The following is a 72,089-nucleotide window of genomic DNA, read 5'->3' as shown; positions in this document are numbered from 1 at the left end:
CGTCCTTTACTTGACTCACATATATATGTGAACAAGGTATTAGTCTTAATTCCCCAAAGATGAAAATTCTCATTTATCACATAATACAAGTTGCATGATTCCAAGTTCCTATCCAACTGAAACTTGGGTGATGAGAATCTTTCCTTATTTGGTAAATTTTGACTCTACCACCAACGAAAGAATCAAATCTGTTTTCCAATATTGCTATCAATGGAAACATATTAACAATAATTTTCACAAATGCCATTGTAAGGAGACTTAAAATAAGATAAAAATCAACAATTTTTCTTTTATTTATAAACTTGCGGAAAACTTGTCCTTACGATGCAAATACATATGAAAACTATGTTGTTATTTATTCCTAAGCAATTTATCATAACTCTTAAGCAGCAACTCAAAACTCTGATCATCAAACCATGCGATCGAAATCCATTTCTTCGCGATCAGAATCAACTTACTCTTCCTTTAAGCTTTCTTTCTTTTCTTCGATTCTACAAAACATCAAAATGTAATTACATTACATCATGTATTAAGAATCTTCAAATAGGAACTTAATATAGTTAGATAGTGGACTTACCTGAAGTAGAGTCAAATATTTTGACTTTACCATCTCTTAGATCTTTCAGGTAGTCAGGGCAGCTTCGCTTCCAATGTCCCTTTTCTTGGCAATAGAAACAAATGGCTTCTTTCGCATCGGCACATGACACAATTCCAGAACCAGACTTTCTCTTAAGTTCAAACTTTTTGAATTTAGCCAATTTCTCTCTCCTAGGAGAAGAAATCATTTTTGGATTGTCAAGGTTGTCCATGAAAACTTTGGAAGTAGATCTTCCAATGAAATTTGCTTTACCAGTGCTCCAAATCATTGCTGATTCAACAGCAACAAGCAAATAGGTTAGATCAATAAGGGTCATGTCGTGGTTTGTCATATAGTAGTCCTTAGTGAACCCGCTATATGACTCAGGAAGTGATTGAAGAACCCAGTCAACAACCAACTTCCTCGAGACTTCGACACCTAACTCTCCTAGCCTGTGAATATGCAACTTCATCTCCAAGATGTGAGCACATATAGACTTTCCATCTTCATGTTTACTTGCCAATAGGGCTTGAGTGACCTTGAACTTTTCAAGTCTTTAAACTTGTGGGTTAGGGAGAACTATTGGAGGAGGTGGAGGAAGTGAAGTTCCACTATAGTACAAAGAAGGGATTAATCTTTCACCTTGATTGTCTTGTGGAATATCATCTTCATGAGGAAGGTTTTTTTCCACTAGATTCGGGAAGACCATAGTTGTCTGACTTAGACATCTATAATGGGAGAATATTCAAGTTAGTTGATTTAAGTCCTTAATATAACACCCAAACTGAATATATTAAGGCTAGGACCTAACACCCAAATTGAAATTCCTAGATCTTTTGAGATTCATTGAACTTTTCAATGGCATGTTTAAATCTCGATTGTGCCCTTCAAGTTTGTTTCTGGGATACCGAGGATCACAAACAAGGTGTGAATAACCATGCAAATTAGCTTGGTACACTTAATGTTACAAATCACCTAATCAATGTGTCGGTTAACCACACACGCTCCATTCATCTATGATTAACATCAAGCTACCCTTTGCCACACACTGCCAGTCCCAGATTAGTGTGTCGGTAAACGACACGCGCTCCACTAACGACTTAACAAGGTGCAAAGTGCAATTTCATGGGTTAGCACCAAATTCACATTTTTTCTAAGTAACTAAGATTGGGAATTTATAAGTGTTTAGTTACTTGGTATTTTCATTATACTTTTAATGGGAAGTGAATGTCCTATCCTACCCGTTCGGCTAACGACCCTTCACCAGTCAAGGAAGCAGTGGGTGAGAGTGGACACCCATTAAACCGCCATTTTATAGGCAGTAACCTTATACCCCCCTTATAGACCGACTTCGTGAATGAGGCCTACTAACGGTAAGACCAACTTTTTACTTATACATATAATATATCAAACTTTTAATATTATAATAGTATAAGGGTGTATTTTAAACTTTTAAAATACTAAGTGGTTTAATCTATTAATTAAACTATACTCTTAATTTAATTAAACTTAAACCATGTCATTATGGAATTATTAATTCTCTTTTTATTAAACACTTTAATTAACTATTAATAAAGTCCATAAAGTTGTAATATGAATTATTCAAAACATCAAGATGCTAAAAAAAAATTAAAACTATTTAATTTATTATTAAGTTATGAACCCATGAGTTACACTTTTGAAAACTTTTCAAATAACTTTAGTCTTAGAATTCAATGTCTCATAAAAAAACTTTTCAAATTCCAAAATTTGAGGGCAAGTTTTGTAACTGTTGAAAACTTTTAGAATTCCATAAAAGAGACTTTCCAAGTTCCATAACTTGAGAGCAAGTTATGAAACTCGTCAAAGCCATTTATAAGAAATTTGGTAACCTTTGAAGACTCTTGTAATTCATAACTTAAAGAGTTAATGAATGAGACTTTTCATATCCATAACTTATGGAAGTTTCAAAACTCTTAAGATCATAACTTTTAAAAAAAACTTTTGAGTTCCAAAATTTTATGACAAAATTTGTAACTCCTTAAAACAATTTAGATCAAACTTTTAAAACAAATAAAATAATCATATCATTCTATCTTTTAATAAATTGACCTAATTCAACTCTTGTAGTAAAATGACTCAAATTTTACAAATAATTAGTTTCTCATAAAATCAAGTAATTATCTTAAAATTTTACAAACTTCATGTTTTTTTTCTTTTTTTTTCAACTTTTAAAATCAAACATTTGTGTCAATACAACAGAAAACAAGCTATGAATCTGATACCACTGTTGTGTTTTTGTATACTATAACATCCTATGGTGCACATACAATCCTAAATACTTTGGATCTATGTTTTCTATAATTATACATGCAATATTGTTTCCAAAGCATTAATCCTACAACTAGCATGCAATTAACATATACAACATAAAATACTAGTTAGGAGTTTACCTCTTTTTGTAGCTTGTAGAACTTGTTGTATTTGGCCTTTAAGAATTTAGTGCCCCAAGTGTTGCACCTCAAATGGTTCTTCACATCACACCTTAGACAATGGATGGCTTTTGAGAGAGTTTGTGCACACTAAAATCGGTTATGGCCACTACTAGAAAAAACCCTTTAATGACACACGAACAATGACACACACTGATTTACGATACACATTTTCTGTGTGTTCTTAAAATATTGTCAGCTTTCCGAAATTTGAAGGATAGAGGACATGCATTTATGTGTGCCCTGAAATTAGTGTCCAAAAGAAAAAAAATTACAAACACAGAGGGCGCTTATATTAAATGTGTGTCCTCTACAAATGTCGCTTTATAATTTCTTTTACTTAAACGCGCGTTAAGAAACTCTAAAATTTTGAAGTACCCGCTTCTGCACTCTCTCCTCTAGATCTCCCTTCATTCTCTCCCTCCCTTCTCTCTACAAACCCTAAGCCATCGCCACCTCCCTTCTCTCTAGGACGTGCTATGGTTTTATTTTCTTTTAAGCTTTCGTTTCTCTCATTTTCATTCAACCCAGTACATGCAAGGGTTTTTGGTTGTGATCGACCGTTGGTGAAAGGATTTAGGCCTCGCTCCCTCTCCATTCCTTCGCTTCTGATAAAAATCGAATGGTTTTGTGCTTACAGGACGAGAATAGACATATTTCCCTATATAGTGTGTAGAAGGATCGAAAAAGGAAGCGAAGGTTGGCATCGGTACCTCAAATAATCGCTTCATATCAGATTTCCCTACTACAATTCAACGCCACAAAAAGGAAGCAGCTCTTCGTTCTCTTCTCGATTTAGATTTCTAAGAATTAACATTGGTATCTCAAACGACTTCAAATCTTTTCACAGATTTCTTCGCAGCTGATTTTATGATTTCTGATTTCTTCCATCTGATTTTAATTTTAGATTGAGATTTCTAAATGTCAGTCGCCATCAGCCTATCACCGAAACCAAACTGAGACTCGCTCAACCGCTGAAAGCCCGGATGTTGCTAAAATCAATTACTCAAATGTGTGATTGACTAAAAGTCTAATACTCGTTGAAAATCGAATGCCTGATTTCCAGTTAGGATTTTTGTATTTATGGAATCCAAGTTCTTGATTCCTGAATTTGATTTCCCTTGACCCTCCTTACAGATCCGAGTAAGTTCTTTTTTTTTTCTGAATTCTTGAATCTTGGTTTCTTATAAAGTTATTTCCTTTCAAAGATCATTGTCTATGATTAATAGATTTTTTTCTGAGTTCTTGAATCTTGATTGCCTATTTTTTCTTGTTATTTGTAGAACAGTAGATGAGTGGAGTTTTGATTACTTTTTTGCTTTCAACAGTCAAATTAGCCGACAGACAGGTACTTTCACCCCCAAAAGAAATTTAGAATTTTGATCCTTAGTTCGTTTTTGTTTGTATATGTTTTTAGTGTAGGCAAAATAAAAAAGAAAGTAAATTTGAAAAAGATTGGTGATATGTCAGGTGGGTTTCCTAGCAAGTGTAATGAATACAATTCCCTTTTTGGCTTGGAATATTTGGGTGTTGGTGATTTTGATGATCATGTTACGCATATATCTAAAAGCTACAATGAATAGGAATCTTAGTCTATTGATGGAATTGTGGATGGTACCAGACAGGTGAAATTTAATTATATAATGAAGTTGATAACTAAGATTATAACTTTTTTATAAAAGAATGGTGTAATTTCTATGTTTCAGGTTAATAATATACAAAAAGAATGACCATGGAAAATCTGGTGCTTATCTTATTTTGTCTAGAGGTGTTATGGGTACCACAAGGTGAACTGGTTAGTAATGTTGTAAACTCTTTTACTATTCGGGTGAGGGTATGTTTGGTTGGATGGAACTGAATGATAAATGGATGGAATGGAATGGGTCATATAAGTGCAAAATTGCAAAATTGTCTGGATAATAATGATTTTTCTGTAAATTCCATGAAATATGTGTTTGGTTAATTTAAAAAAATAGTAAAATAGTTTATTTAAATGTAACGCCCGTAGATCCGGGCTAGTCAACTTAGAGATAATAGGGTCGAAAATGAATTTTTGACAAAAAGATTATTTAGAATAAATAATCTTAACCAAGTTGTAGAATATGTCTCAAAGTTTCCGTACATATAAAGAACGCCGAAATCCGAGTTATAACGAAGAAGTTATGACCCGTCGAAGTTTTACGGCAAAACCGACACAGCACCGGGAGACGTAAATAGTGAATTTACGATAGAGCGACTTTTAGCCTTAGCAACCTAAACGAAAGTCGTAGAAAACATTAAACCGAGAGCGTCCATAAAAAGAACGCCCAAATCTGACTTCGTATGAGGAAGTTATGATTTTTCGAAGTTTCGGCTTAGCAGTGTACAACCTGAAGTTCGAATGTTAGATCGAGCGGTTTTTAGCCGATGCAACCTAAAGGAGAATCGAAGATCTTGGTAATAGTAGCGTATCGATAAAAAGACAGACGAAAACGGACGTCGGATGAAGAAGTTATGAATTTTTAACGGATCAATCCTGTCCCGGCCTGTGAAAAATATAACCTTTAAAATAAAGTCGAAATTAGCCGACAGAGACTAAACGAAAGTTGTAGATCATGTTGCCGCCTACGTGTTGATATAAAGAACATCAAAAACGGAGCTTGTATGCGAAAGTTACGGATTTTAGAAGATAATTAGTTTTTGGAGTAATCTGCGAGTGACACGTGGCACAATCTGGGCCACACCTTCTTCCCCACGGCTTTGCATGAGATCGCGAAACGTGGCACATTACGCCCAACGTAACTTTGAGAACGCTTAGCGTAACCCTTAAAACCCCATTACGCTCAGCTTAACTTTTGAGTACGCTCAGCGTACTCGGCGCTGGCAGGCTATAAATAGAGGCGTTTTTCCTCATTTTTCTTCACACCTTTTCTCAACTTCTCCCCCAAACACCCCCAAAGCCTCAAGGCTTTTCTCTAGCCTTTCTTAGGAGTTAGTAGCGAGTCCCGAAGCGCCAGAAGGCCCCGACAAGAAGAGCTTTCGGCTCAAAAGTTCTGCTCGCGCAGAGCCCGGTTATTCACTAAACCCCAATATAAGTGAGTTATGCTTACCCTACTTTAAGTATAGCTTTTGATAAATATTAGTATTGTTATTAGGACCTTATAATAAATATTTGGGCTATTATTATGAGTTATATATAGTGTTTTTTTTAACGCTTATATAATAATATTAATAGTTAGACTATTAATTAGTCGCGGTTAACGCTAGACTAAACACTAGTGGTATTAATACTAGGTTTTGTCGAGGGAAACTTATTTTGAAGTAACGAAGCGTTGTTCGAGTGCAGAGTCACCACCTTTCAGGTGAGTGCATAGTTACTTTCATCTTACACATAGATATGAAGTATTTAATATAAATTACGTGCTATGTGTGAATATTATCTGTATACTTGCTATCTATGCTGGATGAACAAGTTTATACATGTTTTAAATGATTTAAACTGTATATATATTTTATATCTACAAAATATGTTGGGTAAACATGGGTAGATGAAATATGAGTCGGATGATGAGGTGAGAGGTTAAATAGACCATGAGGCGAGGGTGATAGGTGGACGATGTGAGAAGCCTTTTACCCAAATGCTGGCCCCGTCATCTAGCAGAGTATGGATGACAACCACAGACTATTCTAGACAGTCCAACAGAACACTAGCAGGCTCGCAACCTGTAGGTGTTGTGAACGATGTGTTCACCGGTGTACTCTAAAAACCCATTGACATGTATTGCAAGTGGACTCTCGAAAATGATATTGTCAATAAACGAGATAACCCTCGGCGACTATGGAGTTAGCGCCTGTTGAGTAAACCTCGGCGACTATGGAGTTAGCGCCCGTTGAGCAAACCTTGGTAACTATGGATTTAGTGCCCGTTGAGAAAACCCTGGCAACGATGGATTTCTTTCTAATTCCTTAGGATAATCCTTAGGAATAAATGAACGAGGAATAGCTGATTCTTAGGGTAGATCCGTAAGAGTAAAGAAGATAATGGGGATGAGTAATTGGGTTGATTGTTTAATTGTTTAAACATAATAATTATATTATTGTGGGTTGAAAACCCTATATACTCACCAGGTTTCCCAACCTGATCCACTCAGTTTATTTGAATCACTGGTGTTGAGATGAAGTTACAATACAATGAGAGATTTAAAAGAGATGTAGATCACTAGTGTAAATGAATGTAAGTTTTGTTTATGCTTATGTTTTTGTATTGACGATGACATCCCAAATGTTTTGAAAATGAATAAAAATACATTTCTTCGGAAATGATTTGATAACGTATTTATCATGTTTTTCTGGGAACAAATTCCGCAACACTTTTATTAAAAAAGGTACTCTAATTTTTATAAAGCATAAACAAAATCGGTCTTTTCTGGCCGTTAAAATGGGGATGTCACAGTTGGTATCAGAGCATTAGTTTAAGTGAACTAGGAATATGGATTTATGTCTAGACTTAAACTTAGAATGCTAAGCAATGATTGTGAGGAGTGCGTCTAATAAAATTTAGGTAATACACCTGAATAGACACAAGCACTAGCTTATTTAGGGAAAATACCTAACATGCTTTTATGTGCTAAATGATTTATGATATGCATTATATGATCGGATCTATGGTCTGTTGCCGACCGGATCTGGAAACTTTATGTGTTCAGATTTCTAAACGTTTAAATACGGTATTAGAACTGGCATGTAACTTTTCGGAGTAATAAGGAGGATTATGCATCTAAATCTTCTCTATCTATATTCTCGTCTCGATGCGCTGAACGCATGCTTCCGTGAACGTAACGTCATAGTGAAGGCTCGTAGCAAATTGAGTAAATGGAGGAAATGAAAATGCTTATGATAGTGAATGACACCTATCGGAAGATATCGTAAGAGTGGTATCTTGCCTTTAGAATATGTATGGTAAAATAATAGTGTGTTTAGAAGAGTACGGTACATCCGAAGTACACCTTCGATTGGCGGGATGATGGCACGATTGGCATAATTCCTGAAGTTGTCCCATCGTATGGAATTTCCACCACCAACCAAGTTGAAGCAGAATTGATGATTGAAGATACGCATGGAAGAAGTTCTAGTAGAGTCTAGGGAAAATTATATGATTGTTTGGACACATTTGTATGTGTTAAAACTGTTTTTGTGATAATGACTTGGAGAACTGTGAGACAATACTTGGGACGAGTATGAGTAGGTGTGAATAGTAGTAGCGGCCTATACTACCGGAAGCACAGGACTCGCACTTGGATTAGGGAAAGTCACAAGGTTACCAAGAAGCTAGTAATTGATTTCGTTTTATTCAAGTATGTCGTTACCATTGTTTCGGCAATGACTAAGAAGATGATTTTTGTTTCGACCCTAGTGGTCATATCAAATCGAGTCCGACTAAGATGAGTATGTTATGTGGTTCAGAGAACCAAGTTCAATGTAGCATCTGACTTAAGTCAGAAGTGAAAGATAGTCGAAGCGATCAATAGAAGTATCGCAACCGTTGTTAAGATTAGAAGCTTGTACCTAGAAGTGCTACATGATAGAATGTGATTATATCACATTAGAACATGAAGGAAGGTATATTCCGTTCTGGAATTTGACTCTAAAAGACCTGAGTCTAAGCGTTGCATCATACGATGAGAGGTCATTAGGACACGACACATCAGTACATTATAGTAATAAAAGAACTTATCTTCAGTTTGCTAAGAAAAAGAAGGAGTCTCCAGAGAGATTGTGACTCGAATGTCATAATTTGGAGTCTAACGAGCAGGTACAAAGATCGAGTACTGCTTGTAGTCAAGGAGTCCAAGAGTTATATACTCGTTCGAAGAAAACATCAAAGTTACGATTATTACATAGGATGAAGAGATAACGTATGGAGTCATCATGTGAGCCCTGTTTCGTTGATGATTCCGGGACGTAATCATCCTAAGGGGGAGATAATTGTAACGCCCGTAGATCCGGGCTAGTCAATTTAGAGATAATAGGGTCGAAAACGACTTTTCGACTAAAAGATTATTTAGAATAAATAATCTTAACCAAGTTGTAGAATATGTCTCAAGGTTTCCGTACATATAAAGAACGCCGAAATCCGAGTTATAACGAAGAAGTTATGACCCGTCGAAGTTTTACGGCAAAACCGACACAACACCGGGAGACGTAAATAGTGAATTTACGATAGAGCGACTTTTAGCCTTAGCAATCTAAACGAAAGTCGTAGAAAACGTTAAACCGAGAGCGTCCATAAAAAGAACGCCCAAATCTGACTTCGTATGAGGAAGTTATGATTTTTCGAAGTTTCGGCTTAGTAGTGTACAACCTGAAGTTCGAATATTAGATCGAGCGGTTTTTAGCCGACGCAACCTAAAGGAGAATCGAAGATCTTGTTAATAGTAGCGTATCGATAAAAAGACAGACGAAAACGGACGTCGGATGAAGAAGTTATGAATTTTTAACGGATCAATCCTGTCCCGGCCTGTGAAAAATATAACCTTTAAAATAAAGTCGAAATTAGCCGACAGAGTCTAAACGAAAGTTGTAGATCATGTTGCCGCCTACGTGTTGATATAAAGAACGTCAAAAACAGAGCTTGTATGCGAAAGTTACGGATTTTAGAAGATAATTAGTTTTTGGAGTAATCTGCGAGTGACACGTGGCACAATCTGGGTCACACCTTCTTCCCCACGGCTTTGCATGAGATTGCGACACGTGGCACATTACGCCCAACGTAACTTTGAGAACGCTTAGCGTAACCCTTAAAACCCCATTACGCTCAGCTTAACTTTTGAGTACGCTCAGCGTACTCGGCGCTGGCAGACTATAAATAGAGGCGTTTTTCCTCATTTTTCTTCACACCTTTTCTCAACTTCTCTCCCAAACACCCCCAAAGCCTCAAGGCTTTTCTCTAGCCTTTATTAGGAGTTAGTAGCGAGTCCCGAAGCGCCAGAAGGCCCCGAGAAGAAGAGCTTTCGGCTCAGAAGTTCTGCTCGCGCAGAGCCCGGTTATTCGCTAAACCCCAATATAAGTGAGTTATGCTTATCCTACTTTAAGTATAGCTTTTGATAAATATTAGTATTGTTATTAGGACCTTATAATAAATATTTGGGCTATTATTATGAGTTATATATAGTGTTTTTTAATGCTTATATAATAATAATAATAGCTAGACTATTAATTAGTCGCGGTTAACGTTAGACTAAACACTAGTGGTATTAATACTAGGTTTTGTCGAGGGAAACTTATTTTGAAGTAACGAAGCGTTGTTCGAGTGCAGAGCCACCACCTTTCAGGTGAGTGCATAGTTACTTTCATCTTACACATAGATATGAAGTATTTAATATAAATTACATGCTATGTGTGAATATTATCTGTATACTTGCTATCTATGCTGGATGAACAAGTTTATACATGTTTTAAATGATTTAAACTGTATATATATATTTTATATCTACAAAATATGTTGGGTAAACATGGGTAGATGAAATATGAGTCGGATGATGAGGTGAGAGGTGAAATAGACCATGAGGTGAGGGTGATAGGTGGACGATGTGAGAAGCCTTTTACCCAAATGTTGGCCCCGTCATCTAGCAGAGTATGGATGACAACCACAGACTATTCTTGACAGTCCAGTGGAACACTAGCAGGCTCGCAACCTGTAGGTGTTGTGAACGATGTGTTCACCGGTGTACTCTAAAAACCCATTGACGTGTATTGCGAGTGGACTCTCGAAAACGATACTGTCAATAAACGAGATAACCCTCAGTGACTATGGAGTTAGCGCCTGTTGAGTAAACCCCGACGACTATGGAGTTAGCGCCTGTTGAGCAAACCTTGGTAACTATGGATTTAGTGCCCGTTGAGAAAACCCTGGCAACGTTGGATTTCGTGCCAATTCCTTAGGATAATCCTTAGGAATAAATGAACGAGGAATAGTTGATTCTTAGGGTAGATCCTTAAGAGTAAAGAAGATAATGGGGATGGGTAATTGGGTTGATTGTTTAATTGTTTAAACATAATAATTATATTATTGTGGGTTGAAAACTCTATGTACTCACCAGGTTTCCCAACCTGACCCACTCAGTTTATTTGAATCACATGTGTTGATATGAAGTTACAATACACTGAGAGATTTAAAAGAGATGTAGATCACTAGTGTAAATGAATGTAAGTTCTGTTTATGCTTATGTTTTTGTATTGACGATGACATCCCAAATTTTTTGAAAATGAATAAAAATACATTTCTTCGGAAATACTTTGATAACGTATTTATCATGTTTTTCTGGGAACAAATTTCGCAACACTTTTATTAAAAGAGGTACTCTGATTTTTATAAAGCATAAACAAAATCGGTCTTTTCTGGCCGTGAAAATGGGGACGTCACATTAAAGTTTTGTATTTTTTAAAGGATATATGTTATTACATATTACATAGATGAAAAAAATGGTTAAGTTATAATTTTACATTCCATTCCATGATGGAATAGGAAAAAAGACCTTTTAGAGATGAAAAGAAAATCAATTGAGTGGAATTAGTTGCATTCCTAAAAAGCAGTTCACTGAAAAATAAATGTCTTTTTTTTATTCCAACGGAATGAGGCATTCCATTCCTTTACTGATTCCGTCCTACCAAACATTACACAAAAAAAATGTAGTGGATTAATACAATTATAATAAGTAATATTATTGTTGTTTACCGGTTCCTTAATCCTTTTGAAGATGTTATCAGACTACATTGATGTAAATACAGTTTTGCCAACAATTTTATTTGAAGTTATAAACCATGTTGTTAAAATGTTGAAAATTTTCAAAACAAGGCTCGTCAGCTTTTTCTTAGTTCTGATGCCATGCAAATAATTTTTTTTATAGTGGCATAATAGTAAATACTCAAAACTAAGCTCTTGCCTTGTAATAGTCTTTAATACAAGTTGCATCCAAAATCCAAAATCCCTATTTCTTTTTTATCTCATTAAATGATGTCTGGAGGGGGATTTTTCCTTTGTTATAGTTTTCTTGAAAATTCATCAAAAAATATTGAAAATCGGTTGATTGAGCGTTTTAGCTTTGTCAAGTGCTTTCAGCAAAGTAATGAATTCAACAAAGTAATGAATTAGTAATTTTGTCCCACTCAATGTTTTAAGCAATAAGAGATGGAAAAGCAACAAAAAAAAGAATGTATTTTTAACAAATGGTTCAAGAATCAGAGAGGAGCCAGATCTACCAATCCATCTCTAGCTTTCTTAGCAAGACCAAACTGCCCTCAATATAACTGAAATTGCAGGTTTTGGTAAATGTATTTTTGTTAAAGATAATAATGAAGCGTCAATTTTCCATTATTCAGGTTTGTTAAGATATTAAAACTGTAAATCAAAAGTGGTACTGATGTGTTACTGCATCTGATGTGTTTTTGTTACCAGCAAGTAGTACCCCAAATATTTTATAGTTTCCATCTTTTGGTTTCTGTTCAACAGATAACTTTGGAATCACATTCACTGTTGACCAGAATACTTGTCAAAAGCACTAAACCTGAATAAATCAAATGTTTTTTAGTGGGAGGCTCTTTCACTGTTTCTTATTGGAGTCAACATAAATCAAATGCAAGCTTTACCTGAGGGAAGTAAACATGGAAAATGAGGAATAACCATTTTTGGAGATATTATCAAGTGTGGAAAAGAGCCTCCCACTAAGCAAACATGTTTAATGTCATGTCCCCATGTCAAAACTCAAAATAATGCCTTTGAGTTTGACTGGATTAATTTAATGTATTGTTTTGCTAATAATCCTTTTTCATTTTTATCAGGAACATGATCCAGAATCCAAAATTGTAAAGTTTTTACAAACATTACTATTCGAATAACATTCAAGCTTTACAAACTATTATTGATTTGGAGTTTGGTATTCCTTCTCAATATGGGTATATGACGGTATGTTCTTCAAACACACACACACACACACACACACTTGTATGTATTTTTTGAATCATAAATCACAATATTGGTTGAATTTGTTGAAGGTATATGCACTAAAATAGTAAGTAGTCCTTATATGTCAATGTCATGCATTTTTTGACTTGGGCTCTTTCTGGTTTGGTTTGGTTTTCAATGTTATTCATTGCATGCATGCTAAAAGAAACGCTAAATAGTTTGATAATCTAGAAAACAACGGATCTTTTTGAAAAATACACAAAAATATTTACATGGGGGTACTTTCGGTAGTTTGAAAAATGATATAGACCAAAAATGTTGATCTGAATACAATATAATGTGGGCAGATGCAATGGGAAATCTAGAAGGTATGGAGAGTTCAAACGGTGAACGCCTTTGGCCCCAATTTTTTAAGGGTTTCAAAGATCTTTCCGAGCGCTTGAAGGTATTTGATATGACTACATTCTTAATCAAAACACATGTCAAAACCTTTGTTCTTTTAGAAATCAGTGTTAGTTTAATGTACATACAATAATAGATGTGATTATGACTTATGAGCTTGTATTCATTGATATTTATTTTATGCAGCTTCAAGACGAAGTCATAGTTTAAGATGAAGAGAGATTGCAGATGACTCAAACCAATGTGAAAGTGGTAATCTCGTCTATTCTATGAGATACATGCAGAAACACACCTTTTATGATTCACATGAATGGTTAAAATATTTTTACAACTTTAAAGGCATTTCCAAGCTGATACTTTTCCTAGAATAGAGAGACTGAGACAATCAAAGAAAGCTCTACAAAGGCTCTTTTTAAGGGTACATTTCCAAGTTGAAGTTGAAGTTGGTTTTTGTTTAAGTGGGCAATTTTCCCACTACATGTATATATGTATTCAACCATTAGTTTTAAATCCTCAAAGAAGCATACACAGCACGCCCTACAACAGAGGAGATGATCAATGATCCCACAAATCCTAAACATTTCTGGTGATTCCGAAATAGTTTGTGTTTTAATTGTTTGTTGTTATTTGGATTAGGGAGATTTGTTTTTCCAAGTTTGACTGATGTTAATAAAATAACAATTAAATGTGATTTATTTTGAATATTAGTACATTTATTTTATGAAATTGATTGTTTTTTTATATAAGTATTTTATTTTGCATTATGAGACTTTAAATGTGTTATTTAATTTGAAAATTAGTAAATCTATCAAAACTTGTTTGCAACCAATTTTAGGCTATAGAGTGTCATATATATAGTGTAGGAATCCAAGAGGCATGGGTAAACCCTAATCCATACACTTGGCACTTGGGCTTATTATCCATGATGCATGATTCAAGCGGGCTAACTCTTTATGGATTAATCCATAAACTTAGTCCATCATGTATCATAAGCCCAAACATATATATATATATATATATATATATATATATATATATATATATATATATATATATATATATATATATATAACTAATTTACATAATTAGTCCCTATTAATTTAATCAGTCTCTTTTGATCACTAAATTAATTCCAAATTAATTCTTGATCAATACTAATTAAATCATATGATTTCATATTAATATATTATAACTTATAATATATTAATAAATCATAAATAAACTCTTCTCAAGGGTCCATCCTATCAAATTGTCGTGGTGATACGCAACCCAAATGGACCATGCTACTCTCGGGTCAAGTACATACCAATTATAGTTATGGGCTCAGAAACCTAATCCAACAGAGTCAACAACCCATGACTATCATAACCAAAGGAAGCCACCTGACCTACAATACGTTCACTCTTCCGATGTTCTTCCTTTATAGCATCGACCCGAGCCTCGCGAATCCGCTCCAATAGTTGATTAATCACAATCATCCTCAAACATATATATTTGATCGGAGTCGCGACCGCCTTACGGCTGAGAGCATCGACCACCATATTGTCCTTTCCTGGTTGATAAAGGATCTCACAATCGTAATCCTTCACCACATCCAACCACCGGTACTACCTCATATTTAGATTCGGCTGATATATCAGATACCTCAAGCTCTTGTGATCCGTGTAAATAGTACAACGCACCCCATAGAGGTAATGCCGCCAAATCTTGAGGGTGGAAACTACAACCCCTGCTCCATGTAATGCGTCAGATGATTCGCCTCATGAGGCTTCAGCTATCTCGAAGCGTAAGCAATCACATGACCCCTTTGCATTAATACTACTCCTAAACCCGTGATCGGCGCATCAAAATAAATCACAAAATCCTTAACACCCTTCGTTAGGGTCAGAATCAGTGCCTCGCAGAACCGATGCCTCAAGGTCTCAAAAGTTGCCTGCTGCTCAGGCCCCCAGCGAAATGTAACTGTCTTCTTTTTCAACCGATTCAATGGAACCACTCTCTTGGAGAAATCCTAGATAACTCTCCGATAGTAACCAGCAAGACCAATGAAACTCCGAATATCAGATGGAGACCTCGAAAGCTCCCACTACATCACGGCCTCGACCTTGGCTGGATCGACCAGAATACCATTCTGGTTGACAAGGTGCCGCAGAAACTGCACCTCGCGAACCAGAACTCACACTTCGAGAACTTTGCGAAAAGTATCTCCCTCCTCAACGTCTCCAGCACTTCCCTCAAGTGTTCCTCGTGATTCTCCTGAGTCTTGGAATAGACCAAGATATCATCGATAAAGATAGTCACAGATCGGTCCAGAACGAGCCTGCACAAGCGGTTCATGAGATCCATGAATGTGGCTGGAGCATTGGTAAGCCCAAAAGGCATCACCACTAACTCATAATGACCTTAACGAGTCCGGAAAACTGTCTTCTGCACATCCTCCTCTCTGACCCTCATCTGATGATAACCCGATCGCAAATCAATCTTGGAGAACCAAGATGCACCATCAAGCTGGTAAAAAAGATCATCAATCCTCAGGAATGGATAACGGTTCTTCACTTTTACCTTATTCAACTCCCGGTAGTCAATGCACATACGATGAGACCCATACTTCTTCTTTACAAACAAGATCAGTGCTCCCCATGGTGAACTACTCGATCGAAAGAATTCCTTATCTAACAGCTCCTGCAGCTGTATAGAAACCTCCTGCATCTCGGGAGGAGCCAACCGATACGGTGCTTTGGCTATCGGAGCCGCACTAGGAACCAGATCAATCCTGAACTGAACTTGCCTCTCCGGAGGCACCCCATGAAAAACCTCTGGAAACACATCTGGGTAATATCACACAATAGGCATATCATCCATGGTCACCTTACCCTTATCCCAGGTATTCATAACATAGGCGAAAAATCCAGAACAACCCTGCTGAATATAACGCCTGGCCCTCGCTGTTGAACACAAAATCGGCCTGTGCTGAGCTCTCTCTCTCTCTCCATTAAACACTAATTCTCCCCCACTTGGGGTTCGAACCCGAACTAATTGTTGCTCACAATCGATCACCGCCCCCATTAGGGCTCAACCAATCCATACACAGAATAACGTTGTTCCCACGCAAAGGAATGGGAACCAAGTCGACCAGATACCGCTCGCCGAATAACTGAAGAGTACAACCCCGATGAACCCTCACAACCCAAACATATCTATCATCCGTGATTTCGATATCTAATGGACAATCTATCTCCCCCGGAGGGTCCAGTACACCTCTTGTTAAGCGCAAGTCATACAAATGACTGGGTAGCACCCGAATCAAACAACACCAAAGAAGAAATACCGTTCACGAGGAACGATCCTAAAATAAAACACATAAACGAAGCACAAAAATCAATATAGATAAAGAGATATGGAGAAGATACATACTCGTCACCACGTCGGGAGTCGCTCGAGTCACCTCAGTCGTCAACTGAAAAGCCCTGCTCTTCACCATAATTGCATCTGCCTAGACTAGGCAGCCGTCTGTAATCCGAAGAGTTGCAGGAGCGGGTACTGACACCGGTCCTGCTGCAGCCAAACTCGGTCAATGAGCCTTGCTATGGCCCCTCTGATTGCATTGAAATTAAATCAGATCAGATATCGGGGTGGTGGTGGTGGTACCAGTGCAATCCCTGCTAATATGACCCGTCCGGCCGCACATGAAGCAACAAGAACCACCCACCCTGCATGCCCCATCATTCATCCTACCACACTTGCCATAGCGGCCGCGACCCTGTTGGCCCTTCCATCTAGCATCAACAACCTTAGGCGTTTTTCCCGAACCCCCAGATACCTGGGCCTCATCCGGCTTCCTCTTCCTCCCCATCTCAAGATCAGTCTCTCTCGTCTTAGCCTTGCTATCATATCCTCCAGCATCTTGCAGTTGGATCGGCTCACAAACTATAGAATGTCACTCCATAAAATTTCATGATACCTAGCCTTCTTCATCTCCTCATCCGCTACATACTGCGGAACCAAAAATGCCCTCTCCCGGGAACATCTCGGTGATCTCAGCCACCGTCTCAGTAGTCTGGCGGAGATCCTGAAACTCTCGTGCCAACTGCTGCACCTCAATCACCTGTGCAAACTCATCCCAGAACCTGGTCACAAAATCATCCTAGATCATCGTGTCAACAGGCTGATCACCAACCGCGCGTCCCACCTCCTCTAGCCAATATCGTGCCCTGTCCTTCAAAAGACAGGAAGCAAGTGTGACCTTTGCCCCCTTGGGGCAACTGCTGGTGCGGAAGGCGTTAGCAACATCCGCTAACCATCTCCTTCTCGCTATCGGGTCCTTCGCCCCGTGATAGTCCGGAGCGCCACTTGCTCGGAACTACCTGAAGGTCAAAGAATGCGCTCCCACCAAGGCTATCATCTCCAAACGAAACGAGCTCAACCACTCATCTAAAATCTCCATAATGCCCTCCTTGACCGTACCAAAGATCAGATACTCGACTCCATAACCTGTGCCCGAGCCCTCTCTAGCACTAGAACTACCAACATGTCTATCACGTAGAGTCACCATACTGAAATATACCATACAAACCATCAGAATAAACATCAGAATATATCGAGGGATCACAAACTCTTCAAGCTTCATGGTTTCATCGCAGCTCTCCTTGACTCGAGTACGGATCCTCTGCTTCCAGTAGTACGTGCCCATATCACCTTCCACATGTATCCGTACTTTCCTCAAGGATTCCATTGAATCAGCCAAGTCACTTTATATCCATATAATTAACCCTCCTCAAGACAAGGCTCCCAACACTAGATCTCATCCTAGGTTTTCCTAGGACAACTCGACACCACTCTCCGCCATCAGCTGCAGAAGGAACTCCCGCTAACTTCCTCTAACTAGCTCACGGATAGAATTACATATCACTAAGACCAGATAATTCTTCGAATGAGAGGTCTCACATTAAAACGGTTGGATTCAAACAAGAGCTGCACAATAGAGTTAAAACTTAACCTTCTAAAATTATATAGTTCTTATAATATGTAACTTAGCATATCCGTTTACTAGTTAGCTGAACCTATTGAGAACTCCTAAAAAGCACAAAGTAAGTAGGATTCGAGCATCAGGTAATCAGAACAAAGCATCACCTAATCATGCCATCATGTCACTGACTGATCAGTACTAGCATGCAAGTCTACAAGCTCATATAATAGGAATACAAAGGCATCTCTCCTAGTATTCTATCATGCAAATATTGAGCAGATCCTTAGCCCTAGCTAGCATGCCATTCACATATCAAATCATATTAGATAACATGTATGGGTATCTTGGGAAACTTACTTGAGCTCGGTCGATTGCATCTACCACACTCTTTCTTGTATTAGAAAACTTATTTTTTCTATTTAAAACATTTCTTTTTGAAAAACTTTACCAAATCCTCAGTTTGAGTTCGGACGCACCCGAGAGTATGTCTGAATCCCTCAAACCAAGGCTCTGATACCAACTTGTAATGTCCCAAAAATAAGACCTGGAAAATTTTCATTTTTAGATTAATAAAATAGTAAACCATATCATTGTCATAAAACCAAGTTAAACAAATTGTATCAATACATCATCAATCATCAGAGTAAATCACAAAATGCGAAAAACATGTGGTGTGTGCTCTACAATCATCCCGGGCTCTTTCCATTGGAACCATAAATACCTGAAACATAAACTGAAAACCATAAGCACAAAGCTTGGTGAGTTCCCTAACATACCACATACCATACATAAATAAACACATAATGGACCCCGCCCACACTCGCATAATGGGCCCCGCCCACACTCGCATAACGGGCCTCGCCCACTGAGTATAACAGACCCCAAACAAACCTACATATCGGGCCCAACCCACTAAGTATAACGGGCCCCGCCCAAAATCACTTAACGGGACCTGCCCAACATACAAATCATATAAGCACATACACACACAAGAGTCACACAGACATCTAGTATCCTAGCATCCCCGATCATTGGCCGTAATTGGTGCCTTAGACCCGCTGATCATGGTGAGGAAACTCACCTCGCACTGCTGAATCTCACAGATAAATCTATGGTTTCTGGCGCGCTAAAAAATGCCCGCGCTATAATCACCAAACACCATCCAATTAATAATTGGATCCTGACTCATCCTAAAAGTCCAAACTAGGATAAAACACCTTTTTACCCATCCTTATAATTGGCCCAAGGCCCAAGCCCAATCCAAATTGTCCAAAGGCCTAAATTCTAAAATAATCACCCAAGGCCCACTATGGTCCAATTTTCCAAATTGGGCCCAAACCCCTTCACGGGCCTCAAACCAAGGTCCAAAAATATTCTTAGCGCAAAACAATATTTTCATGGCCCAAGATAAATCCCTAGACTCCTAAAGTCCAAAATGAAGCCCAATACGGAAAAGCCAAACTTCCGCAGCCAACTGCTAAGTACGCAGGGCGTACTCAACTTGTACGCTAAGTGTACTCCCTTTAAGGCTTGTATCCGGCGCGTACGAGCTTGTACGCCCAGCGTACTCCCGTGTTTGGCCAACTTTCCTTCTCCAGCACTTCATCGATTAAGTCCTTGTCCCAAATTCAGATCTGACTTCCTTAAGGTGGTTTATCATGTAAAGTTGCCAAATTTACGTACATGCATGACTTAATGGGGGTCTTGAGGTCAAAAGAGCTTAATATATGACTTAACACATGCATGAGACTAAAACTACCATAAAGTTTGCACCTTTATGCTTAATAAACTCTTAATATTCGCAAATCTAAAAGGATAAGCCCCATAAATGACTTTAACTCACCAAACCAACTCATAAGGGACCAAAAAGCATAAAACCATAACATGAAGGTATTTAAGCATACAAAGATCAAGGTTGATGCTTTATACCTTCTTGCATTTGAGGAAGGTGCCTAATCTCTGGATCCTCAAGCTTAAGCTCCAACAAAGCTTCTTCACCAACTCCTTCTACCAAAGGCACCAACTAACCAAAGATACACCCAAAAAGCTCAAGAACACTCAAAGATGCTATTAGGATTCGAGATTAGGGTTTTAGGACAAAGGAGGATGATAAAGAGGCCAACTCTTGGGACTTAAGGTGGTTATAAACGGTACAACACCCTAAAATTAGGTTTTCATTAGACCACTCGTACGCCCTACGTAACCCTCGTACACCCAGCATACGAGGCTCGAACCCGCGATCCATTCTCCCCATTAGTACACTAATCGTACACATGTGGCATGCCCCGCGTACTAACCTCAAGGACCAAAAATGCAATATTTAAAATTACAAGGGCAAAAAGGAAACATAACCATTCAAGCGTTACAAATGATGTCTTCCATACTGACAAGATGCTTTCCTCTGTTCTCCTAGGATATTTAAGAAGGTTCTTGATCTTGATTCGTTAGTTCTTGCCAAATTGATTTGATCCAACTTTTCATGATCAAGGCATACAAGTAATCAAATCTGGTACATGTCATGGCATATGTGATCGATCCCCTAGCAGAAGCATGTGGGACACGACTCATAATTTCTAGTTCAATAATAGGACGAGGACATTAGCATTTCTTAATGTTATCCATATTAACCACGAACTCCTTTCCAAGTTTTGGATGTTGAGTTTCCTCAACATTCCATGTACTTTGACTTAATACAATGAATCACATTATTCTATCCCTACAGATCCATATTATGTAGGTGTGTTGTATCTCCCATGTGTATCATAGCGAAGCAATTCCGATACCAAGCCAAGCTTTTACACTTTCTACATTATAACATAGCTTCCTATGAATCATACACCATTTATGTATGGTACAAGGGTGAATACAGTGCTCCCACTAACACTGACATATATGTGACTCATCTATGTTTGTCAAAATTCGAAGTCCTTGAAAATTCTCATTGAAACACAGATTCCAATTACTGCCACTAGCTTTGACATATGTATGCTAATCTCTATTTCTTGAAATTTAAACTCCTTGAACTTTCTCATTGAAACAAAGATCCCACTTGAAAAATTCTTATTTCGGTCGATAAATGAACTTATCAAGCTTACATATCCTTCACAACCTATCTTGGTTTGATTATGTGTTTTTTGCTATCTAGGCTTGTCACTTCTTGAAGATCTACTTACGCTTAATGGTTAGTGCCAAGTGCTTGATCTACCAAGTTTTGACATACATGGACTGAATCTTGCTTTCCATGTCTTCCTTCCATGTTGTAGCCTTTAAGGCCTACCATAGCTTCCGATAGCCGGTATACTCTGATTTCCCCATACCAGTGACTCGTTTACCTCAATAATATAAACTCTTATATGATTAGGTGTATGACGTTCTCTATCAGATCTATAAAAAAGGGTGAAAATATGTTAGTTTCCTCAATAGCTCTTTCAATTCCAACATTAAAGGTAGGTCCAACTTTAGGTTCTTTGTTGGTTAACTCTTCAATGTTATCAAGATCAGTACAACTCCCACTAGCCCTTTTGGATATCAACTCCTTTTCATGGAAGACTGCCCTTCGAGCAACATACACTTTGTTCTCAAAAGAATTGTTAAACAGTTATCCAAAATAATTGATGGCTTCTCCAACGAGATAACACATCTCTATTGTAAGTTCTAGATTGTCAAGTGCTTCACGGTGTGTGTAAGCCTTATAATCGTAGACTTCCATATGTGGTCGACAAGACAGAATCCCACTTTACATATCATATAGCATTTAATGAACCTTGTCAGTTGGTATAAGACAAAACACTACTAGAAAAACAACCTTTTACGACACGCAATGCGTGTCGTAAAACGCTCAGACGACGCGCAAATGTGTCTCAAGGAAGGCCCTATCATAACGAGAGACGACACGCTTTTGCACGTCGTCTACAGACGACGCGCATTTATGACGCGTAGTTACGACACACATTTACGATGCTCACTTACAACACACAATACGAATCAAGGAATGACCTGTCATTAAATAAGACGACACACATTTGCGTGTCATAACTTTACGATGCACGTTTAGGACACATATTGCGTATCATTATAGCCCCTGTCATAAATGAAGATGACACGCATTTGCGTGTCATAAACTTTAGCAACCATTTACAATATGCATATACGATGTGCCTTTACGATACTCTTTTACGCATATTAGAAAATATAGAAAAAAAATATATACCAAAACAATCAATTTCATCCAATAACATCATGTCAAAAAATTGTAATACATTGATATTAAAGGGATCTGATTGTAAATTGTTATTAAGAGGTTTTCCCTAACTATATAACCTAATAGTACATTGCTATAAAGGGGCACCTTCTTGTTTCAGTAACTCATCATTAAGCTGTCTAAAGAAGCTCTGAAACCCTTCATGTATCCAACTACTCATCATGTCTCTTAGCTTCAACTTACTGTCAAGAACAAAATGGGCTCAGTGTGTATCTAGGAACAATGGGGGTACCTGTGTGAGTGAAAATCAATATTAGATTACAAAAACTGCACAACATCATAGCTAAAGCTAAGTCCTGAGTGGTGCTTGCAACAAAAAAAAAACAGATAATTTCGACTTCACAAAGTTGCAGCATCTGAAGAAAGAGGATTTAAAGCTATTAATGAAAAAAAAATCCTTGAATAAAGTTAACATAAGATCGTGGTTTACAATAGATAAAATCTTTGATTTTAGCCTAGAAACCACCACCATAAGATGAGAGTCTTTGAATTGAGGAAGTTTCATCTTGAACCAATCAAAGAACACCACCTTCTTTGCGAAGATCCTACAGAAGAATAAAATGAGTATTGTTATTAGAAAGTGGAAAATAGATACACTAAAGAAAATCTAAATTCCATTTTAATATAAAGAAACCCAAATAACGAAGTAAAGGGCCAAACTCGTGGGGTCCACAGGGGACAATTGGAGGGATATGAAGCTCAAAATCCTTTTCTTCAACACGATGACCATTTTTGTTTTGTAGCAATTCTTTTACAATTTCTTTGTGAATAGCATCTAATGGCGTAAAATACAGTGTCAGAAATTACCGTTTCACCCCATCTTTCCTAAGAAACATGTTAAAAGGGATGAAAAACACCTGATTCTAAATTGAGGTAAATATCCTCAACCTATTATATATTGTAACACACTGAGAGATAGCAGAGTCGTTGCTGATCTGAAAGTTGAAAAACATAGAAAACAAAAGATAATGATGAAAAACAGTAAATTCATCACAAAACAATAATAAAATTAGTATGATAACAAATACAATAATTCACAGATCGATTGTAACCTTGCTACATTTTGTAAATATTGAAAACCAACAAAAATTATTCCAATTATAGCATTCAGCTTTCAACTTTTAGTTCAAATGAAAGAAAATTGCAAATTTTCTATATTATGTCGATAATGTAAAGTAGGGGCTATTTTCATCATTTTATCTATTTCTTGACGGTTTCTGAAACCTTACTATATCTGGACGGTTTGATAATGTTCACCTTGATGAGTGATATGATTCACATGAAAAAGTTAATGCGTAGTTGGCTTTTGGTTTGAAAGCAAGGAAATGTAAAAAATGAGAACATTAACATAGTCCTAACAAATATGGTTCCTGAAGGTGTAAAATGCATAGAGAATCATCTAAAATTACCATAAATCAGAAACAAAAGCTAAAGGTTGTATGTATTCATTTGTAAATAAACAAATAAACAAAAGCTTACATTTAAATTGGAATCAACATCTGTTATGCTTCCATCAACTTCCTTGTTTAAATAAGCCTAACCAAAGACCTTTTTCATTCATTTATTGCGAGGAGAGTATTAAAACATGGCAAAAAGTAGAAAAAAAATACTACAGTGAGTTTATAAACTTGATTTTCATATTAGGGGTGAAATGTGAATTAAAAAACCCCATTAAGCCTCCACTTATACTTTCATTTCCATCTAATAATATATATATTTTTTTGTATTTTAAATAAAGTAATGTTTTTTTACATGTTATTAGATGTTTTTTTCTTTTAAGAATAAAAAAGAAACAGGAAAATAACTTTATAGTCGCTAAAGTTGATCAATCTGAAGTTTTTATTTTTTCTGGCAAATAAAAGTAGAAAATGCATATATCTAGTGCATTTGTCATTTGAAGTTCATTTAATTATGGAATTGCTCATTAAAGAGTACCTACCCAATGTCGTAATCATTTTCCATCTGATTCTAAAGCTCTTGCATCTACTTAAACAGTATGGAAGAGAATATAATACATTATTGAGCTTTTATAACAAATATCTAAAACTAATGATGTTAAGTGAGAAAAAAATGTAGAACTTTCACTTATTTGCGTATTATAGCATCGTACTTGCAAAAAAAAAACAATCTTATTTGGACATTTGACTTTGAAAAATCTATCCAACATTCAGACTTCCTTTGTATTTCGATGACATTGCTAAAATTAGGTAGCTTTTGAAAACAACAACATTGTAAGAAGAAAAATGAAAGTAGGATGCTACTTTGAAAGTACGGTTGAACATTTTCCAAATACCAAGCACAAATCGCGACTGTTTCGTAAAGATTATCAATAATATAAGTAGTAAACATCGTGTGATTGTAGAGCTAAATGAAAAAGGGTAAAATAGAAAAATATAGGAGTTGCCCCAAATATATCATATGATTCAACAATGGCAATAGTTGGGAGTTGGTTTGAATCTCCATCACCTTTCAACCCAAGCAACCATCCCTGTAAATAGTTAAAAATGGTAAAAAAAAAGTCTCTTAATTTATTGCAATTCCACACAGTTTTTAATCGATTATAAAAACGTGAATGTTGGTGATTGTCCACCATATTTTGGCAATTTAGCTTTAACCAAGTATACTTTTTTTCCAATTGAACCAAAAAAGACCCAAAGTCCAAACATTTTCTCAAATTAACCATTTGACATGATATAACCGATTATATAATTAAGGTGGTGAAACCTGATATCCGAATCGAAAAAAATGGCCAAAATAAATAACCTCGTTGAGCCTTTCCATTTCCCTAACCTGTACTCAGCATTTCCAAGTAAGACACACAAATCTGCCCATTTATCATGTTCAATCACATGATTCTCCAATAAAGAGAATTGATTCAGGTTTGACCTTCATTTTGGGGTAGCTGTTGGTCGAGTTCAATGAAATGGTTACAATAAACCCAAATAAATTTATGAAAATATTATATAAACAACAAAACAAGCAGAAGTAGAAAGGTAAAATAGATATAAAAGTACCTTAATGATGAGGCGGCCATGGTAGGTGATACGAATAGTCATCATCAACATGATTTCCTATGAGCAGTCATCGATTCATTTACTTACAGGGTATGGAAGAACTTTATGAAACAGAAACATCAAATTGACTTGGTCAGAAAGTTTTTTTTGTTGGCAAATACCTATCACAAAGAAGCACATGCCTAAACCAAACCTAGAAGAATGATTGAACAAAAAGGGCAGGTAGCAATTGGCATCGTGACTTTTGAGCATGTCAGAATTGGGTTTTGGGGATCAACTCAATTGCTGATTTGAATAAACATCAACAAAAACTACAAAAAAAAGAATAATAACATAATACTTGAATACGAACCTCAGAAATGACGAATCGGAAGACGAAAATCTTTGAGCGTATCTCCACATATAAACCGAAATTGTAAGCAAATCGGGAAGATGATTGGATCTTTGACTCTACTGATTTTCCATCATGATCCAAATATATGTGTGTGTGCCGACCCTTGCTTCTTCCATCCCTCAAAAATCGATGTACGTCTCAACTTGTGGTGCGGTGGCCCTCTGCGTTCTCTGTGGTTCGTTTAAGCAGAATGGTTCCTGCGATTTTGTGGAATTTAGTATAGTTAAAAACTAACCCCTACATTCTATTCTAATATTGAAAATCAAGCTCAAGACAACATATAAGAGAAGAATCGAAATACAAACAGTAGCATATCATGATGGGGGGTTTTGTTATCAGTGTAGTGTGACAGGAAAGAATGGTTGGAGAAGATGGTCGGAGACACTTGGCGGTGCGAGATCGGAGGTTGGGTGGTGGTGCGATGCCGCTATGAAGACTAAGGCCCTAGGGCTTTTTCTTGCTAATTGGAAGAGGCAGGGGGTTTTAATTTTTGGGATCCAATAGGCGGGTGAAATCCCGCCTTAAAAACTCGTGTTTCATTAAAAAATTATAAAGCAACACACTTAGATAACACACATTCTATAAAAGGCGCCCTCCGCATTTCCTTTTTTTCTTTTCTGACACTACTTTTAGGGCACGGACAAATGCGTGTCCTCTATCCTTCAAATTTTGCAAAACTGACATTATTTTTTAGGGTACGCACAAATGCGTGTCCTCTATCAGCGCGTGTCATTGTTTGCACGTCATTAAAGGGCTGTTTTTTAGTAGTGAAAAGACCTTTCGTAACACTATTCATAGTACAATCCATGAATTGTTAGTAAGCATAGTGTGACTTATCTAGTACATAATCAATGAATGATTTGATTCTCAATCTAACTAACACTCCTTATGGTAGTGTTTTTGGTGGAGATAGATCGTGAGACTCTTTCTCAATTCCTTAGATGATCGATAAAGTTTTTAATGAGTTAATCACTATCCCATCTCATCCTATTGCCCAGTCGACTCACAATTTCATTTTATGAGAGATCTGAATACCTGAAAGGTACCAGACTCATGTTCATATGAAGTTGGTCTTACCTTGTATCGTGGTCTAATCTGAACGGTCCATTAGTGAAAATTAATTCCAACAGATATTCACATCACCTAGTGATGTATTCATCATCTATCTTGATAAACAAGATTTTCATTTATCACAAGACTAAAGGTCAAATGATATCCAAAATACAATCCAACTGGATACTTGGTAATGCACCTCTTATTTATGTATTCAAGAGTATTATTCCACAAATACACTTCACCCAAACCTTTTGGATATATTTGAATCAGTACGTATTGCGGTCAATCTGAACGATCCATTAGGTAAAAAAATTTCAACAGATATTAGCACCACAATAATACACCTTATTTAAAATTTCAAATCAACTTTGAACTAATGCTACTATACTAGTTTCATAGATTTCATGACTTTCTTCTACCATGTTAGAATGGTCTACATTTAAATAAGTCAGAACTATCTCATGAATCATAGTATAAACAATTTCAATTATAAGACCATAGACTAAACATTTGGGAAAAGAGTTTTCTTTTGATCCAATGAATAGTAGCAAGGGCTTGGCATTCACGAGCAAATTATCTTCTTCATGCTTTAGTCTTCTTACTTCATTTTAGTCACTGCAACATTCTTGTAAATGTCATTACTTAATCCTTAGAAGTAATTTTCAATGGTATTATAAATTCATATATCTGATTGAACACCAAACATATGAGAACTAGTTATCTTTTGATCATATGGATAGTAGTAGCATGGGCTTGTAAGCCATGACCAAATTACTTTCTCCATGTTTTAGTCCTTTCACCTCAAATATATATTTTGGATAGTATGTTTTCTTAGTCATTTCTTGTTATGGAAACGAATAGCTATCAGAACATATCTCAGAATAGGCCTTCCTTTTTTCGTTGGCGTTTGGGCCTAGATTAGGTTTACCAAAACTAATCGCCTTTTAACCCATGGGAAATTGGTTTTCTTCTTCTTGACACTTCTATTCATCATATTAAATTTGTGAGAGTGTTTTGAAGTTTGAGTTTCTATGATTTTCCATGTTAGTTTCAAAAAGAAACCTCAACATGCTACATAAATCCTTCATGGGCATTTCACGTTGTTCATATCAAAATGAGAATGAACTGATCATATGTACATGTCAACTAGTTGACTAACCCTAGTCAACTTCTAGCCCAAGTTAATTCCATTTTACTTCAATATGTCATTTTACAACGTAGACTTGATAACTGCTCATTCTGATAGATTAGAATGGAATGATTGGATGAATCTCAGGAAGAGCTTTGTCAAAGGCATGATCTTTCCTTTTGTTTATGAGAACTATTCCCAAACTAAAATTTTGACAAGATTTATCATCCTCATATCTAATCCTTTCAAAGATTTTATAGCAGTATTTAGTGGACAATGTTATAGACATCATTCAGTATCATTTTCCATTATAGTTTGTTTTACTTATCCTTAGAAAATAATCACCCTAAACAAAATTATTTAAGAAGGCTAGGATCCATATTTGGCTCCGTGATGTGTAAAGGGATTCCGTAAACACACCATAAAGTTATTTAAGTAGGAAAAGCCCTTTGCCAATTTCGATCACCACGAAATTCCTAGATATTTGAGATTCATTGACTATCAATGGCAAGTTAATATCAGATTATGTTCATCTCAAATTCAATGACAGGGTCGCCACAGATCACTGAATAGATGTTTAGTCATCCACACAAAATCGCATGGTCCCAGGCTTAAGTTACGTTTGAGATTCGTGAGTTCCACATCATACTTATACTCTCAAATTGACGTGCTGATTAACCACGTGGTTCAATAAACAAGTTATAAAGAGAATGTTCAACTTTTATGGATAACATAAGATTTAGTTTAAATATATTGTTAATTAACCATGCAAAATCGCATGGTCCCCAGCTCAAGTTACGCTTGAGATTCGCGAGTTCCTCATCATTCTCAACTATATTCTAGAGTGATGTGTTGGTTACCACACGAGCTCCATCAAAATAATATAAAGAGAATGTGTAATTTTCATGGATAATATACAATTCACATTCTATTAATAAAACGGGATTTTGTTTTATACTTGTATCTAGAATACTTTTAGATTGACCATTATCACCATCAAACCCTTTCGGTAACTCCATTCTCAAAATGCAATTGGGCGGCGAGGACGGTAAGCACGAAGCATATTAAAAACCGACCTCATTAAGAATCATAGAGACCTCCTTAAACTCCTACATCAGAATGGGTGAGCCTATTCATGGTAAGACTAATAATGTCAATATTTAAAACATACGAGGGTGTATGTTGTAACTTTCTTATACATATAATAGGCATAATTGTAATATATATAAGGAATAATATTAAAACTCTTTAAATTTAGGTGTCTATTATTAAGTCTAATTAATTACGAGGACACAATGTAACAATTAATAAATCACCAGAGGTTAATATTCAAAGTTATAACTCTCTATTATAAATAATATTAAATATTTAAATTCACTATTTAAATAATAAATAAATATTCAAATTCAAGCCTCTATTAAATAAGGTTTATTATTTTTCAGATTTAAAAATATTTTAAATTTGGTAATTATCCATATTTAATAAATCTTCAAATTTGAAAAATGAAAAATTAGGGAAACCTTAATCCGACAAGCTCACATCGTGCGCAGTAAGCTTTGACGTCGTGAGATGCGATTAAAGGTTTTTTTCAATTACGGATTTTTCAATATTTATGCTTTCATTCAATTTCAAACAAGCATTTACAGAAAATATGGATCTAGGGTGAATGTAATTATGAACGAATTGCTCTTATACCACTGTTGGATTTCTAAGAATATAATTAGCGCTTCCCGACTTTTCACAACCATTTGAGGTGGAGTAGGATGTGAGTGACATTGGAATAGGAGTTATTCTCATTCAAGGATAGCATGTTATCTCTTATTTTTCAGAAAAACTTGGGGGGTGCTCGATTAAATTATTGTGTGTATGACAAGGAGTTTTATGCAATTGTTCGAGCATTGGATCATTGGAGCCATTACTTACGTGCAAATCATTTAATTTTTCACTAGGATCATGAGTCTTTAAAGTATATTAACAGCCAGCGGAAGTTGAGTACACGACATGCCAAATGGGTAAGATTTTTGCAATCTTTTCACTTTTCATCCAAATATAAAGATGGCATAAGCAACATTGTGGCTGATGCATTGTCGAGACGATATTCTTTGCTAGTAACTTTGGTGTTTGATTGTTGGGGTTCAAGGCCTTGAAAAGTTATTATGTGACTGTCATAGATTTTATAGATTTGTTTCTGAGATATGTAGGTGGACCTGAAGGTGAATTCATGTTCTATGAAAGTTTTATCTTCAAATGAAATCTACTTTGTGTTCCGACGTATGCGATTCGTGAGTTATTGGTGCGAGAAGCTCATGATGGAGGAATGGCTGGACACTTCAGAATTACATAGATTTGGAGATCTTAAAGGAGCATTTTTATTGGCCAAAGATGTTAGGAGACGTGACAAACATTATGAACAAGTGCGTGACGTGACAAACATTATGAACAAGTGCGTGACGTGTCAAATAGCCAAAAGTACATTCAAGCTTGAATTATACACTCCTTTGCCAATTCCTAATCATCCTTGGGAAGATATATCGACGGACTTCATTGTTTCTTTACCTCGTAGTCACGGGGGTAAGGATGCGATTATGCTAGTGGTAGTGTTTTTCCAAGATGGCTCATTTTGTTGCTTGCAACAAAATTGATGATGCTAGTAACGTGGCTGATTTATACTTTACAAAGATTGTTTGTTTGCATGGCATTCCAAAAACTATAGTTTCATATCGAGATTCGATGCTTTTGAGTTATTTTTGGAATACGATATAGAGAAAGGTGGGTACAAAACTCCTTTTCATTACTTTGCATCACCTACAAACGGATGGCCAGGCGGAGGTTACGAATAGAACCTTGCGAACGTTGTTACGAGGGTTGGTAAGTAATACTTATAAAGATTGGGATGTGACACTTGTGCATGCTGAGTTTTCTTATAATCGATCTCCTACATTCACAACTGGGCATTCTGCATTTGAGTTTGTCTACAGTGTTAATCCATATCTTCCTTTAGATCTAATTCCATTGCCAAAAGAGGAGTTGGTTCATAAGGATGTTAAAGCAAAGTTAAAGTCGATGATAAAGTTGCATGAGCATATTCGCAAACGCATTGAGACTCCAAATGCAACATACAAGGATAAGTCGAATAAGAACAAGAAGCCTAATTTTTTTTTTTCTGATGGAGACTTAGTTTTGGTAGACTTGAGGAAGGAACGTTTTCTAAGCAAAAGAAAGAATAAATTGATGCCGAGAGTTGAGGTCCTTACAAGGTGGTGGGACGAGTTAATGATAATGCCTACAAAGTTGAACTTCCAGATGACTATGGAGCTCATTCTTCATTTAACATTGGAGACCTATTGCCTTATCTTGATGATGATGGACTAGCTGAATTGAGGACAATTCCTTTGAAAGGGGGAGGGAATGATGCGAATGTGAATCACAACCTTTCATAGTCGAAGTTAATTGTTGGATGCGAACAGGTAAGAATAGATGCGAATGATCGCCACGTGTGCGTGGAGTTTGTGTGGTCTCATACGTCAGTTAGCATGAAGATTCTCGAGGTCTTGTTTAGGCATGAATAATCCTTTACACGCAATTTCCTTTTATTTTGAAGTTTCCTTTTTATTTTGAAGTTGCTTTATTTTTGTTAAAGCTTGTATGGCTATAAATAGCCCTTAGCTGAACCTTTTTCATCGATGTTTTTGCTTGTTGATTATCGAAATAAAGAATCTTGTTCTTTTGATTTGCCTACTCATTCTTTTTCAATTCTAGATCGCATTTTCTAGTTTGATTCGAATTCAAATCAATAGGTCTTGATTTGTCTTCATCGATACTTAATCTATAGGTGTAGATTGTTTATGAAACTATCTTTTCTTGATTTCTTGTTGCGTAAGTTACATGTTTATTCTCATGTTTATGGTTTTAATCTTGAATATTCCGCTGCATTCTAAGTTATTGAAATCAATCCCTCCATACACACATCAGTAATAGAAACACAACTCTAATATTTGAAGCTTTGCAAAATGACATTTAACATCTATTTTTATAACTTGTGGAATGTTTTAATTTACTTTATTTTTTGTGACCATAAGAAATTTATTGAAAGAAGTTAGTGAGACGTTCGGGATTACGAAAATTATAATTTTATTTATAACCAACCAAAAATTTAATATGAGTAAACTTGCAAAATCTGTGCACATTAGAATATACTTAAAGTAAATTCAATACCTATCTTTAATTGGTCTGAGTGATCTAAGTTGGAGATAAGATTGCACATGTTTATGAACAAAATTCAAACAAGGGAAATGGTTCAATTTCTAGCTGTTCAGAAAGCAACAAACTTAATCTTACATCATGTTTATTTTAATCAATTGAAAAGTAAATTATATAGATATAAAAAAATAATAGTGGAACTAGTTATTCAAGTATTTAGTTTATCCATATATAAAACATTAACTAAAACATACCCAAAGGTCATAATTATTTGGTTAACCGTACAAAATCATTCAAAAGTTGAATAACGACAACTAAATAACCCAAACATATGAATTAAAAACAAAGTATTTCTAACAAAAAGACTGTCCGTTCAATCTCAGACATATACTAACTCGCCGTTCTAAAAAGAATAACCCAAACATTATATTGGTTTAGATGTATCATTCGGTCACCTTTACTTACATGTACAATTGATTTGTACATAATATTTTTTTGTCAACACACCAATTTATGTTTTATTTTATATGGGTTGTACAACATGCAAAAAATATATTATTGTCTTGTTTAATAAAAAACTATTGTGTACAAATCATCTACCAAATAAAACATCACCACTCATCTAGACAAACATAACTACAAACGAATGTAGACACAAAAGTAAGAGAAAGGATGCTGTCCCACTTGAGAACATAATAAACGACACCATTTGGCAACAAAACAAACAAGTTTAAGTGCTTTTGTGCAATGAATAAAGCTAGTCCGCACTAGAGAAGATATTTCAAAACAATCTGATTGATAGTCACAGAGATTTGAAATTTTAATTGATAAGCTCAACAACAAGGACCCCATAGGAATAACTATACATAAAGAGATGGCAATATAAAGGCCTACGACTATAAGGTTGTTCGGAGTGGGATTCGATTATGCTCGACGAATCCGAGTTGGACTTGACAAACACTGAACCACCACCTCGGTAAGCTCTACTCAATGTCGTATTCGGTGAGTATATACCGACTTTAAATGCCATACTTCAACCAATTAGCAACAAATCATTTTTAAAGTATTTTAAATAACTATAAATACAATCCTCATTCCTTCAAATACCCCATCAAAACCTTCTTCTATTCTCTCTTTAAAAATATCATATTCATCTTTTTCATCATCGGGTTTTTTTGATGTGTTGTTTGAATCGACCATAGAGGTCATTCAAGAGGTTGAACGGAAGATATAAGAATTACTACGTCAACAAAGTTCTGAAAATGCTCGCCCGAAAAAAATAAAGTTCATACAGAGAAATCGTGAGGCGGCTCACCTATGCCTCATGGAAGATTATTTTGACGAACACATGACTTTTCAAAGATATTATTTTCGTCGGCAGTTCCGTATGCACAAACATTTGTTTAAGCGTATTGTCAACGAAGTCACGGTAGGATGTCCATATTTTCAATAATGTGCAGATGCTAGAGGTACAGTTGGTTTTACTTATTTACAAAAATGCAATGCCGCACTTTGTCAACTAGCATATGCCACTTCCCCCGATGCACTAGATGAGAATCTTAGGATGTTCAGACATACTACACGAAAAATCTTTCACAAATTTTTTAAGTATGTCATGATATTGTATGGTCCACAATATTTGTGAAAACCTACTTGTAATGATGTCCAACAATTATATGCTCATGATTCTTCGAATGTGCACGACGTCACTGAAATGTTAGGAAGCCTAGATTGCCGCCACTGGGAATGTTGAAATTGTCTAAATGCATATCAAGGCCAATATATCCGAGATAATCATGGTTCATTGGTTCTACTAGTTCCCTCAATGCCATTAATTTTCTTAACATGTCTTCGTTATTCAACGACATGTATAACGTGACTACACCATATTTTTTCTTTCATATGCATAGACCGTCATATAGGTACATGTATTATCTTGTAGACAAAATCTATTTAAATCGTTCTTGTTTTGTGAAGTCCCTGTTTTGTACTAATGATCGCAAAAGGTTAAAGTCTAAGAGAGCTCAAGAGAAAGCTATGAAGGATGTTGAAGGAGGGTTTGACGCACTTAAAAAAGCATTGCCATATACTTAAGTACTCTGCACTTTTGGTTGATAGGAAAAAACTGAGTGATATGATGTATACTTGTATCATATTTTATAATATGATTCTTGAAGATAAAGGAAATGCAATATGTGAGTATAGTGAAAACGAGATCGTTCCACCGACACAAAAATTTGAGGTTGGAAGCGACACTATTACAAAAAGCCTAAAAAGACCCGGTTTTAAGCTTAATATAACCCGGTTTTCAATCGCGTCCCTTATAAGCGAGTCCTATGTTGAAATTCTGATATAACCCGGTTGTAGAACCGGGTCATATTTCCATAATAAAGACCAGTTTCATTACAAAAAAACTGGAGTTTTTCTTCTAACCCATCACCGTTTTTTTCCACCATAAAGGCCGGTTTTCATATAAGCAGTTGGGTTCTATTATGTATCTAGATTTTTTTTGAAATGGATATCGCAAACCTTATACAACCCAGATTCATTGCAACCGGCTCATTTAGCTGCTTTTTTTTATATTGCTTTTATTTAATCTTATAGACCTATTACCAAATATAATATGATATTCTATTTTTTTGCATTCAACAAGATGCTCTGTAGGTATAAATGAAAAATACTGTAAATTTGCATAGACTAAATAACCATCCATAGTAGATCGATAGAAACAACATCAAAGAAAAAACATGTCTGAGAATATAAATCCATCATTTCCATAATTTTGGTAATTTTCTACTACATAAAACTTCCATAAAAAACTAAAGAAAGAACATCCATGATCCACTTGTAGAGAGATTGTCCTAGACATCAAAACCAACTCTATATTCTGAAAAACAAACACAACAATAATGAGATTTCCAAAAGTAGAATGTTGTGAAATTAATAACTAACCATATATGCTTTTTTAAAGGACCATGTCATTTATATAATGATTCAAAAATTCTCTGGCCCATGTAGCTACGATCGAAACCAACATCTTTTCCTCAAAAGGAGTGTCATCATTCCAAAGAATACCGGACTATATGAGAAATAAAAGTTAATCTATTAATTAACAAAACAGAAAGTTATTGCAAATTTACAATTGAACCAATGAAAATATATTTAAAAAGTACTTATTTTATTTGGGAATCCATATTGTTTGGTCAAGACAAAGTCAAACATCCATCTCATTAATTAATGTCCACTCTCTAAAACACCAAGTTGTTGGTTACACTGAAGAATGGAGTAAAGAAGATGCAATAAAAGAATGCTTTAAAAGAAACAAAAGATGCAGTAAAAGAATGATTTAAAAGAAACAAAAGAAGGATGGAGTAAAAGAAGATTTGGAAGTAATCAAAGTTTCTTGACATTTTATTGTAATCAGCAAGTTGCTTCGCAAGTTGACTGTCAGAATTTTAGAAAGGAAAATAAGAAAAGCAATAAGAAGATAAAAAATTAATAAAGTAAAAGGAAGGAAAATGTGTATTACTTGGTTGTCTTGTTTGGAAGGGGAAGCAATAAGAAGATAAAAAATGGTATATTTCAATAACAAAGAAAGTCACGCCCTAATACACATCATCTTTTCTTTACATCAATATTGTTGAGGACATGACCAATTATAAATTTAGTGAAGAGTTCAACTCTATTACAAACACTACCAATATATGTTACTAACTTCCTTTATCATGTGTTAATGGAGGAATAAATAACAATAAACTAAATAATCCTAGAAATTAGTGGTATTTAACTAGATATCCTCAAAAATAATTTTATAATTATCTTTTGAGCTTAAAGTTTTAATTTTGTTTCATGATCTGTCAAAAAAAACATTAAATAATGTATGCCAATACATAAAACATTAAATAATGTATGCCAATACATAGTGATATGTTAAAAACAATGTTTTTTGAAAGTTGGGTCAGATGACCCTCTACAATTCGCATCCCATAGCAATAGAACCCAGTTGTAGCTATAAAACCGGGTCATATAACTCTGGAGAAATAAACCCGGTTGTAGCGTTGGAACGGGCTTGTTTATTTTAATCATTTAACTCGGTTTCATACTTTAAACCGTGTCATATTACTCTTCCTTTCATAAAACCCGGTTTCTACATAATATAACCCGGTTTTTTTTAGAAACCGGGTCCTATGTGGCGGGTCCTATGTAGCTTTTTGTAGTAGTGCGACGAGTACTTGATGAGACGAACAATAATTCATGATGTTAAGACATATCATGTTTTTCGTAGAGACTTGTCTGAACATATTCGGACCGTTGACCACATTTAGACAACCAATTTTCCGATCAAGATGTCCTTTAGGTTTATTTATATTTTGTTTTTTAATTTCTAGGTTTTATAATATTAATTTCAGTGTTTTGTTTTTTAAAATTCCATGATTTTTAGGTTTGTTGTAATTTCATTTTAAGTTTTATGAAATTTTAGTTTTATAATAATTTGTCCCAATTAATTATTTTTAATATAAATTAATCTAAAAAATAGCATTACAAACCTAATAACCCATGTCATGTAAATGACAAATTTTTACAGCAACATGGAAAATCTAAGTGGCCACTAGCAATCATGATACTACTCTCTGGCCTAAGAACCCACAATTAAATTCAGCAATACTAGTATCGCAACAACAAAGAATATACACATTCATCCCAACTAACAATGCTTTGAATGACTTATTACAAAAACAAGGGGAGATGACTGCTGAAGAAGAAAGGGTTACCGGACAAAAAAAAACTTGTGCTGAAAACTAAAATAAGTTTTATCATCACAATCACATACTACAGATTACATACACAAACATATATAGAATACAAGGCAACTTACGAACCAAAACAATGGTTGGTGAACTATCACGACCCTTTAGAGAACCGTTACAACTTTTGAGAATTAATTGCTACAACACCAACGATGTAACTGCCATCAATGAAGAACCGTTACACCATAAGGCTAACTTATAATCAACTCACATGGTGCAGAATGGATCCGTTTTATTTGTGGTGTCTAAAATCCTTGAACAAGGATTAGTTAATTTTATGGAGCAAAAGAAGTAGGAATCAAATGTAAGTGAGTCTTTTTTGCTGCTATTAATCCATCGGTCTCCGCCATATCAACATCTAGAGGATTTAATCCATCCGGGAGTTGCCAATTGAAGTAGTATAACATTTGCGCAAGGAAAAACTCGACTGTGGTCAACCCAAAATTCATGCCTGGGCACATTCTCCTCCCAGACCCAAATGGGATAAAGTGATAATTGATTCCCATAAAGTCAACTGAAGTATCTTCAAATCTCTCAGGCTTGAAGCTCTCAGAATCATCCCAATATTCAGGATCAGTAGAGCATGCCCATGCATTGATGATTAGCTTCATTTTCACAGGTATATCATAGTCATCAATTTTACAATGCTCCTTGCATACATGTGGGAGTAACATTGGTATTGGAGGGTGAAGCCTTAGAGTCTCTTTGATTACTGATTGCAAATAGGTCAAACCATGTACGTCTGACTCAATGATTTTTCTCTTCCCCTTGAAGGTTTCTATGACTTCTGCTTGCGCCTTTTCCAGCACATTCGGATGTCTCATCATTTCTGTCATAGCCCATTCAATAGTTACGGATGATGTATCAGTGCCTCCTGCAAAGATGTCCTACATCAATATAGAAAAAAGTTAAAATGTTTAGGAATTTATGAGCAATATCCATGTTCTTGGCAGACGTTTCTTTCACGTAGCCATCATTGCATGGTTATATATTGTACTTTTCATAGGCCATGCTTTTTGTGAATTGGGACGAAATGGGTCATTCTCTTGTGACATCCGAGGTTGTACACGTGTAACAAGAGATAAGAATAAAGATAACTTTTTGTTGTATTAAATGACAAGCTATCAATCATTGCTGTGAGTAAATTGACAAAATAACTTTGCAGTAATATTAAATCAAATATAGTGTAAAGGTGAATACGTACCATTGAAAGGAAAAAGCACACAATACTTAAACATAAAGTAACATTTTTTTTATGTGTGCATAAATTAAATACCGGTGATACGACATACGAGTAATGTAAAAGCATCACGTTATTTTATTTCGGAGGTGCTCTCCTTTATCTAAAAAAAAATCACAGTATCATCAAAACTCAAAAGCCCCAACCCAAATTGCATTCTCATTTCAAAACATTATTTTCATAACATTATAAAAAGGGGAAAAGAGCTGCAGTACTACAGTTTACTACATATTCGTTAATATTAAAAATAAGAAAATTGAAAAATTAAGTTCAAGTATAGCAGTGGTAAAAGAGAGAACATATTGACAGATGATGAACGTACCACAAAGATTGCTTTAATATTGTTATTCGTAATGGGGAACTCAAGATCTCCTTCCTCTTTGATTCTAAGAAGAACATCAAGAAGATCTTCCTCTTGTTCCCCTCCATCTCTCTTTCTATCATCATGCTCCTCCAAGATGTCATTGAAGATTCTGTCAAGAGTCTTGTGCAGCTTCATTAACTTTGATCTCAGTCCAAAAACCACGTAAAGAAACTTAAAATCTGGAAACAAATCCGCAACATAAAACCCACTATTTACTCTTGCAAACTCATCCAGGAACTCTAGGAGGGCATCCTGGTGTTTACAGTTTTTTCCGAAGGAAGCTTTGCAGACAACATTATTCACCAATTCCGTGATGGTTTTGTGTATGTTTATGGGTTTCCCTGAAGATAATCGGAGAAAGTTCATGAAACCGCGAAGTTCTTGCTCTCTTATTGGACCAAATGATTGAACTTTTTTGGCACTAAGGAGTTCTAAGGAGGCGATCTTTTTCATTTGTCTCCAATACTCACCATATGGAGCGAGGGCTATATCGGTGTTCCTATACAGTACAAGCTCACTCCCAAAAGTCTTGGGACGATCTGCAAGTGCAACATCATGAGTTTTAAGTACCTCTTTTGCTAGTCGGGGTGATGAAATGATAACTACTGAAATTTGGCCAAGTTGGATATGCATGATGGGGCCATGTTTTCGTGCAAAGTCTCGAAATGCACGGTGTGGGAGCAGTCCCGCTAGCTGGTGAACGTTCCCTATTAGAGGTAGCTTTGGTGGCCCTGGTGGCAGGTTTAACGATTTTGCTCCGTTGGTTCTCTTGTTGAGAACAAAGTAAAGGAAGAGGATGACACAGGAAACAAATAAAGAGAAAGCTATTTCGGTATACATTGTTTCAGCCTTAGCAGTAGGAAAAATGAACATCCTCTAGTAGAAATATATTCACATGTTTATGGGGCTCATATATAATAAAGCCGTGTTATGTGAACCATTAAAAAAAGAGAAATATGCCAAATTCTATAAAATATTTTTCAAGAAATAATCTAAATTTTGTTAAATGTTCAAAATAGTCATATTTTCCGGAATATGACATGACATGCTTCATGCTTGGTGGTCCTCTCCCAATATATGCTAAAAAGAAAAATTTATTTTCTTATTTTCTTTTACACACTAATTTTGTCGTATATTCCGAAAAACTCTCTTAAAATGGAAGAAAAGACAATACCATGTGCCCGTTATAATAAGTTTTGCCCTTTCCCATTTATTTTAGGTTTGTTAGTAAAATATACCTATGGAAAAGTCCATTTCTCAAATAAATCTAACATTAGGCTATACAAAATGCTATTTTCTCATTCATAAATAATATTTTTACAATGCCATCTAAAAAAATGTCAACTTTGTCTAGAAAACCATACTTTCTCCTACATATGTAACATTTTCGCATGTCATATAGGAAAATGTCAGGTCTATCCAACAAAATGTGTATTTTCGTAAAGGGAACTGACATTTTTTAATGCATATAGCATCTCTGAAAATACAATTTTATTAACGTTATTGAATTTGAACACTTTTTAATATAGCATGAGAACAAACCATTTACTAGGCAGAACAATGCCATTGCATTTGTAGGTAATGTTGATCAATGCCATTGCATTTTTAGGTAATTATGTTAGTGAATTATAACCGATTAAGAGGAAGACAAAGGACGTTGTTTGAGTACCTAAGGCTGCGTGAGATCCAGTGTCTTATTCATGGAGTCATGTTACATAAGGTCCGACCAATACTCAATTATTGTGTCGTCTTATGGACCTTCCCTAGGTTGATTTGTTGTTGGCTCGAGATTGTTTGGGTGATGAATGAGGCTGTTTCAAGATACTACTGAAGCTAAGAGGTAAGGTCAATAATATAGTTTAATGGAATGAACAACATACATTCTCTTAGTTGGGTGTTAGAAAGTATGTTGTATTCTTGGCATAACAAATATTTAGATCAAAAGAACATGCATATTTTTTATGAGTGATGTACGAGTAGTACCAAGTTGTAATAAAAAATAAAAGTAAAATGCTATTATTAACAAGAATATCAAGGTATTTCCATATAATTGTTTACTGTAACATATTTTCAAATATTTTATTTTTTCAGCTAATAGAAATAAATAACATCCTACTTTTTATTTTGAAAAATACAATGTTTTAATAACGTAAATGAAAGTAAAATGCTATAACAAAACAAGAAATAAGAAGTTGCTTTCTTTTAAATGTTTATTATAGCAACTTCTTACTTTAATTTTCTTTTTCTTTTTCCGGCTAACATGTCCAAAAATTACTTTTATTTTCTGTTTCTTACAACACTTAAAAATCACCCACGTCTATCATTAGTCCAACCAGTCAAGATTAATAATGATATACTGTAACACCCGGATCCGCGTGTATAATTTTCATTGGACTTCCTTTGTCTCTTTTTATATTTTATGCCCTACGCATGGCGTAGGATAGCCTCCTATGTTGAGCGTAGGAGGAGAATGCATGCAGGGATTTAAAGACTTACACAGGGCGTAAGTTTAGCTACGTGATACATAGTTCGCAAGATTAAAAACACTAATTTTGGGGGTTGAGAGCCTATTTAAAGGCTCTAACTCCTGGAGGGCCTCTTCATACCCAACCTCCATCCTCCTATCCGGTCCCCTTCGAAACCCTAACCTTATTTGTGAGAATATTGAGGTTTAAAGTGTTCTTGTGTGCATCTTTGAAGGAAAAGCCCATTAGAAAAGCATCTAGGAACTCCAAGCCTTGTAAATCTAAATCCTTCATCTTGTTGTCCACCTCCAGAAGATATAAAGTTCCCATCTTGGCAATCTCTTATGCTAAATCTAGTTAATTATGGACTTTGATGCTTTCTGACCCATAACTTTGGTTCTTATGTAACACCCGTTTCTGGTATGAGTTAATTTCAAATTTTAAAATTTCATTTTAGGGTGGTCACGCCGTGGTGGGGCTTCACCACGACGTGACAGAGCTTTTTATGATCGTGGGATTTTAGTGGCCCGCCACGACGTGGTAGTTGTTTTTGGAGAAAACCTTAATCCTTAGGATGTAGGCTATATTTAGAGGACAATAAAGCCAGGCTTCATGATCATTCTGAAGGGTTTTGAGCATTCTAACACTCCTATGGTGTACATGCAACCCTAGAAACCTTGGATCTATGTTTTACTAAGATACATGGAAATTTGCTTTTCCAAGGTTCTTAACCTAACTAGCATGACATGGGTAACTTTGAAAGTTGGCAACTCCTCTGGGAACTTCACATCCAATTTCAGCAAACGGTCCATATACCTTTGCATTTTCTGCATGTGCCCCGTGATGGGTTCACTATCCTTCATCCGGGTTGTTATCATGGAGGAGATGATTTCATACTGCTCTTGAAGAGCACTCTGATGGTAGCGGTCCATCAAGTCCTGGTGCATCTCAAAAGGGTAATAGTCCTCATAGGACTTTTGGAGCTCGGCTGTCATTGTGGCCAACATGATACATGCCACCTTAGTGGCATCTCTCTCATGTGCCTGGTATTCAATGATCTCCTCAGGAGTAGCAGATGACTCATCAAGTTCCTTAAGGTCCTTAACGAGGACATATTCCTTGTCCTCATACCGAGTGACCATCCTGATGTTCTTGAACCAATCTATAAAGTTGGATCCATCGAAGATGACTCTCCCACAAAGGTTCATGAGAGAGAAGGAGCCGGTAGGGTTTGAGCCAGAAGTAGCATTGTTGGATAACATTTGAAAAGAAGAAAGACAAGTTTAGATTAGATATAAAGATAGTCCTCAATAAGACACCCAAATGTAATATTAAGGCTAGGACCCAACACAATATTTTATAACTTAGAAAAGGGATGCCGTAATCCAAGCTATAAAATATTTGAAGGTAGGTGAATGAAGATTAACCAATTTCCACCATAAAAAACGAAATAAATTATTAGGTTTTAATTAGTTTTGAAACTCCTGGATTCTTTGAGATTCATTGAAGTTTTCAATGGCATGTTTCAATCTTGAGTGTGCCCTTCAAGTTTTGTGACTGGGATGCCGAGAATCACAAAACAAGGTGTGAAGTAACCATGCAAATTACTTGGTACTCTTAATGTTTATCACTCAATCGATGTGCCGGTTAACCACACGCGCTCCACCGACCTATGATAAACCTTAAGCCACCCTTTGCCTACCTTGTTAACTCCAGGTTAGTGTACTGGTTAACCACACATGCTCCACTAACGACTTAATCAAAGTGCAAAGTGTAATTTCGTGGGTTAGCACCTTATTCACATTTTCCTAAAGTAACTAAGATTAAGAATTTATAAAAACATTTAGTTACTTTACATTCATCATAATTTTAATGAGGATTAAAGTCATTGTCCTACCCGTTCGGCTAACGACCCTCCACCATTCAAGGAAGCGGTGGGTGAGAGTGGACACCCATTAAGCTGCCATTTTATAGGCAACAACCTTATACCCCCTTATAGACCGGCTTCGTGAATGAGGGCTATAACGGCAGAACGACTTGTTCTTATACATATATATATATATATATATATATATATATATATATATATATATATATATATATATATATATATATTATTAACTTATAATAGTATAAAGTATAAGGGTTGAATTTTAACTTTTAAAATTCTAGGTGTTGGAACTAAAGTTTAATAAAATGTGTGAGACTTTACATGTTCCAAAACTTGACCGCAAGTTTTGTAACTTTCAAAACTTTTCATCTTTCATAACTTATGAGTTAATGGTTTATTAAAATGAGAGACTTTTCATTTTATGTAACCTATGTGTTTATTAATGGACTTTAAAAGGATGAATTTTGGTAATCCATAACTTGAGGACAAATTATGGATTCCATTAAAACACATCAAGATCAAGAATTAAATTAACAAGCAAGTTGCAAATAATTCCTATGATCTTCTAAACTCGTAAGTGTATGAACATTCATATCAACAATTTCAAGAATCATAAATAAACCATACAAAACTTGAAATATTGATAATAGCCATTAAAAATGGATTAGCATAACCATTACACCATCTAAAACAAGTTTTATAAGACCAAACCAGTTTAGGGTAATGTTTATAGTCCATTTCCAGCAGCAAAACTCGAAAAACTGCACTCTGGGCATTCTACTCGTCGAGTGCATGAACCTACTCGACGAGTAGGAGGATTTTATGCATGGACTCATCGAGTCCCCCCATGGACTCGGCGAGTTCACTCAGCAGAATGCATATTTTTCGACTTTTTTCAAAAATTTGCATCAAGTATCAAGAAAACAAGCCTAGTCTCTGATACCACTGAAGGGTTTTGAGCATTCTAACACTCCTATGGTGTACATGCAACCCTAAAAACCTTGGATCTATGCTTTACTAAGATACATGCAAATTTGCTTTTCCAAGGATCTTAACCTAACTAGCATGGCATGGGGAACTTTGAAACATAATAACCTAGTAGAGTTACATACCTTTTAGTAGTGGTTGATTGCTTGGAGTTTGAGAGCCTAGCACCAATAATGTGGATGCCTCAAATGGAAGTCACAAATCACCACAAACCTTGGAAACTTGAGAGAATAGTAGAACACTTCTAGAAATCGGCCACCCTTAGTTCTCACACAAAAACTAGTGCAATTTCAAGTGCCAAGGACTCCTTTATATAGTGTGGTGGATTAGGGTTACATCCATGTAAACCCTAATACCCATGACCTTTCATTTCCATGAGATCCATGGGTTAAAGCTCCATGGACTATCCATGGACTTACCATGCAAGCCTAGCCCATTCTAAATAAGCATTAGCCCACACTATATAAATACAAGAGTCCATATTTAATTAGTCACACTTTTGATCACCAAATTAATTCTAAATTAATTGTAGATCAATACTAATTAAATAATATAATTTCATATTAATATATTAGAACTTATAATATATTAATAAATCATAACTTATACTATTCTCAAAAGATTATCCATATAAATTGTTCGGGTGAAGTGCAACCCAAGTGAACCATACCGGGTCGGGTCAAGTACATCTCAAATATAGTTATGGACTTAGACACCTTATCCAACACATTCATCCTCCATCACCCTTCCAAGCCCAGAAACCCTAACCCTAGTCTCCTTTGCATTTTGTGATCTCATTTTGGTCTCTTGTGATATTGGAAGGAGAAGGAAGCCTTTTGGTGTAGTGATTCACCTTGCAAGAATTATCTTCATCTTCTAGCATATCTTTTGGTCCGTAGTGAGCGTTTAAGATTCAATCCTTACACTGCTAAGTTGCTAGATCTCTAGACTTGTTACATATTCTCTATATCTTGATGGGTTGGGGTGGTGAGATCTCATAAAGTTTGCAACTTTATGAATCTTTAGGTCATTTGGGATGGTTGGTGTTTTGGAAGTATGAAAGAGTTTTGATGTCATGCATGAAATCTTGGTCATAAAACTCTTATTTTGGCCTAATATGAGTTCAAGAAATGCATTGGACATGAAGGCAAAGCACGAATTTTCATGTTAGTTTTTTGTGCTAGGAACTCTTATTTATTAAGACCATGTTATGTTTTGCCTTGTTTGGACATAAGGTTTGAGATCTTGATCTCTTGGAGGGTTTTAAGGGATAAAGTTAGAAAGTTTATCGATCTAGAGCATAAGAAGGACCAGATATGGGCTTTGGAGATCATAGAATCAAAGAAAATTGTAACATCCCGAGTCCAGGTATACTTCGAGAACCCTCATCTATTGAGCTATTTTCTATTTTGGTCCATATTATAAAAAGAGTGAAAAACGAGTACGCGGGGTGTACCTGAGGTGTACGCTTAGCGTACTCTTCAGCGTGCATGTGACACGGAGACCAGCTAGTACGGTGGGCGTACTAGGCCCAGAGTGTAAACCCTAATTTAGGGTGAGTCCCCTATATAAAGGATATGATGGCCTCATTTATGACCACCATTCCCTGAGAGAAATCCCTAAGAGTGCCTCACCCTCGTTCTAGAGCTTGTGTGTGTGTGTTTGAGCCTTAAGAGTGTTTGTGTGGTTTTGAAGAGAATAGAAGGTCTTAAAGAAGGAAGAGATGGATTCCAAGCTTCTAGATCCGAGCATTTCTGAGTGGGAAGCTTCTTATTGAGGTATAAAGATTTAGACTTTGCCTTTCCTTTGTTATGAGCATGTTATTTGAGCATTTTAGGGTTTTGTCCCAAAAAGGTGGAGACTTGATGAGATCTTGAACTCCAGAGACTAGGACCAACCCCTTTTGAGTGTATGAGTAGTGTTAAGTCATAAAAATCCAATCTTGGTTGTTGAAATCACTCCATAAATGAGTTATGAGATCCTTGAGAGAAAAGAGTGTATATTTTGGAGGTTGGTGCCTAATCAGCCAAGCAAAGGCTTAAAGTCACTGACTTTATAGATTAAGAGACATTAGAGAGTCCAGATCTGAGATTTGAGCCTATGTCTTAACTGGTTAAGACTAAAAATGTGAGGAGAGTGAAACTGGGGCGTACGTTGGGCGTAATCCCAGTACACGCGGCGTAGGGGTCGAGCATCCCTGATGCCTGCATAGCAGCCGAATACGTGCAACGTAGAGATCGAGTACGCGCAGCGTACTCCCTGTCGTTGACTTTTGTTGACTTTTAGGGTTTGTTCAAATTGTGGACTATTAAGCCTATGGAGGGGTAAAATGGTCGTTTCACCCTTCTGTGAGTGTAGAAGGATTAGTATAGTTCCTGAGAGCCAATATTGATTAGGGATAATTATTATGTGCTAGGCGGAGGCTAGACCGGTGGGTAGAGTTCGAGATTCTAAGTACGGGGTTTTCATTTGCTAGCTTACGAGGTGAGTCTTCTCACTATACTTACCTTGTGTGGTAATTCTATGTGTAACCAGAGGGTCTTATGTGAATGATCTGTGTATTGAGATATCATGCTATTTGTTTTGTGATTTGCTTACTGTGTATTATGTTGAGCTGCTGAGTTGAGGGACCAGAGGGTCCATCTGAGTTGTGGGACTGGAGGGTCCCACTGAGACACATTGGTCGGAGGGTCTTATTGAGTTATATCCTCGAGTGGCTGATGTGCTGTGTGTGTGGTATTTTAGGGAACTCACTAAGCTTTATGCTTACCGTGTTATGTGTTATGTATTTCAGGTAGTTCCGAGGATCGCGACAAGGCACCGACATGATTGTACACACCGGCGGGAGATGTTTCTATGATTCTGGGATTGTGAATTACATTGTGAATGATTGACATTTTGGATACTTGTGTTCTTGAGATTGTGAAATGAGAATTTAATGTGTTTTAAAAATGAAAAATTTGTTTGAAAATTTACGTCGTTACAAAAAATGACTTAATTCGTTAAGCTATTAAGAACAAAGTGCCTATGGTATCGCCTTAGTCGCTACGGCATGGCGTCTGGGAAATTCTTGTCGGTGTTTTCAATTATGGGCCACGACGTGGCAGTTGTCTAAAGTCAACTTTGACCGCTGACTTTGATCGTTGACTTTTGACTTGAGTTGACTTTTGGTCAAACTCCTAACTTTGTAAGGATGGTTAAGGGTTTACCTTGTGTGACTATATAGGTGGTGTTTAGCATCCTTATATTTGGCTGAGAGAGAGAGAGAGAGAGAGATAGAGTAGTAGCAACTGCCCATCGTCTAAGAGGTGAATCTTATCACTATACACATGGGTCGAAGGCACCAATGCTGACCACTAGATTCTGTAGGATGCTAGTTATCTTTGTGATACTTGAATGGAAGACTCTATGTTGAATCATGAAGTGACACTCGACAACTAAGGAGTGTATTGATGAACTGAAGGTTTTTTAATTGTTGCGGTAGAAGGTTTTGTTACTAAGATTTAGTAGATCACACTAAAGACTTGTTACCGGAATGAAGAAGGATGATACAAAGAGTAGATGGTTTTTATCTTTAGTATGCCGAAGTGTCAGAAAAGTAATGTTCACCTCTTCTGACATTGAGTTTTATTGAGTTTTGTCAGTCCAAGCGTGGCAAGCATGGCCACCTGACATTGAAGTATTTTATTGTTTTTCACATACTAGGTTTTGTTAGAAGTAGATAATCGTGTTGATCGATCAAAGTGAACAAATCCTAGACTTCCATTGTATTAATCGTTATTGAATACAAATCTTCATTATCTTGATTTCTTGCTTATGTTGTTCATCACTTACAAAATTGTGTTTGAATGCAAACCTTGTTATGATTCAACTAAGTACTAGTATTACTTTCTTATGTTTAACTGATTAATCTTGTCGCTACTTATCTGTTTATCATTTCACATATTTCTGTATTGTTTAGCTTACCAAAAGATTCATTGAGATTAACTTATATTTCTGCAAATCAATCTCCAGGTTCTTATCTCAACAGTTGGTATCAGAGCCTAAGTGGTTGCTTTTTAATTTTCTTTAAAAACAAAACTCGTTTTCATAAGAAAGACTTTGATTTAAAAGGCTTTCTATAATACTTAGCTCATCTTTTTCAAAATCTAAGGAAATATGGCACAAGCTTATTCTTTAAATATTTCTCACAGTGTTGGAGGCTCTAATTGATCTCTAATACTTGATGCAAGTGAATATCACCACTGGTCTAACCGTATGGAAAGATATTTTAGAAGACTTGGTAAAAAAGTGCGGAGATCTGTGGAAAAAGGACCACATGTACCTGTCCTTACTCCCATCGTCACAGATGAAACTCAAATCAGACTTGGAGGCAGTAAAGCTGCTATGACTAGACCTACCAATGATGACATTGATAAGATGGAGAAAGATGAAATTGATTTCTACGAAATGTCTTGTGGAGTTCCTCCTAACAATTTCGATCTTAATATCAATTGTAAATCTGCAAAAGCAATTTGGGTTGTTCTTAAAAATATTTATGAAGGTACAGAGCAAGCTCAAGACAAAAAACAGACCACTACATTGAACGAGTTCAATAGGTTTAAAGCTCTTCCTGGTTAAATTCTTGATGATCCCTTCAAAAGATTCAACCTCATCTTCACCAAACTCTCGAATGCAAGCATCACTCGAAATAATAATGAAACAAATATGGAGTTCTTGAATGGTTAAGGAAAGAAGTGCACCTTGTAAAAGATGATAGTTCAATGTGACAACAAAATCAAAAGCTTGTCGTTGTACAAGATCTATGGTGAAATACAAGCTCAAGGGTCTACGATGATGAAAGATTGCATGGATCTAGGTGGACCACTCGCCTTGGTCGCCCACTGACTGGAGCTTACCAACTGATATCTTCAGTATCATCATAATGGAGAGTAATCATACCAAACCCCATATGGTGACACACTGTAGTCATATGAACCAGACATGCAACCTAATGACGAAGAAGCTTTTCAACACACATTAGCCCTTGTTAGCCAACAATTCAATAGAATCCCTCAATGCCAACTACCGTAAAAATCAACAGTTCACAAGACCTCCTTTTAACCACAAACACAATCCTCAAAATAACTCCCGTCAACATTATCCTCAGCTTTCAAGATATCCCAGAATTCCATCATATCAACCTTAGTCTCAAAACAAACCATTGATGCTCACAAATTCCACTGAAGGATCAAAAGAAGAAAAATCGTTAGATATGGTAGTGAGTATCGAAGAGAAGAAGAGGGAGTTCTCATATGCCACAAGTGTCACAAGGAAAATCACTTTGCAAGAGACTGCAAAGCCAACGTCATGAAAGACAAAGCATTCTATCTTAGAAAAACTCAAGTAGCTGAAGACAAAGAAAAAGTTAAGAAAACTTTTGTAGAACAAGTAAGGAGAGACCATCAAGTACGGCCTTCGGGAGGTAAAGATGAGGACAATGACAACAAAAGGAAGTAAGGCAATCTGTGTATGGTTGCAAAGAAAAAGGAGAATACCAAAGAGTTAAAGAAAACTTACTGCTTCATGGCAAAGGAAGGTGGCATCGACATCGTTGAACACGTAAAATTTATGATGTAACGACCTAATTTTCAAAAGAAAATTTTAATTTTTAATTAGCCAAAACACTTCTCCATAAACCATAAAATCTGAATACAATTGTTTTCAAATTTGTAACAATAATAATTTTATTTCAAAACATCAGAGTGTCCCATCAAAAACGCTCGAGAGAGAGTCCATGCCACGCCATTTGGGATGGTTGGTGTTTTGGAAGTATGAAAGAGTTTTGATGTCATGCATGAAATCTTGGTCATAAAACTCTTATTTTGGCCTAATATGAGTTCAAGAAATGCATTGGACATGAATGTATGTAAAGCACGAATATTTATGTTAGTTTTTTGTGCTAGGAAATCTTATTGATTAAGACCATGTTATGTTTTGCCTTGTTTGGACCTAAGGTTTGAGATCTTGATCTCTTGGAGGGTATTAAGGGATAAAGTTAGAAACTTTATCGATCTAGAGCATAAGAAGGACTAGATATAGGATTTGGAGATCATGGAATCGAAGAATATGACTTAACTCGTTAAGCTGTTAGGAACCAAGTGCCTATGGTATCGCCTTAGGTCGCTACGACATGGCATCTGGGAAATTCTTGTCGGTGTTTTCAATTATGGGCCACGACGTGGCAGTCGTCTAAATTCAACTTTGACCGTTGACTTTTGGTCAAACTCCTAGTTTTGGAAGGATGGATAAGGGTTTACCTTGTGTGACTATATAGGTGGTGTTTAGCATCCTTATATTTAGCTGAGAGAGAGAGAGAAAGAGAAAGAGAAAGAGAGTAGTAGCAACTGCTCATCGTCTAAGAGGTGAGTCTTCTCACTGTACACATGGGTCGAAGGCACCAATGCTGACCCACTAGATTCAACCTTATCTTCACCAAACTTTCGAATGCAGGCATCACTCGAAGTAATCATGAAACAAATATGGAGTTCTTGAATGGTTAAGGAAAGAAGTGGACCTTGTAAAAGATGATAGTTCAATGTGACAGCAAAATCAAAAGTTTGTCGTTGTACAAGCTCTATGGTGAAATACAAGCTCAAGGGTCTACGATGTTGAAAGATTGCATAGATCTAGGTGGACCACTCGCCTTGGTCGCCCACTCACGGGAGCTTACCAACTGATATCTTCAGTATCATCATAATGGAGAGTAATCATACCAAACCCCATATGGTGACACACTGTAGTCATATGAACCAGACATGCAACCTAATGACGAAGAAGATTTTCAACACACATTATACCTTGTTAGCCAACAATTCAATAGACTCCCTCAATGCCAACTACCGTAAAAATCAACAGTTCACAAGACCTCCTTTTAACCGAAACCACAATCCTCAAAACAACTCCCTTCAACATTATCCTCAGCCTTCAAGATATCCCAAAATTCCATCATATCAACCTTAGTCTCCAAACAAACCATTGATGCTCACAAATTCCACTGAAGGATCAAAAGAAGAAAAATCGTTAGATATCGTAGTGAGTATCAAAGAGAAGAAAGAGGGAGTTCTCATATGCCATAAGTGTCACAAGGAAAATCACTTTGCAAGAGACTGCAAAGCCAACGTCATGAAAGACAAAGCATTCTTTCTTAGAAAAACTCAAGTAGCTAAAGACAAATAAAAAGTTAAGAAAGCTTTTGTAGCACAAATAAGGAGAGACCATCAAGTACGGCCTTCGGGAGGTAAAGATGAGGACAATGACAACAAAAGGAAATAAGGCAATCTGTGTATGGTTGCAAAGAAAAAGGAGAATACCAAAGAGTTAAAGAAAAATTTCTGCTTCATGGCAAAGGAAGGTTGGATCGGCATCGTTGAACAGGTAAAATTTATGATGTAACGACCCAATTTTCAAAAGAAAATTTTAATTTTTAATTAGCCAAAACACTTCTCCATAAACCATAAAATCTGAATACAGTTGTTTTCAAATTTGTAACAATAACAATTTTATTTCAAAACATCAGAGTGTCCCATCAAAAACGCTCGAGAGAGAGTGCACGCCACGCCATCAAGCCTTGCCCTTGCCCTTAGGCTCAGATGTACCTGAAACAAATCCACAATCTGTAAGCTAATGCTTAGTGAGTTCCCCAGAGCATACCCCACATGCAATCCACATAGCACATATCATATTAGTTATAAAAGCTACATATATAATGTAAGCCATGCATACAAACATATAAGGATGCCATAGGCTCCCCCACATGGTCTTATACCGAAGTGCCATGGGCTCCCCCCATGGTCTTTGACTGACAAGCCATGGTCTCCCCCGCATGATCTTTTATCCGACTGCCATGGGCTCCCCCATGGTCTTTAACTAACAACCAATGGGTTCCCCGACATGGTCTTATATCCAAGTGCCATGGGCTCCCCCATGGTCTTCCCTGCAAGTATCATATAATCACTAGCATACCACTTAGCATATAGCTAACTATCATACCACATATATCTACTTCAGTTAGTGTAACACATGTCACAAAATGGGCCGACCTTGGTGCCTTAGACCAATTGGTATGGTGAGGAGACTCACCTCTTGAATGTTGAACTTACAAGCTAAGATCAGGTAAATCCCACTCACTGCTGCAACTTAACTTCCTATAATCATCACGTGATAAACTTTTCACAATCCCGAAATACCATAAATACCCTCAAAGTCAACCCTGGTCAACCCTGGTCAAAGTCAAATTCAACAGTCAAGCTCAATAGTCCATGTTGACCTCAACTCGTCGAGTGCATCCTAGCAACTCGTCGAGTTCTTCCCGAGTCCATTCCACTGAATTCCATGTCAACTCGCCGAGTCACCTAAGTGACTCGTCGAGTTCATCAAATGTCCAGAAAACCAAGAGTTTATTCATACCAAAACTATAATCCTTCACTGCACTCATTCAGAATCTCGAAAACGGGTAAACCCTACCCGACTCATCGAGTCGACTAAGGGACTCGACGAGTTCCTTCAGTCCTTTTGTGTTCAGTCCTTTCCAGTGGGATCTAAGGTCCCAAACTTCAGATCCAACCTCCCCTAGTACAGTTAGCATGTAAAGTTTCAAACTTTACGTGCATACAAGGCCTCACAAAGCTAAAACATCAAAACTAAGCTTCCTACAAGGTTTTAGTGCATGGAAAGGGTCTATGTTGGTTAAAGTGAGCAACTTTATAACTATGAGGACTTAGAGGAGTCCAGATCTGAATTTGCAACTCCAGATCTTACCCAACACCCCAAAATGCTTCACTAATATACTATAAATGGCCCCAAAAGCCAAGAAAAGGGGATCTAATGCTAGAATGATCAAGATAACAAATTGTTACCTTCAAATGGAGCTCCCCAACTCGCCGAGTCCATGCAAAAAACCCTAAAAAAATAGATAACTTAAATAATACCTGGAACAGGTGTTACAAATCTCCCCCACTTGATCTAGACTTCGTCCTCGAAGTCTGCTGACGCGAACAAGTCCGGATAGTGTTCCCGCATCTCGTCCTCCGGCTCCCATGTCCATTAAGAGCCCCTTCGTTGCTGTCATTGCACCTTTACTAGCTTCACGACCTTGGTCTTCCTATCTAGAATCGCAACAGGCCTCTCAATGTAGTTCAGGCTCTCATCCACCTGAATGTCATCCAAAGAAACGACCGCGGCCTCTTCGGTGATACACTTCTAAAGTTGTTACACATGGACGGTGTTGTGAATCTGGCTAAGCTCGTCCGACAGATCCAAGCGGTAAGCCACCTTGCCTTCTCGGGCCGAAATCCTGAATGGGCCAATATACTGTGGCCCCAACTTGCATCTCTTCCGAAACCTGATGACTCCCTTCGATGGCGACACCTTTAGTAACACAAAGTCCCCCATCTGGAACTCAAGATCCGATCACCGCCGGTCAGCATAGCTTTTCTGACGGCTCTGCGCGACTTGTAGCCTGTCACGCACCTGCTGAATCAACTCGGTCTTCTTGAGCACCACCTCGATGCCCCCATGACCCGATGCCCTACCTCGCCCCAACAAATAGGGGTCCTACACCTCCGACCATACAACATCTCAAACGGTGGTCGGTTAATACTAGCAAGATAACTATTATTGTATGAAAACTATGCTAGCGGGAGGTATGTATCTCAACTCCCTCCAAAATCCAACACACTTTCCCGAAGCATATCCTCAAGTGTCTGGATCGTCCTCTCACTCTGGCTATCTGTCTGCGGGTGGTACGTCGTGCTAAAATGCAACTGGGTGCCCATTTCCTCGTGGAACTTCTTCCAGAATCTAGATGTAAATCGAACATCTCTGTCAGAGACTACCGCCACTGTCACTCAGTGTCTAGCCACCACTTCTTGCACATAAATATCTGCCAACTTCTCAATGAATATACTCTTAGAGATCGGAATAAAGTGGGCACTCTTCGTTAACCTGGCCACAATCACCCATATGGCGTCCACACCCATCGCTGTCCTCGGTAACATCGTGATGAAGTCCATAATGATCTCTTCCCACTTCCACATGGGAATGAGTAGTGGCTGAACCTTGCCATGTGGCCGTTGATGTTCGGCCTTGACCTTCCTACAGGTCAAGCACCGCTCCACGAACCAGAGGATCTCCCGTTTCATGCAGGGCCACCAGTAACTCAATCTCAAATCCATATACATTTTTGTAGCCCCCGGATGTATAGAGAACTTGGACCTATGTGCCTCCTCCAATATCATCTGTCTCACTCCTCCAGTCACTGGTACCCACATTCGGCCACACTGTGTTAGAAGACCTCGTCTATCCCGAACAAACAAGGGATACTGACCCCAAATACGCTCTATCTTCCAATTCTCTTTCTTCACACCCTCGACCTGAGCCTCTTTGATCATATCCAACAATGGAGAGATCACCTTCATTCTCAAACAAACGTTCCCAATCAGGGAACCCGCCGTCTTGCGGCTCAAAGCATCGGCCACCACGTTGGCCTTCCCTGGATGGTCTAAGATCTCACAATTATAGTCCTTCAGCATGTCCAACCACCTCCTCTGCCACATGTTGAGGTTCTGCTGATCCATCAAATACTTCAAACTCTTATGATCAATATAAATAGTGCCACGTACTCCACACAAGTAGTGCCTCCAAATCTTGAGGGCAAACACCACTGCCCCCCAATTCCAAGTCGTGAGTGGGGTAATTCGCCTCGTGAGGCTTCAACTGCCTCGAGGCGTAAGCTATCATATGCACCCTCTGCATCAGTACCGTGCCTAACCCTGACATCGATGCATCACAGTACACTACCAAGTCATCTAACCCCTCAGGTAGTACTAGAATCGGGGCCTCACATAACCTCCGTCTCAGGGTCTCAAAAGCCAACTGCTGATCCATGCCCCATCGAAATGTCACATTCTTCTTGGTCAAGCGGGTCAAAGGCAGAATAATCTTGGAGAAATCCTGGATGAATCTCTGGTAATAGCCTGCTAAATCCAAGAAGCTACGTATCTCGAATGTGTTCTTCGGTACTTCCCACCGCATCACTGCCTCAACCTTCGCTGGATCAACCGAAATGCCCTCCTGGTTGATGATGTGCCCCAAAAGCTATACATCTTGCAGCCAGAAATCACACTTGCAGAACTTGGCATAAAGCCTCTCCGCCCTCAGCGTCTCCAATACCTCCCTCAGATGCTGCTCATGCTGCTCCTTGGTGTTGGAATATACAAGGATATCATCAATAAAAACGATCACCGACCGATCCAGCATCGGTCTGCACACTCTGTTCATGAGATCCATGAATGCTGCTGGGACATTGGTGAGCCCGAATGGCATAACCACAAACTCATAGTGCCCATACCAAGTCCCGAAAGCTGTCTTCGGTATATCCTTATCCCGAATCCTCATCTGATGGTATCTCAACCGAAGATCAATCTTGGAAAACCAAGACGTGCCCTGTAACTGATCGAACAAATCATTGATCCTTGGTAACGGATAACGGTTCTTCACCGTTAGTTTGTTCATCTCTCGATGATCAATACACATCCTGTGTGACACGTCCTTCTTTTTCACGAACAGGATCGGTGCTCCCCACGGGGAACTACTTGGATGGATAAACCCTCGGTCTAGCAGCTCCTGAAGCTGCGTATAAAGCTCCTGCATCTCGGGTGGTGCTAGCCGGTACGGTGCCTTCGCTATCAGAGCAACACCCGACACTAAATCAATGTGAAACTCCACTTGCCTCTCTGGAGGCACTCCCGGTAACTCCTCGGGAAAGACATCCCAAAACTCCTGTAGAACCGGAACACTGCCCATATTTGTCGTGGTCTCAACCCTCGTATCCGAGATATATGCCAGAAATCCCATACAACCCAGCTGCAGAAGTCTCCTAGCTCTCGTAGCTGAACAGAGGGTCGGCCCCTGCGAGGCCCTCTCTCCATGAATAACCAGTTCTCCCCCACTTGGGGTTCGAACCCTCACCAACTGTAGCTCGCAATCTATCATGGCCCTGTTGGTCCCCAACCAGTCCATCCCAACAATCACCTTCAGCCCTTGTAACGGTATCGGTACTAGATTAACACAAAATCTCTCTCTAAGCACATTCAGCACACAGTCCCGATACACCCTCGCATCACTCACAGTGCGGTCATCCGCAATCTCCACCTCAAGCGGGGAATCCAAAGTTCTCGGCATATCCTGAAACTTCTTGCTAAGCACAAGAGACACAAACGATCGGGTAGCTCCCGAATCGAATAAAACGTGAGCCGACATATCATTGACCAGAAAGGCTGTTATACATAAGCACAATATACACATAAGCAATGCAATAAATCTAGAGCAGGAAGAGAAAATACGTAACAGCCATAACGTCTGGTGCTTCCCGAGCCTCCTCGGTATTCAACTGAAATATGTGGCTCTTGACCGTTGGAGCATCCGCCTTAGCAGGGCAGCCATCAGTAATCCTCATTGTGGCGGGAGCAAGCGCCGCCACTGCTGCTCCTCCTCCCTGCAACCTCGTACAATCGGCCTTTTTATGGCTAGAGTGGTTGCTGTGGAAACAAGTCAGGCCCTTCTTGGGGCAATCCATGCTCAAGTGACCCGGCTGGCCACATGCGTAACATTCTGAGCCCGCTATCCGACAAGCCCCACTGTGCGGTTTACCGCACTTGGCACACTGGCCCTGCCCGTGCTGGCCACTACTGGAAGAATCTGAGGTCTTAGGCTTTTTATCCTGACCTACTGCTGTATGTGCCTGCTCAGGCTTCCGCTTGGTGCAGAAGTCCAACTCCATCTCCTGCTCACGAGCCTTCTCCGCCATCTCATTCACGGTTTTACGCCCTGTGAAGCTCTCAAACTCCTATATATCATCCCTCAGCATGGAATGATACCTCGTCCTCCTCATGTCCTCATCCGTAACATACTGTGGGATCAACAGTGCTTGTTCCCGAAACTTGGCGGTAATCTCCGCCATAGTCTCGGTGGTCTGTTGGAGGTCATGAAACTCCCTCACAAGCCTTTGCACCTCAATCGGTGGTGCAAACTCCAAATCAAATCGCCGAACAAACTCGGCCCATGTCATCTCAGCCACACCGGCTACTCCCACCTGACTAGTCACCTCTCCCCACCAGTCTCGGGCTTTGTTTCTCAACATACATGAAGCAAAACCCACCTTTTCCGCATCAGGGCAAGAACTCGTGCGCTGGGCGTTCTATATGTTCGCTACCCAGCGTCTGCTAACAATGGGGTCCCTGACCCCGAAAAACTCTGGTGCCCTACACACCTTGAACTCCCGGAATGAGGGAGTTCGGGCCCCGACCTGGCCCACAGCAATCTCGGATCTGAATGACCTGAGCCTCTCCTCCATAACCTCCATCATACCCTCCTTAACTGTCCCAAAGATTAATGGGGTAGCATCAAGGATGCCCTTCGTCACCTCGGCTGCAATGAGTTCGCACAGCCTCTCATCAATGGGCTCGGTAGTGTCACCCGACCCCGATCCAAATCCTGATCTCGATCCCGATCCCCCTGCTCCAAACCGGGTCACCACCATACTGAACTACAGTGTCATAAATCATAATGATCAGGATGTCCAAATAGGGAATCTTTCCACACCGGTCGTACTTAGAGCTTCCAGATCTTACATTGGTTTGGGTACATGTCCGGTGCTTTCAGTAGTACGGGCCCAATACTACCTTTCACACCTACCTCTACCCTGTCTAAGGCTCTACCTGATAACTCTAATTTGTCCCCAAAACAAATCATATCCCACAGGCTACCGCATAGCTCAAATCCTAGGCTATCCTAAGATTTTCTCTACCGACATCAAACCAATCATAACAGGTTGCCTTTATGCATGCAAATTATAAACAAAGAAGGATCAAATAGACTTTCGAATAATAGATTCTACCCTAGGACCACAACCAGACAAGGAACAACAAATAAGGCCAAATCAATCATTCTAAGGCTATAAGCTACTAACCGTATACAATTTTAAAAGCATACACATAGCAAGATCCATACGATTATCATAACTCAAATAGCAGTATAGCATGGCTAACATATTGGGAAACTACTTACTTGGCTCAGTCGATCACGCGCGTTGCACTCTCCTCTTTTCCATTCTTAAAAAGTTTTTGACTTTATTTTTGAAAACAATTTTACCATTTCCTTAATTTGAGTCCTGACACACCCAAGAGTGTACCCGAATCCCTCAAACCAAGGCTCTGATACCAACTTGTAACGACCCAATTTTCAAAAGAAATTTTTCATTTTTAATTAGCCAAAACACTTCTCCATAAACTATAGAATCTCAACACCATTCTTTTCAAATTTGTAACAATAACAGTTTTATTTCAAAACATCAGAGTGTCACATTTGCCCTTAGGCTCAGATGTACCTGAAACAAATCCACGAACTATAAGCTAATTGTTGGGTTTAAGTGTTGCGTCCTTGGGCTCGTTTAATAGTCCATTTTGTTTACCCGGTTTGGGCCTGTCCAACCGTGGATATTCTTTAGGGTTAGCTTATATATTATGCATGCATGTATAGCTTTAAGGTTAACGTTCTCATTAATAGTCTTTGCATTGTAACCCTAAAAACACCTCTACAGTCGAAGTTCTTCGTCGAGCTCTTCTGAGGTGTGTGATATTAGTCATTCGACATCTTTGATCCATTCTTGTGTTCTTTGATTGCTTCATTCGAGTTTATCTGTTTTGAATCTATGGATCTAATAGCGCAATTATCTCATCAATTGGTATCAGAGCAGGAGACTGTGTAATATACGCATCTCTTCTGTTTGAAGAATCCATTAGGGTTTCCGCTTTTATCAAATAAATAGAAGCCGTCTTCTTTTTGTTGACGGTGTATCTGGTGTTCGATAAAACCCTAGTTTCAACATCACTAGTCTGATTCAAGCAGATTAAAAGAAGAAGTTTTTCATCATGTCTCACGATGATTCTCAAGTCAATCCAATCAACATCTACAACAGTATAGGATCCACTACGAGGGTACCTATTCTCTATACTCAAGATTATGAAGTATGGGCGCATCACTTTGAAGACTACGTCGTTGGATCCAAAGACAATGGCTATCTTATCTGGGAAGCAATAACATTGGGTCCGTTTGTTCACTCTGGAACAAACAGAACGATCAAGACTCAAAAAGAGTATAATCAACTCTTGGCGGACGTAGAGAAGATTCCTCAAGATGAAAAAGACAAGGTGTTATGTAACGTTAAAGCCATGAGGATGATCAGATTCGCTTTGCAATTTGACACTTTTCGTCTGGTAAGTTCATGCACAACAGCTAAAGATATATGGGATAGGTTGAAAGAACTATATTCAACTGATGAGGATCTAGAGCACTCGATCCAAACCCTATTGCTCTCTGAGTTCGGTGCTTTCGAACAAAAACCTGAAGAGAAACTCATTCAGACATTCGATCGGTTCAAGGCCCGAATGGATGGTAGTGGTCGAACAAAAGGTGACATTCAAGGCCCATTTGCTTAGCAAGATGATGAAGTATGGTATTGAAAGGAAGGTGATCGAACAAAAGGTGACATTCATGAATGGCTTAAGGCCCGAATGGATGGCAGTGGTCTCGACCGTGAAGGGTCGTGAGCAATTTAAATCATATTCACTAGCGAAACTGATGGGTATACTCAAATCTCATGAAAGCATGGTGACAAAGGAAGCGAAGGTAGTTTCGGGTGTGGGTTCACTGGCCCTTGTTTCTAAGATCAAGAATGTAGCAGACGAAGAGGAGGAATCAGATATGTCAGAGTGCGATCTGTCGAGTGAAGAATATGCAATGATGGTTACAAACCCAAAGAAGTTTGCTCGCAAAAAGTTCCCAGTCAATAAGAACCGAAACTGGCAGGGAAGCTACAGTTCAGAAAAGGTGAAAAAAGAAACCAAGAACACCTCTCAAAAGGACGACGAAAAGAAGGAGAGTAAGCTTGTGGGAGACTCTAGGTAGGATTGCAACTATTGTCATGGCAAGAACCACTTTGCCAAGGATTGCATGCTGAGGAAGATGGATGAGAAGAAGGATGGTGAAGATGACGAAGCTTACTACATGAGAAAGCTGGAGGAGATAAAGAAGAAGAAAACAACTAACGTTTCTACGAATGCTTTAATTGTGCAGGAACATGTTATTGATGATGAGTTTGGTGGAGTAGAAGTCTGGTCTACAGACTCTGAAGATGAAGAGGTACGCAGACCCTCGCATGGAAGAGCTTATGTGGCGAGAGAAGGAGTTGCTGAGTTGGCTGGGAGATGCTTAATGGTAACAACCGAAAGTAAGCATGAGGAAGCGAAGGAAGACAAATGTTTCGCTGCCAAGCCTGTGAGTGAAAAGATCAGCGATTGCGATCAGTTGATCAAGAAGGTACAATCTATCCTAGAATCACTTAAAATACCAGTAACAAACTACGAAAAATAATTAAATGAATTAAAATTCAAATTTTCTAACTTAAGTGGCAGTCTTATGCAAACTCGCTTAGCAAATTCTAACCTAACTGACCAACTCAGCAGGGAGTCTTCCAAGAGTGAGGAAAGAAGGGTCTGGATACAGCAGAAGGAGTCAGAGTTAGTTAGGGCTAGGGATGAACTTATTTATGTGCAACGAGACAATTTGAAGTTTTTAAAACAAAGAAATGTTTTCTGTTTGATTGCTAAACGCTTATACACTAACTTGACCCAGTTACATCTAGATTGTGAGATAGGTAAAAAGATTCATAAAGTGATTTTTCCCTTCCTTGAGTTTAAGGAAGACGAAGTCATTGCTGAATGTGAATCTATAATGTCTTCAGATGAGATTTTAGTAACCTACAAATATGGATTGGACAAAATTGAATCTTTCATTGAATCTAAAGAACATAAATGCATGCTTAAGAATTTGCGGGACGAAAATGATAGATTAAAAATCAAGACCGAGACTATACAGAAGTTTGACTCATCCAATACCAAATTAAGTTCAGAAAATAAAATAAATTTAGAAACCACTTCTGAATTTGATGAGGACAGTGAGATGAGCAAAATCTTCGTAGAAGACGAAGTCGATTGTTTAGAATTTCTTAAAAGCGAAACCGATGCAGCAAAACCACTCATATCTGAAAATTCGGTTGAGTACGCTCGAGTGTCAAAGGACAAATCCAAGAAACTCAAAGAAAAGGCCGTTGCTTATCAGAAGGTGCAAACTACACCAAACCAAGTGTATGCAGTTATTGGAGTTACTAAGAAACAAACGGCGGAGTTGACATCCATTATTGACAAAGATAATGATGAAGGTTGCGATAACTACTTTTGGTCCGCTCCTATCGACAATGCAGACGAAACAGTTGGTCTGTCAGAGCAAACCTCATGGAGAGTTAAGGGACGACACATTCCTGAACCCCTCAACAAGCCCTCAAGCTTTGATAAACCCAGTACAAGTGGTACAAAAGAAATACCAAACGAACCACTGAAAGATTCCAGTGTATCAATAACAACCGAAGCTCATGAGAAGAAAATGAAACCTAAGGCTAACATTCACTTGACTCAAGAGCAACTTGCTGAACATAAACGCCAGAGGAACAAAAGATACATGAAGAACCTCAATGAGAGAAAACAATTTTGGCAATCCCAAAACCCCTCTTATGTTCGCTCTGAAAAAGCTTCTAATCTCAAGAAGGAAGCACATGCCAAGTCTCCTTCTTGCAATCACTGCCAGTCATGCAGTCAGGTAAACCAAACTTCCAGTTTCGGTCCCAATACTAGTAGTCACAAGAACCTAAAGTCAAGTTTCGGTCCCAACTCTTACTACGCCAAGAACCGAAAGTCCTGTTTCGGTCCCAACACAGATGCTCAGAACCGAAAGGCGAAACCGTTCTTTGTGTGAAGCCGGTTCAAAAACATAAGAAGCCGTTAAAAGGAGAAACCGTTCAAAATCCTTGTTGTGGAGTACAGGGCGGCTTCCACTCCCAAGTTGAAGGTATTTATCAAGCAAGTGGAACTGCAGCTGCGAAAGGTGGTAAGGAACATAAGAAGCGACAATGGTCTAGAGTTCAAAAACAAGGATTTTGAGATTTTCTGGCTGAAAAGGGAGTAACTCACAACTTCTCTGCTCCCTATACTCCACAACAGAATGGGATCGTTGAAAGGCGAAACCGTTCTTTGTGTGAAGCCACCCGAACCATGCTGAGCTTCACTTATCTTCCACTATACTTCTGGGTTGATGCAATTGCTGCTGGATGTTACACTCAGAACCGATCCTTCCTCAACAAGCGATTTTCCATCACTCCATACGAGATTTTGAATAATCGTAAGTCCAATGTAAAGTTTTTCCACGTGTTCGGTTCAAGATGCTTTATATTCAACTCCAAAGAGAACCGAAACAAATTTGATGTTAAGGCAGACGAAGGAATCTTTCTTGGTTATTCGCTTACTTCAAAAGCATATAGGGTTCTGAATAAACGCTCGAAAAAGATTGAAGAAACCTACTATGTAACTTTTGATGACAATTACGTGAAGAAAATAAGAACAACCGAAAGTCCAACAGAGGAAATCTTTCCTGAATCAGGTCAAGTCTCGGTTCCTATTTCCAATTTGTTTGAAGAGTACATGCTGCTCTTTGATGAACCAGAGAAGGCGATCCACTCAGAAGCGAAAGCAGCTGATAACAAAATCGACAACTTGAAGAAGATTATCGACGTAGCTGCAAAAGACATGGGTAGCGAGCCTCAACATCCATCCGAGAAGCAACCTTCAATCGAACCTCCAGAATCTAGCAAATGTCCAGTTTCAAATGTCCCTCCCAATAAAAGCTCTACAATCCAGGGGGAGGGTTCGTTTACACCACAAACAACCAACATGCCTTTCCAGGGGGAGAATGCATCAAAAACCCCAACTCATGAAGGTCCATTTGAGGGGGAGAGTACTGAACCTGATAAGGGATTCGGTTCGCCATTTGAGGGGGAGAATGAAAATGCAAATGTCGAAGGCGATCTGTCAGAACTGGAAGAAGAAGTCAATGCTGAGCTGGATCCTGCCTATGAACCAAACTACCCTCCTCTCATAAAATGGACACAGGATCATCCTAAAACTCAAATCATTGGTGAATCATCTGAGGGTGTTCTCACACGCTCTCAAATGAAGGCGAAACAAACTGCTTTATTCTCTCAAGTAGAATTCTGCATGTTTAATTCGTTTGTCTCTAAAGTTGAACCGAAGACCGTAGATGCTGCTCTAGATCACTCTGATTGGGTGCAAGCTATGCAAGACGAACTCCATGAGTTTGAACGAAATCGAGTTTGGAGCCTAATTCCCACACCAAAGGATGTATCTGTAGTCGGTTTAAAATGGGTTCTTAGAAATAAATTAGATAAGGAGGGTAACGTCATTCGCAACAAAGCGAGGCTGGTGGTGAAAGGATATTGTCAGGAAGAAGGAATAGACTATGAAGAGACCTTCGCTCCTGTAGCAAGGTTAGAATCAGTGAGAATCTTTCTGGCATATGCTGCACATAAAAACTTCGAAGTTTTCCAAATGGATGTAAAATGTGCTTTCTTGAATGGAGAACTAGAAGAAACGGTATACGTTGAGCAACCACCCGGATTTGTGAATGAGAAGTATCCTGATCACTGCTACATACTGGATAAAGCAGTCTATGGTTTGAAGCAAGCCCCGAGAGACTGGTATGAAACTTTAACACGTTTTCTCAAAATGTCAAAATTCAAACAAGGTTCGGTCGACCCAACCTTCTTTCGCAAGAAAGAAGGCGAACACTTAATGATTGTTCAAATTTACGTCGATGGCATCATCTTCGGCTCCACGAATCCTAGCTTAACAGCTGAATTCAGGACGTTGATGGAGACTAAGTTTGAAATGAGCACAATGGGTCCGATTAACTTTTTCCTTGGACTGAATATAAGACAGGGACCAGAAGGCATCTTCATTAATCAGGAAGCATACACGAAGACTCTATTGACAAAGTTCGACATGACGGAAGATTCCAAAGTAAAGGTTCCAATGGCATTTGGCACGAAGCTGACTCCATCTCTTGAGAAACCGGCTGTTGATGTGACTCTCTATCGTCAAATGATAGGGTCACTAATGTATCTAACGGCTAGTAGACCGGACATAATGTTTTCTGTTCTTTATTGTGCCAGGTTTCAAGCAAATCCAAGAGAACCTCATATGATTGCAGTGAAAAATATCTTCCGGTATTTGAAGCGAACCTCGTCTCTCGGTATTTGGTATCCTGAAAAATCCGACTTCTTTGTTCAAGCTTTCTCTGACGCTAATCTTGGCAGATGTGGATTGGACCGAAAGAGCACAACCGGCGGGTGCCAGTTCCTTGATGGCAAACTCGTCAGCTGGCAGTCAAAGAAACAAACTTGCGTGTCTCTTTCCACAGCCGAAGCTGAGTACATCGCCGCAGCATCCTGTACATCACAAGTCATTTGGATACAAAGTCAACTTAGAGATTATGGCTTAAGCATGAAGAAGATTTCTCTCTACCGTAACTCTGAAAGTGCGATTCAAATATGTCACAATCTAGTGCAACATTCCAAGACTAAGCATATTGCACTGAGATACCACTTCATCAAGGACCACGTTGAAGATGGTAATGTTGAAGTTCACTTCGTTCGGTCCTCAGATCAACTGGCTGGCATCTTCACTAAGGCCTTACCAGAAGCAAGCTTTAATAAAATACTCCAAGGCTTAGGAATGATGGAAGCTGAGTCAGTACCGAAACCCCTTTCTACTCACTAAAATTGAACAAGCGAAATAGAGCGAACGCTCGGTCTATTTCGGTTCTAGAATTTTTGGGAACCGAAATGAACCGAACGCTCGGTCTATTTCGGCTCTAGAAATTTTCGGGAACCGAAATGAACCGAATGCTCGGTCTATTTCGGTTCTAGAATTCTCAGGAACCGAAATGACCCGATCGCTCGGCCCATTTTGCTTCATCTTTTCTAAGGTATGGTTTCGGTTATATATCTTTGTAAAGCTTTTATTTATTCGTTCGTGTGTTTGTCGATAGTATTTATTTTCTTTTCTGTTTTTTATTATTTTTCAGAAATTACAAAAATCCAAAAATATTTTTTTTTCTGTTTTTATTATTTTTCAGAAATTACAAAAATCCAAGAATATTTTCTTTTCTGTTTTTACAATTTTTTAGAAAAACTTAAAAACTACAAAAATATTTCTATTTGGTTTTAGTTTTATCTCTCAATTCTCACCATGATTCATGTTAACAGATGCGAAACACTATGACGTTGGGGCAGGTATAACATTCTTATCTTTGTACTAGTTAAGTGTCCCTAGAAGCATGTTGCTGCATGTAGACCGAAGCCTCCAAGACTCTGAGTGAAGCCTTAATGATTCGATATATACCAATCGTTTCTTCCAAAGCAGGCTGCTAAAATCACTCAAATCACGAGCTACCTTACTCTTCTTATAGTGAGTTAAGAGCTTTCTACTTTGTCATTCTTATATAGCAGAGGTACTTTCGCTTCCTTAACCATCTTCTCACATTTCTCCATTAAGTTTCGTTTCATAACAGTAACCCTTAAGACTCTCAGCAATTACCACTGAGGTTTATGGTTACACAATCTCTGTGTTGATGATCTTAGATATGTTCACCACGTGCTAAGTGAAACCCAATATCCAATACCTTGAATGAATTGACGGTGAACGCTAAAATGTTCAAGCTGTTACTTGTTACCTCACAAAATCTCTTTTTATTTTTGGGTGATCATTATGAAACTGTCTAACACCAAGACGTTTCTTCCCATAAGATCCAGTTTCTTTTTCCTTTTGTTTTTGAGATTTCTTATTCCTGTCCGTCACTTTATATATTTTCCAACCTACTTGTTCAACAGACCACATCGGTCTCACAAGTACTTCATCCAACTTTCGATCTTATTTCAAGTATCGATGTTCGGTTGAAGATAACCTACCCACTAAACCCTATAATTGAAAAGATGCCTTTCAATGTTTCTGTACAAAAATTTGATCGTATTTCATGGGAAACCACACAGACACTTCTAAGTCTCTCTTGACTTTGAAGGAAGAGATTCATGCCCGGGATCCACTGTTTCGTGTCTAAATAGACATCACTTAAATCCCAGAAATATTTTGCTTTATTTCTTTTTCATTAGCACACTCTTGCACGAAGGTCTTTATGATTTTCCAAATTCTAGTTCATGGTACTAATGACACTATTCCAGATTTGTGCTTTTGACTCTAACAAAAATGGTGGTTCAGTTAATTATGGAGCGAAGGTTCCTTTGTGTGAAGAGAAAGGATGAGTCTTGTCTATTGTTGTTTGTACTGGGATTTGAAGAGGCGATAAATGGATAAGAACTGAATTGGGCGCGTGAATTTGAAACGGTTCCTACATCCACGCCTGCTGACGTATATCTAGGGAAACCAAGCTCTCAAATCGCACTTTTTCTGGCGACGTTTCAGAGATCGTATCATCATCACAGCGGACATTTTCTCTCTCCTGACAATGGTATAAAAGGGGGTTCTCACGCCTACTGTACATCCTTACCTTCATCAACCTCTCTCTTGCAAACAACCGGCGATGTACAACTGTTCATCTTCTTCGTCACTACAATAATGGCGGAAGCATCCTCTCATCAAGATCAAACTGCTTCATCATCTTTGCTTACGATAAAACCCAATCAGAATCTTATCATTCAACTGGACCCTTTCCTTTATGATTCGTACATGCTTCACGTTGTAGAGTGTTTCAAGTATTCTCCATTGGTGATTGCTCTTACACAATTCGAATCAGTTCCCATGTCCCTTCTCTCACATGTCTATTTCACTGCTTCCTACGACAAATGCAGGGAACTCATCTTCTTCGATATCTCTGAGCAAAGGACATCTATATCTAAAGCACGCTTTTGTTCACTGCTAGGGCTTGCTGCAGATGCTTCTATCATCTCACCGGATTTCATAACAACAACTCAGTTGTTTTCGATGTTCTATGACATGGGATACACAGACGTTCTAACTACGGTGATGAAATTCAAGAAGTCTTGTTTACCACCTCAATGGAATAGCCTGTTTACACTTCTTTACAAGGGGTTAGCAGAAAGGGTTACAGGGTCTGATGGGGCAAGTAAATGTTTCATGACTATCCTTTATGGTCTCTACAATGGAATCAATTTGGATTATGGTTCTCTAATCCGGTCACAACTGGTGCAGAGCCTCAACTCCACATCTAGAAATTCTGAGATTTCATGTGCTTGTTTCTGGACATTAGTCACTCGCAGAGCTATTGAGAATTTTCAGATTCCAGTCATGGCGGATGCTCTGCTGTCTTCTATTGCTACTTTTCACACGGTCAAAATTATTATTACTGACCCTACCAAGTACCCATACATTGGTTCTATTCCTGAATCAATGAGACGATGTGTCTCTAGTGAAAGTAGAGTCATGGATGAGTACAGGAAGTTGCCTCCTTCGGGTCCACGCCAACTCACTCCTGAGATGCAGAGTGCTTTGGAGGTAGCTGACAAACCTGCCAAGAGGGGGAAGAAACAGGACTCTAAGAAAGACGAGACCGAAGGTCCCTCATCTCCTAAAAAGCGTAAGGCTGATAAAGCTGCACTTTCGGCTCCCAAAAAGAAAAAGGTCAAGCAGATGGCAAAGCGACCAAAGGCACAGACATCTTATGTTTCCAATGAAGAGGACCAACTAGACAATGAAGAAGAGGAAGTTCAACACGAAGGCTTACCAAGGGGAAATACTCCTCCCCGATCTCCAAGTCCTGAGGTACAGATTCACATTCCTACTCCTCATGCTTCTCCAAAACAAACTACAATACCAATCTCGGTTGCTCCCGTTCCACCATTTGTCACTCCTCACCCTACTACTACTGATCCACTACCACCACTAATCTTTTCTCAAGCTACAACAACCACCACCACTAGACCTTCGGTGAGTGTCAATGTATCTGATACAGGGGCACCTGCTGATGGCATCAATACCTCTGTTACCACCCAACCTCTCTCACCATCACCTTCAACAGACTCTCAGCCTACTCTGGGAGGTGAAAACTTTGATTTTGATTCCACTTATTATAGTCCTTATCGACTTCCGAGTGAAAATGATGATGGTGCTCCGGTGACAAAGCTCCATTTACAAGATCTTCATAATAAGCTTGACAAATTGCTTGGTACCTCAACAACTTATTCTGATGTTGTTTTAAAAGCTTTTCTTGACACTGCTCTTCAGCAATATACAGCCTCAATCGACGAATCTAAAAAGGTTGTGGATGCCTCCACATCTACCTGCAAGAAAGCTATAACATAAGTAACAGATCTCGTTCATGATTCAAAGATCTTTCTAGAATCACTCAAAGGTCATGCCGATTCCACTACTGAAAAGGTTAATGCTTCTGTTGATTCTCTCTCAAAGTCCCTTCAAGAAGAGAAAGCAAAATTTGATTCTTTTTGAACTGAGTTCCAAGCTGATCACACTTCTTTTCTCACTTCGGTCAACACTCGCCTTGATAAGTTTCAAGCTGACCTGGCCATGGAAAACAAGATTATGGACGACCTTGCTCGAAAGACTACACAACTTGAAGTCCAGTCAGCTCATCTTGCTCATGCCCAGAAGGAAACTGCATCACTCAAGAGTGAACGGGCAGTTCTTAAAAGTTGTGTTGGGGATGTTCTCTCGATTCTCAATACTGTTGTCAATGCTCATGATCCTGTTCTCACTCCTACTATCCGGAATCACTTGACAGCTAGACTTCTTCCTGCTATTCAGATATTGAGTCAGATTCAAGGTGTTACGAAGTCTGTGGTCACTCCGCAACAAGGGGGAGAAGCTGATCAAAATCCTCCAATTCCACCCAAAATCATTATTGAAACCAAACTGAAGGTTAATGTAGCTTCGGGTTCTGGTGGACAGGAAAAATCAAAGGGTGTTGTGGAAGATAGTGATGATGAAGAAGAAGAAACGATTGCTGAGGCTTTAAAGGGGAAGAAAAGGGATAAAGAGATCAATGAAAATCTGAGAATAGCTAGAGAGGAAGAAGAGAAAGAGCGAAAGCAGAAAGAAGCTCAAGACACATTGATTTGAAAGCAGACTCTTTTTCCCACATGGACACGGGAAAGATTAATCAAAGAGGCGATTGAGTCTCCCAGCACTCACTGGCTGGAACCTGTTGCCTCGTTTGATTGTGAAAAAACGAGGGATTCTCAATTTGACATGCCTATCACCTGTAGGGCATTCGTGTTCCATTATTTTGATTCAACGGTTGAAGTCCCTTCTCCTCACCTACAGGTTGATCAAGATCTAATCGATTATTATCTTGAATTTGCCCAACCCCAATACTTGACATGGAGTGCTCAGAAAATAACCTCTGTCAAGGTATTGAAACCAACTGTTGCTGGAAAATTATCAATGTTAACTTCAAGGTGACCTGAGGTTCGGATAACTCGGTTCATATGATATCGTTAGCTGATCTTCCAAACCTGAACCCACATGATTGGATTTTGCTGTTCAACATTCTGCTTACCAATCAACATCAGTATGAGCCGATCCTCGATAACCTTAAAAGAATGTTGGCTTCCTACATCCATGAAGTTGCTAAGATGGATCAAGAGGTTGCAAATGTTATGAGAAGGAAGCCGATTGTGAAGAATATCGGGAAGGCAAGTGATCTAAATAAGATGATAATGGGCAAGATAGATCCGGTTCATCACACTGTTATGTTCACTAGAAACGAAGGTGAAAATTTTCTTTTCGCTCTTGTTGACAAACACCTGTTCTCCACAACTTGTTTGGAGCACGTACTTGATATAACTCACAGGTGTAAACAGAACAGTGATTCGGATAAGAAGAACTTCTCCGACGTGCTTCGGTGGTATATATCATTTCGTCACACTCATTTGGCAATTATACCGAATGTATTCAAGACAGTGAATAAGTCTACACTTGCTCAAACGAATTGATCTCTTTCCTCTATTGACGCAAAGGGGGAGATTGTTGGGTTTAAGTGTTGCATCCTTGGGCTCGTTTAATAGTCTATTTTGTTTACCCAGTTTGGTCCTGTCCAACCGTGGATATTCTTTAGGGTTAGCTTATATATTATGCATGCATGTATAGCTTTAAGGTTAACGTTCTCATTAATAGTCTTTGCATTGTAACTCTAAACACACCTCTATAGTCGAAGTTCTTCGTCGAGCTCTTCTGAGATGTGTGATATTAATCATTCGACATCTTTGATCCATTCTTGTGTTCTTTGATTGCTTCATTCGAGTTTATCTGTTTTCAATATATCGATCTAATAGCGCAATTATCTCATCACTAATGCTTAGTGAGTTCCCCAGAGCATACCCCACAAACAATCCACATTACACATATCATATTTGCTATAAAAGCTACATATATCACGTAAGCCATGCATATAAACAAATAAGGATGCCATGGGCTCCCCCACATGGTCTTATACCAAAGTGCCATGGGCTCCCCCATGGTCTTTGACTGACAAGCCATGGGCTCCCCCACATGGTCTTTCATCCGACTGTCATGGGCTCCCCCATGGTCTTTAACTAACAAGCCATGGGCTCCCCCACATTGTCTTATATCCAAGTGCCATGGGCTCCCCCCATGGTCTTCCCTGCAGGTATCATATAATCACTAGCATACCACTTAGTATATATCTAACTATCATACCATACATCTCTACTTCAACTAGTGTAACACATATCACAAAATGGGTCGGCCTTGGTGCCTTAGACCCATTGGTATGGTGAGAAGACTCACCTCTCGAATGCTGAACTGACAAGCTAAGAATAGGTAAATCGCACGCACTGCTCCAACTCAACTGCCTATAATCATCATGTGATTAACTTGTCACAATTCCGAAATACCATAAATACCGTCAAAGTTAACCCTGGTGAAAGTCATGGTCAACAGTCCATGTTGACCTCAACTCGTCTAGTGCATCCTAGCAACTCGTCGAGTTCCTCCCGAGTCCATTCCATTGAATCCCATGTCAACTCGCTAAGTCACCTAAGTGACTCGTCGAGTTCATCAAATGTCTAGAAAAGCAAGAGTTCATTCTGACCAAAACTCTAATCCTTCACTGCACTCATTCAGAATCACGAAAACAGGTAAACCCTACCCCACTCGTCGAGTCGACTAAGGGACCCGATGAGTTCCTTTAGTTCTTTTGTGTTCAGTCCTTTCCAGTGGGATCTAAGGTCCTAAACTTCAGATCCAACCTCCCCTAGCGCAGTTACCACATAAAGTTGCAAACTTTACGTTCATGCAAGGCCTCACAAAGCTAAAACATCAAAACTAAGCTTCCTACACGGTTTTAGTGCATGGAAAGGGCCTAAGTTGGATAAAGTGAGCAACTTTATAACTCCAAGGACTTAGAGGAGTCCAGATCTGAAGTTGCAACTCCAGATCTTACCAACACCCCAAAATGCTTCACCAATATATAAGAAATGGTCCCAAAACCGAAGAAAAGTGGATCTAATGCTAGAATGATCAAGGTAATAGCTTTATACCTTCAAATGGGTGTCGAAACGTTGTAGATTCTGGATCTACAGTCTCCTTCCCGCTCCAATCTTTTTAATCTTCAAAATCCTTCAACTAAGTGCAGAAAAAACTCTCTCTTAGCCTCTCAATCTCAAGGAAACAACAAAGAATGGCTAAGGTTTCTTCTCTGGATAATGAAGTGGTAAAGGAGGCCACAAGAGCCAGATTAAGTCCATTAAACAGGGTGCAAACCCTAAAAATTAGGGTTTTCATTTACAACGCCTACTCATCGAGTCGGGGCCTTCTGACTCGTCGAGTAGGATTTAAAATTCGCATCGTCATAATGATCTCTAATCGACGAGTTGGAGCTCCCCAACTCGCCGAGTCCATGCACAAA

The 72,089-nt window shown here is 38.1% G+C and overlaps 1 protein-coding gene across 1 annotated transcript; it reads right to left on the bottom strand.

Moving 5' to 3' along the window:
* Window positions 1–37,086: 37,086 nt before the first annotated feature.
* Window positions 37,087–39,720, bottom strand: LOC145107450 (cytochrome P450 Tp9025-like). The gene is made up of 2 exons (XM_079044351.1): window positions 38,781–39,720; window positions 37,087–38,105 (listed from the first exon to the last, which is right to left on the bottom strand). The coding sequence occupies exons 1-2, from the start codon at window positions 39,693–39,695 to the stop codon at window positions 37,494–37,496; spliced, it is 1,527 nt and encodes a 508-aa protein (XP_078900477.1). The 5' UTR covers window positions 39,696–39,720; the 3' UTR covers window positions 37,087–37,493.
* Window positions 39,721–72,089: the final 32,369 nt, after the last annotated feature.

Source organism: Lactuca virosa, chromosome 1, assembly GCF_052849685.1.
Source record: "Lactuca virosa cultivar CGN04683 chromosome 1, Lactuca_virosa_CGN04683_v6, whole genome shotgun sequence".
NCBI lineage: Eukaryota > Viridiplantae > Streptophyta > Magnoliopsida > Asterales > Asteraceae > Lactuca > Lactuca virosa.
Note: the sequence above shows the minus strand (reverse complement) of the source record. Positions and strands in the feature narration are given on the sequence as shown.

What these genes read in the sequence shown, in the direction of transcription:
- LOC145107450 (XM_079044351.1), bottom strand. Translation starts at nt 39,695, where the DNA reads ATGTTCATTTTTCCTACTGCTAAGGCTGAAACAATGTATACCGAAATA. An exon ending in ATATTAAAGCAATCTTTGTG is followed by an intron (nt 38,106 to 38,780) that starts GTACGTTCATCA and finishes ATATTGATGTAG; the next exon opens with GACATCTTTGCAGGAGGCAC.